General features: G+C 36.2%; 2 protein-coding genes across 4 annotated transcripts; both read left to right on the top strand.

The window, feature by feature from the left end:
- Positions 1-4992: 4992 nt before the first annotated feature.
- utp25 (UTP25 small subunit processor component) lies at positions 4993-10172 on the top strand. 2 transcript variants are annotated; one of them, XM_042769169.1, is made up of 13 exons: positions 4993-5170; positions 5275-5314; positions 5623-5782; positions 5887-5922; positions 6351-6439; positions 6883-7081; positions 7160-7353; positions 7570-7786; positions 8071-8273; positions 8416-8598; positions 8872-8981; positions 9290-9535; positions 9764-10172. In XM_042769169.1, the coding sequence occupies exons 1-13, from the start codon at positions 5070-5072 to the stop codon at positions 10020-10022; spliced, it is 2037 nt and encodes a 678-aa protein (XP_042625103.1). In that variant the 5' UTR covers positions 4993-5069; the 3' UTR covers positions 10023-10172. The 2 variants fall into 2 exon arrangements, with proteins under 2 accessions (XP_042625103.1, XP_042625102.1); XM_042769168.1 differs by having other exon boundaries at positions 4994-5170; positions 5887-6144.
- A 7171-nt stretch (positions 10173-17343) lies between these two features.
- Positions 17344-59130, top strand: LOC109057019 (synaptotagmin-14). Of its 2 annotated transcripts, XM_042769166.1 has the most exons (9): positions 17344-17476; positions 32812-32859; positions 40674-40826; positions 46040-46264; positions 50286-50557; positions 51359-51808; positions 53706-53895; positions 54465-54521; positions 56774-59129. In XM_042769166.1, exons 1-9 carry the CDS (start codon positions 17359-17361, stop codon positions 57061-57063), a joined length of 1803 nt encoding a protein of 600 aa, XP_042625100.1. In that variant the 5' UTR covers positions 17344-17358; the 3' UTR covers positions 57064-59129. The 2 variants fall into 2 exon arrangements, with proteins under 2 accessions (XP_042625100.1, XP_042625101.1); XM_042769167.1 differs by lacking the exon at positions 54465-54521 and having other exon boundaries at positions 56774-59130.
- The last annotated feature ends 1512 nt before the right edge of the window (positions 59131-60642 follow it).

The raw sequence follows: 60642 nt of genomic DNA, 5'->3' as shown, positions 1-60642 counted from the left end.
CTTTAAGAAATGAATCACTTAAGTTGTGTGTGTGTGTGTGTGTGTGTGTGTGTCATACAGGTTTACAATATCATGAGTGTAGGGAAAAAAATTGAGTGAACTATCCCTTTAAAAATGAGATGCACAGTAAATCATTTTTCTGTCATGTATAATCAGGCACAGAACAGTCGGCCTGTTGTGAACCTAGTGTACTCAAGATGAATAAGTGAACATTTTTCTTTAACATGTCCTTCCATCTGTTCCCTCAGGCCTGCTTTCCCAGGGAAATATGATGAAGCGAACAAAAATGAGAAATGAAAAACAGAGGAATAAAAGAGCTACAGCTCAAGAGCTCAACACAAACTGTTCCTACTGCGCTGCTACACGGCCTACTGTTCTACCACCTCAGAGACGCAGTGAGAGAGAAAGAGGGCAAGAGAGGAGAGGAGGAAGGAGACCCCGACAAGGACATAACGATTCCACCCAAGAGAACAACGCTGGAAGTAAGAAAAGCGAATAAGAGATTGGATGACAGAGTTCCAGCAGAGAAAATAAATGAAGAATTTAGGAAGAGTGTTGACTTTTTACTCAACAAGAGAAAAAGATGGTTAGTCAGAAATAAAGAAGGAATGGACAAAAACGGGAGATTGACCAGAAGCAGAGTTTCTATTGATGTAGTGAAACGATACTGTGTGTGTGTGCACAAGAAGTGAAGTATGTGATTTCTTTGCCACTAGCAACACCAAACCAAATGAAACTGCTAAAACAGTGATTGTTTTCTGCATTGGTCAGTCAAATGGATGGCCACATCCTAAATTTATGCTATTTGTTCACTGAGTCACTGTTGCTGTGTTGGGCTGGATGGACGGATTTCCTAGACAAATAGAAATGTTTTGGCAGAATTGTCAAATTTGTAGAGAAATCAGCCTACTGTGATTGGACCTTCCTGCTGTTATTTACTTGGCAGTCTATGGGACAGTCACAGGACTCCCGGTATTCATCCAAAATATCTTAAATTGTGTTCTGAAGACGAACGAAGCTTTTACGCATTTGGAACAACATGGGGGAAGTGATTAATGACAAAATTTTCATTTTGGGGTGGAGTATCCCTTTAACAAAAATATTTATTTATTTATTTATTGATTGATTGATTATTATTTGTATTAGCTTTAAAGCTTGTTTTGTTTATATTAAATCATTTATTTTAAATCAAGTCATTTTGAGGCCCCCTTAGAAGTTTGGGAAAAACCTTAATGGGCCCCGTACCCCTGGTTGAGAGACACCTCTTTAGAGCAAGGTTTTCTAACAAAAATAAAAATCATATTTTTTCTTCTGAAAGCCTTTTAAAAGAGTAATTTGTTCCTGAATTTGTTTAGTAGTACTCTTCCCCTCAACAGTCTTTTCTACTTGTCTTGAATAGGTGTATTCAGGTGGACGATTAAGGAGGAAGACCAGTATAATGAGGCTGGGTGTATCAGGAAGCTACAAACCTCATTCCACAGAGTCAAGGAAACACAAACCATTAGACAACACTGTCTTTTTAGAAACCAGACAATACCCTTTTCATCAACGAACAGCGTGTGTGTGTGTTCTGTGTGTGTGCACATATTTGCTAATAGTCGGGCACGCCTCTGCAGGTAAATTGCATTTTCTTTTTCCTTTTTTCTTTTTTTTTCTTTTGCCATCCTGTTGGCAGGTGCTGTTAATCAGGTATCTGTCCGTTATTGCAACATTTGGCACTATTCAGATGAAATCCTTCTATATTGGCAGGTGATACTTGTTTATTTTCTTAATGCTTGCACTCTTATGAGATTTCCTTCAATCAACAAACTGTTGTAATTCTCAGTGCCTCTGCAAATGCAAGCAAAAGTCCAGGTTACATCTTTATGAGAACTTGTGGACTCCACAGATGGTCTACATTTACTCAGAATAACGTCTTCAATACTCTGAGGACAGTCCACAGGGCATTCTTGCCCTTGAGATTCATTCAATGTAAAGTCTCAGCACATTTGTATAAAAGCCGCAACACATGCAGACACAAAGGAGTGAATTAGTTCTAATCATAAAGTTTTCATCAGTGGATTTGGAATGATCTGAGTTGCCGTGGGCAATAAGTGTGAACCGTCACTCATTTAGACAGACTGCATTCCATCCATGGCTAACAGATTATCTAAACAAATTCTAACAGGTGAAATACTTTAATTAAACACACACACACACACACATTTACTTAGCTATTTAAATAGGGACATACAATAGACTTCTATTGTTTTACTATTTAGCTCATTTTCACATTTAGCTCACTTTTAATTCAGTTTTGCCCCCAAACTATAGCTAAATATGCATATACACACATTTTGTAAATTTATATTAAATCAAGTTTAATTTTCATTTTACTTTTCCCAAAGAGAAAATCTTTAAATATAAAATAATTGAGGTTTTGGCAAATTTCTATAGCTTTCATTTTTACTTTTTTTTTTTTGTTTTTTTTTTTTTTTTTTTTTTTTTTTTTTTTTTTTTTTTTTTTTGTGTTTGTGTGTGTGTGTGTGTGTGTGTGTGTGTATTCCAGTTGAGGACATTTTTGAATGTTTAGCCTATTTTGGTGACAAATTTGTCCAGAAACTATAGCTAACAATATACGCAGAGACTTTCTCAAGAAATATTGGATCGCTTAAGTTGCACTATTAGCTCCGACCCAGAGTTCAGGGATTCAGTCAGGTCACTGTATATTGAAACCCCAGGTGTGAGATTTAACACAAGCACAAACGTCCAACAACAACATCTGAATGCCCCACTATCTGCCCCCATGCTAACATATAAGCCACTATCTGCCCCGGGCTGAGTGTTTCTGTAAAACTAACTCTGCTGCCTATTATTGGCGAGGGGCTGTTTTATTTTGATGTGGGTAATTTAACAAGAGTCCCATAAACGTCTGCATTTTTCTTTCAGAGTGCTGTAGTTTTGTCTCTCATTTCTTTAACAAGCTGGAAAACACTTCAAGAGGAATCAGAGTCCAACACATGCAAACCAGCTGCAACAGGTCAACACAAATGATCAACAACAGGATTTGAGTGAGTTGGATCCTTTACTGAACAGAATAAAGATTTTCTGTTTAAAAAATTAATCCTGTCCATTGAGCTGGAAATTGGATAAATATTTGCTCAATTAAGTGCAATTTGGGCAAGTAAGTGCAACTGGTATGCGTGTAATTATTGTAATCTGAGAATGTTCCTTTAATTATGCAATTCATTTGATGCCAGTTTTGGAACAGGCAAAGAATAGTCTGTAAACACTTCTTTTGTACTTCTAATGAAAATTAATGCTGCTTTATTCCCATCAAAGTATTTGCCTGCATGAGTTTTTAATAAATAATCTATGGATTGACATTAAGATGCAATGCCCTCTGGTGTCTAGGAAATGAACTTTTCTTAAAGGAATAAAAATGACAATCCAAATTTAAATGATATGCTATTTACTCATGTACTGCCAAACTGTGAGCATAAAACAGTGACATTTTGAAAACCCATTGGAGACTGAAGCTTTCAGGCTTCAAAAAGCCATATGTTTTGTTACCAAAATAATTTTTAATTTATCATTACCATAAAGTTTTCCTTTCCAGTGAGCTTCTAAATTCAAGTGTTTTGATCTTCTGATGTTTAATCAAAAAGGCATAACTGGACCTTTCAGCTTAAACTTTGCCTCTTCAAGCTCACACTCATTTGCCTCCATTGCCCAAATCCAATCAACAATCGATGCCTATAGAACCACATCCAATCCAAATTTTGTTCTTTTCTAATAAAACGTTACCACTTGAAAATACATCCCAATATGCAAGAAAAGAGCTGTGATGGCTTTAACTGTTGCAACTTTGATATGAATCCAAATCAAGAATTTTCAAGAAATTATAGAGACTCAAATATTGCTAAGGCTTACCACTGTTCAACACACATCACATTACATGAGATATATTTAAAGAAACGTTTAGTTTAAAATAAAAATGCAGAAACATCAGTCCTGTAGAGAGAATGAATTTGCCTCGGTTGGATACAAACACACACACACACACAAAGATTTATCATAAGAAGTGGGCATGAGACCCTTGGCCTGCAGTAGTCTCTTTGGGGTGGTGTTTTTCGGTGGTGTTCACGGACACTCACCTCGCCTTCATGCTGGCACCCAACTGTGTTTTTCTAACCTTTGGTGTGTTTATGACTCAGATGTGTGTGGTTCATTTGTTTCACTCCCCTTGTTTTCACTGGCCTCCAGCCCTGCTGTTATTCATAGGCATCCTAATCACCAGCGGGGAATATGCTTTATAATCATAGACCACATGTTCTCAGAGGCTGGGGAAAGGAGGGTCTCTTGGGCAGAATTAAATAAATAAATATATAAATAACTTAAAAAAAAAAAAAAAGTCTCCGTATTTGGTATCCACACATCTGCTTTCATTGAATGTTATGGAACAATTTTCAATGATCAAATCAATTACATACATTCTTACATATGCCAAGATATTTTCGGCTGTAGTGGAGTTAATGCACATCAAACATCAGTTCTGCTCAGATTCTGATGAACACACGATACATCAGCTGCAGCCTGCACCTGAATCCATTCCTCTACGCCTGCAGTGTTTGTAATTAGTTAAAGCTGTGTAACGCACAGCCAGAGGAAAAGTCTGATTCTTTGACTCTTAGGGGAATGATACAGCTTTTTAAAGGCACTAATCATATTGTGGCAGAACATCTACTAATGTAACAGTGAAAAAAATCTCAAAATGAGGTGAAATAAACCAATGGCATGATTCTTTTGCTTTGACAGCTGCTTAAACATCGTCAAATCAGACCCATTGAGTGCTTCTCCAAATTCCTGTGTTCAATAATCTGATCTGTGTTTGTGGAAGCAGTTATGCTTTAGAAATGACAAAACCTATTATTAAAATGAAATCTGAAATCTGTGGCCCCTTTTTTGTTGTTGTTGCGCTACTACCATTATTCCAAGTCGACAGGTGGCGCTAGAGCGTGACGGCATTCTTACTGTCCATGAAGCGAAGAAAACACATAACGCGAGTTACACACGTGTAGAACAGAAATATGGGCAAAAGAAGGCGAGGAAATCAAGAGATTACCAATTTAACTAAGAAACAGAAGAAACATCTAAAAGAATTTGGAGAGCAGCACCCTTTTCACGATAAGTAAGTATAGCGATGTGTTTGTAGACCTTATACACAGACAGTATAAGTTACATTGGGAGCTTCAAGTAGCAAGTACTAACACTTTTAATGGTTTCGTTTTTTAGTGTTGTTGATAGACCGGAGAAGACTCAGATTTTGCGCTTGGTAAGTAATTATAGACTAATATTCTTTCTTTAGCCATGACTTAGTCTTAGAAGGATTGATCCTACAGGTCCAACAACGTCCTTCTAAACCCAGTCAATAAACAAGGAGAATGAGAAGCATTTGGCAGCTGAATGCATGTACACTACGATTCATATTAGGACAAGCAGTGTGGAAAAATGTGTTTGGGTAGATCTGATCAGAGAAGCTGCCCCTGATTTAATCTTAATAGTTTGCTACTTAGGTAGAAGATGTATTGTTCATGTTTTGTTTCAAACCATCACATTAAAAGTGTTTCTGCACCTGAACAGCCTGGCAGTCCACAGCACCCTGTACCTGACAGTGAGGAAGACAGTGATGAAGAGCAGCAGTCTGCTTATCAGAAACTGCTGACCACCATGATCCAAGGTGCTGATGACAACAGTGAAGATGAAGAAAGTGACAATGAGGATGACGAAGAGGAAGTTGAAGGTAAGATCTTTTACAGTCTCATACTTTATACTTTTAGATATCAGTTGCGGTGCTTTATCTGAAAAGGTCTAATGGCCTCTAATTAACTTTTTTTTTTCAATTAGGAGAAAGTGAAGAAGAAGAGGAGGAGGAGGAGGAAGGTAGTGATGCTGAGGAGGATTTAGAAGACGAAGAGGAGGGTGAAACACCTGATAATTCACAAAATAAAGAACACCCTGAAAAGACAAATGGAGGTATAGAAGAGACTGAAGAGGCTGAGACGGAGGGAGAGTTTACAGATAAGAAGAATGAAGCGGCATTCTGTCTGGAGACCAACTTGCCTGCGAAAGGAGAGGAAAACATGGGAGAGCAGGAGGAGGAAGGCAAGAGTTTCCCATGATTCATCAGTCCGACTCTTTGAATTCTGACCTGAAATGATTTATACATGCTTGCAATTTATTGTTTTGCAAACTCTTAAGTGTGTTATTCAAGCCTGACAAGATTGATTTTCTTAAGAAGCAAATCCAAAGCGAAAGCCTAAGCCTAACTAGAGTGTAAAAATACTGCTCTGATTCTTTGGTTATTGTAGACATATTTGTGAAGCACCAGGAGACAGAACTGAGTGAAGAGGAAGTGGGACGAATCTTGCAAGGATCAAAGATCAAGACTCAGGTTAAGGTATGTAAGTTGTAAGATTTTTTTTTTTTTTTTTTCGTAAGAAGTAAAAACAGTAATATTGTGAAATATGAATACGATTTAAAAGAACAGTTTAATGACCTTAAAATAGCTGTAGTTTAACTTATTAAATAACTAAATGTTATTATTAGTGTGGTAACATGTTGATTTGGTGCTCAAAAAAACATTTTTTTATTATTAACAATGCTGAAAAAAATTTGTAGTGTTAATATTTTTTATGGAAACCGTGAAACGTTCTTTTTCAGGAGTATTTTATTAATAGAAAGTTCAGAAGAACAGCATTTATTTGAAAGAAATCTTTTGTAACATTATTAATGTCTAACTGTCAGTTTTGATAAATATAATGCATCCTTTTCTGACAAAAAAAAAAAATCTTACTGACCACAAAAAGGTGTGAAATTTGACATTTCTTCCTCACCCGTCAGTGGCCAAAGCTTGGCACTCTGCAGTGTATGTGTCCACTGGAACGTTTCCCAGCCATGGGGCAGCCCTCTTCTGCCCCTCTTCCATCCATCCACAAAACCCTGGAGGCAAATTGGGGCTTGTTAAACCAGTCCTTTGCACCTGAAGGAGGCACTATGACCGATGTTACAGAGCTGCAGAAGGAATTGCTTGGGCTCATGGGTATGTCAACAAAATTTAAATAATTTTTTTGCTATGACTTTTTTCATTATCCTCAGCTCCCATATTTTGTTTTTGCAGGTGCTTACAGGGATGTGCATTTTACAAACAGCTCCCCTTTGAGGGAGGCCAAGGAAGTGCGGAGTGCGTACTGTCTTCATGTGCTAAACCATGTGTTAAGGTCAAACACTCGTGTGCTTAGAAATAATGCCAAGTTGAAGGAAACTAAAGATGTGAATAAGGAGTTTCGGGACCAGGGCATTACTAGACCAAAGGTACCACTGTCTTCATACGAGTAAAGTATTTGTTTATTTTTAATTCTGCATTGGTTAGTTTTTAATCAGTTTATCCTGTACTTGATGTTAAACATAAATATGTTATAAAATCATTTTAAATGTAGTTCATTGACCTGTTTTCTGTTGATTACAGCAAGAATAAAAGTGCTTTAAATTAGCCAACCACATTCTCATAATTAATTCTCCCTCCTTTAGGTTTTGATTCTGGTGCCATTCAGAGATGGAGTGCTGCGAGTGGTCCAGACCTTCATAACGCTTTTAGAGCCTAAAGGCAAGAAGATGGATGTCAGTAACAAGAAGAGGTTTAAGGAAGAGTATGGAGAGGAGCCAGGTGAAAGTCCGCCAAAACTGCACAGACCTGATGACTACCATGCTATCTTTTCTGGAAATACAGATGACCATTTTAGGATAGGTACAGTAAAGTTTTTCCCCTTAACTGAAAACCTTAAACTATAATATGTGATACAAGTTAATGTTTGAATGCTTAAATGCTTAAAGCTGTGTCTACATATTGGGTTAGGGTTAAGCAAAACAATGATAATGAATTGTTTAAACCCCTTTGGTTCTCCTAGTGTCAGAGAAATTACACAATTCACCTGATACCTTAGTTTCAGCTGTTTCATTTTACACCTTTGAATTTTTTTTATTTTTATTTTTTTTTGTGCCTCATTTCTATTTTTCTCTCTCTGTGGGCAGGTGTGTCTATCATGAAACGCAGTATGCGTCTCTATTCTCCCTTCTACTCTTCTGACATCATCATTGCATCTCCACTGGGTCTGCGCACAGTTCTGGGAGCCGACGGTGAGAAAAAGAGAGACTTTGACTTCCTGTCCTCCATCGAACTTCTGATTGTGGACCAGGCAGATGTGTTCCTCATGCAGAACTGGGAACACTTGCTGGTGGGTTTCAGTTGTCCAAAGGTTCTCTTAGAACAATTTAGTTTCAATTCAAATTTTATGTTTTAAATTTAATAGCACAGTGATTTGATCATTGTGTGTATAAATATGCATAAATGGCCATTTTCCTTTGTTTGTGTTGCAGCATGTGTTGAAGTATTTGAATCTGCAGCCACTGGACTCTCATGGTGTTGATTTCTCTCGTGTGCGCATGTGGAACCTGAACAACTGGGCAGCGCATTATAGACAGACGCTGGTGTTCAGTGCCATACAAGAGCCTCAGATCACCAACATCCTTACCAAACACTGCCACAACTACAGGGGCCAGGTACACAACCAAACACCCTGAGAGCTGTTCAAATTGTAAAGTATTTGTATTTTGGGGGGGGTAATCTAAAGTGACCGCAAAGACCGTTATAATGTTTCCAAAGATTTTTATTGTAAATAAATGCTGTTCTTTTTCTATTAATCAATAAAAAAAAGAAAAAGTGTATCACATTTTCCACAAGAATACAAATTGTTTTATTTTTTTTTTAAACAAAATTAATTACACCGACAATAAACCTTTGAAGGTATTATACTATTGTCCATCTTTCCCCAGGTATGCAGTAAAACTATTCCAAAGGTGGGCTCAATCTGTCAGGTATTGGTGCAGTTGCCACATGTATTCCAGATGTTTCACTCTGACAGCTTCATGGACCAGGATGCCAGGTAACAGATGCTTGCTGTTTTTCATTCTGAACACTAGAGAGCAGCAGCGTTCAGTCTGTGCAGAGGAACCTCTGAGAGAAAATAGTTATGACTATGAAATAATTTAAGTAACTGATTTCAGACCGTTATTTTACTGAAACTCATATTGGAAAGTAAGTAAGATGCTACCATTATTTGTGGGCTGAAAGCAATGAATATCATTCATACTGAATTTCCATGACTACTGCATTTACAAAATGTTATATTTTGAAAGAATTGTATTCAGATGACAGCATATGGTCAAACTATAATGTTTATTAATTCTTTAGGTTCCAGTTCTTTGTGGATAAGATCCTGCCCCAGTACAGAGACTCTGTCATGTCCCACACTTTCATCTATGTCCCATCGTATTTTGATTTTGTTCGTCTGCGGAACTACCTGAAGAAGGAAGACATCAGTTTCGCTAGTGTCAGCGAGTACTCGCAGAGATCAGAGGTGTCTCGAGCACGACATTACTTCCAGAAAGGAGAAAAACAGTTTATGCTCTTCTCTGAGAGATTCCACTTCTACAAGAGGTGTGTGTTTTGTAAACATATTATTATCATTTGCATACTTAATATACACTACTGTTCAAAAGTTTGTGTTAAGGAATTAATGCTTTTGTTCAGCAAGGATGCATTAAAACGATCAGAAGTAACAGAAAAGACATTTATAATTCTGCAAAAAAAAAGTTTTCAGTTTTTTTTTTTTTTTTTTTTTAAGTTTGAATTTTTTTACATGTTATTAATTCTCTTTTCTCTTAGATACACTATCAAGGGCATCCATAACCTGATCTTCTACGGGTTGCCTACGTACCCTCACTTCTACAGTGAAGTGTGTAATATGCTTCAGGCTGGTGTCAGAGAGGGTGGTGGTTCTGTCAGCTTCACCTGCACAGCCCTGTACTCCCGATATGACATGCATCGTCTGGCTGCTATCACTGGGGTCGACCGCGCCGCTCAGATGCTCCAGTCCAAAAAAACAGTGCACCTTTTCATCACAGGGGAGGAGAAAAACACATAAACGGTTACTGTGAAAAGCACATTTTCAGTCCTCTCAGACAAAGAAAGTAATATGTGTTTGTGATAATGGACACTTTTTCAGATGTACATCTCACACTCACAAGTCGTCTTCAAATAAAATTCAGTCATTTGACTGAATGTAATGATCTTATTGCATGTCTTTTGGTGTTCTTCTTTTAATATAAAGTCTTTTTTTTACTGTAGGCACAACCCATATCTTTGGCTCCAATTTGTTTTTTTCCACAATATCTTTCAAAAGGTAATGGGGCTCAACAATAAGGAAGAGAAGTTCTGACCAGTTGAAATGTCACCTGTCTTGTCAGAAAAGTGTTACAATGTCATTATATCTTACATTGATCATGTACATGTGTTTTATTTTGTAACATCAAAAATATATTAATAATTATATTGTAACATTTAATAGACTTTTTGTTTATTGAATGTTGTTGTAAATTGTGTTGAGCAACTAATGCTGACGTGCTCTTCAAGAGATTTTAGGATTAAATCTCCTTTAAAGTTAATGCTAAATTATGACAAATTTTTAAAATACAGTTAAATACCAAATATCACAAAAAAGACAGTGTTGACGGATATGTTGCCAACAAATTAAGCTGTAATATTACATTATAAAGTATTTCATAAGGTTTCAAACTGTATGCAATGCCGTTTTTATTAATTTATAGCTGTTGTGGAGTAACATTAAAACTTTAAAGAAAGGTTTGATGAAAAAAATCTGAACAAAGGTTTGGGGTCCGTAATTGCTACTACGAGCTACTATAGAGCTACGAGTTATTACAAATTGTAGTAATATTTCACATTATTGCTGTATTTTTGATCAAATCCTTTATTTGACCTCATATTTTTGAACACTAGTGTACTTTTTTTATTGTTAATTATGAAAACAAATATTTATTGTAGTTGTGGGGCCACTAAATTAAAAATTTGAACTACTGGTCAGCAGAAAAAAAAAGCTTAGACAGTTGAGCTGCCTTTACTGTTCAGTGTAGTAAACACACACAAGCTTTTAACAGTGTAGTAACAGAGGTGCAGTTAAGCTCATTTTGAAAGTGTTGTGCAAATTAGATGAATTTGATTTAGAAATTTCGTAATCACTGCTTTTTATTGTGGCTTGTTAAATGACATGAGCAAGAGTTCACCTCTAATGAATATGCTGGAAACGACTGATTCATCTAATTACCTCCCAATGTGACAGTTCTGTATGAAGTGGAACGTTTGACAATTTGGTTTTAAAGTCACATTGTCTCTCAAACTCCCTGGTGATCAGATGCAGTCTTGTTTTTTGCTTTATTTTTTCTTTGCTCGGTTTCTCTGTCAGTTTGAAAATGGAGCAGCTGTTTCACACACACACACATACTCTCTCTCTCTCTCTCTCTCTCTTTCATAGATGTGCACTCTGTCTCTCTGTAGCTGGCACACGTATACACTCACATGTCATAAATAATGAAAGAAATGAGTGTGTGAGTTGTTTGGTTAAGGCGAGCATCTAACTGTATCAAACAAAATCATTGATCCATCCAACAAATCTCCTTCCAATTTTTTTTTTTTTTCTTTTCCATGAACACACAATCCTGCTGTGCTGCCTTTTGAATCTTCTCTAAAACCCCACTGGGATTCATCTACTGACCTCTGAACGCTCATACAGTGATGCCACATAACATTATTTCTGCTGAGCTTGCATATTAGTATCATCTGTATCATTTTAGAGCTACAAAAACTGAGAAACTGTATCCAAATAAACTCATATGCATTGTTGGATGGATGTGAGGAAGTGCTCTGTGCAGCTGTTTCATTGAGCGGTGTGTTATGAAATATTAATCAGTAGAGCTGGTGTTTTGCTGGCAGTGTATTGCTGCAAACGTGCAAGTGAAAATAATGTTTGTAAGTTTGACGTGTATATGCCTACCTCTACATCTGAGCCCCATTTTCTGTATTACAGAGTTGTTGGGCTTGTTCACAGATGTTTGAGCTTTTAAAATATAAAAATATGATATAAAAAAAAAAAAATCTAAAATATTTTTTGCACAAGATCTTCACATCAGTAAAGCTTCATTTTATTCCTCTGTTCATGGTGCAGCGACAGTAGCATTTTTAATCTTAATGATAACTAAAAAACTGAGAACAGACAGACCTGACCAGCGAAGGTGACCTTTTTTCTCAATTACGCACCCGTTTGTTTTCCATTTGTTTGAAACACCCCATTGCTCTCTTTCTCCTGTGTGTCCAGCCTCTTGTGTTTATTGGAGTGTGGGTAGTATGTTGCCTTGGAAACCCTCTGTGCTCCCAACACAAATCTAGTGTGTGTGTGTTTTGGGAGAGAGTGAGAGCTCTGAACTGTGTTTGGAGATCTGCCCATCAGGTAGTATCAGGAGCACCTTTTCTTACTTGGAATGGGACTTTTAATCACGTTGCATTCTGCATTATACAACAGTTCTCACTGGCCAAACACCATTTGAAGAACAATGATGTAACAATGCAACATCATCATATCCCCCCCCCCCCCCAATAATAATGTTGTTATTAACTAGAACTATTAAAATATTTTTGTTAATTGAAATAAATAGAACTGAAATTTATATAATAGAGGAAAAAACCTTAATAAATAATAAATAAAAAACTAAATTAAAGCTAAATAGAAATACATTTAAAAAATAATAATTAAAGTGACAGAAGCATATTACTAAAACTAAAATTAAAATGGGTAAAAAACACATTCTTTCAGGAACACTGCTACTGTGTTTTTCTAGGAAATGTGTGTCACTGGTGAAGCAAAAATACACAAAGTAACTGGCAGTGTCTAAAATACAAGTTGCTCAATATTAACTTCTTGTCAATTGAACTATTGCATAAAATATAATTTTGGGTTGAATATATGATACTCGTGGTTTGCTGGTTCTGTCTTTTAATAGGTTATTGTTTTCCCAGAAGAACTCGAGCAGCTTATTTCACAGACAGAAACAGACACGATTAGGAGCTTTATTAGCCGGTTTATAAGCTTTTCTGTGCCCCAAAAATAGCAAAGATCAGGTTTTTATTTCAGTCAAAACATACACAGCAGGTTGTGAACATACATGCAAGTTTATTTTAAGACAATATGCTTAGCTGTTCAGCTCATCTCTCTCAAAGAGAAGACCAAAGAGTTGTATTGATTTGTCGGAGGTCAGATCAATCTTCCTTTTCATCTCTTCCTGAAACTGAAAGGGTTAATAGATCTCTGAGTGTTTCTATGACAACACAGATGAGACTGATGAGCACAATCATTTGGAAGACGCTCTCAAATCACAATCCAAAAATAAACACACACAAAACAAACCTAAAGAGATGGCAAGGGAGGAAGAGGAGGTCAGTTATCGATAGAGAAAATTCTGCCCAGTCAGATAACCTCTCACACAGACTGCAACTCAAATGCTAGTTTCATACTAAAATAGACTATAGTTATCTGCATACAGCTTGGCATTTCCTTAATGCACAAAGAAGGTTGTCTCAAAATCCGAAAAAATAACCAGCCTTAGACAGATACTGCGGGTTTCATTGAATTTAATGTGTTGGGATCATTGTCCGTTTTCGCAGTTGGCTGGTGGAGGGGTGTGTGCGTGTCCTCACATTTGCTCTGCCAATTATTAACAATCAAATAGAGAATAAATAGAGAGAGATGTGAGCAGTCAAAACCCATTATTTCAATATACACCCAGAAAGAAAGAGGGATGAGAAATATTTAGTCATTCTTAATTTTCAGTGACATTTCTGTGATGTTATGGCTTTGGGAATTGGAATAGATGACCTCATACATGTCATTAAACCTCAGTCCCCAGCGCCAGTTAACACTGAAAATGTTTTTGTTATTGAATGTGAAATGAAAAGAAAAGATTGATGGAGTCCATTGAGCAGATACAAAAGAGGATGGGAAATGATAGAGTAGATGGAGAGAGAGACTGATGAGAGACTGTTATTTCTAGCATGATGGCACGTGCTTGTGTTTTTAACCAGAACAATGGGCGCATGGCAACAGCGGGTAACCATGGTGACTTTTAAGGTAGCCGGATGGGATTATGATAACGTTGCCAATACTGTCAGATTTACATCTGATGAAGTCCTTGTTGGTATTTCAGACACACTATGTTTTTCTTTTGACACTCTGAAAACACAAAGCTGATTTCCCAAATGTGTTTCTCTCACTCTCCCTTTCATCGTTTCTCCTGTAAGTTCTCTGAATGGCTTCCGGTACTTACAGAAATCTAATGACATCCCAGTTGACAGGAAATGCACAAGCACTTCTCTCAGAACAGAGTAAAAAGTGAAGACATAGAGATCCCAGTATGCAACAAATAAAGCAATTGTCATTGTAGAACACTGTCTCACAAATTGGACACGGTTATAATCATATAATCATATTAAAAAGAAAAATATGAATTTAGTGCAGTAATATCTCTTAATAACTTACATGGACATACAGAGCCTTTTTTGAGGGTATGAGTAGCTGTGCATTTAATTACTTTTGAATGCAAATGCTTTCTAAATGTCACTGGATATTAATTTTGTAAAAGCCCAGGAGAGCTGGTAGTAATGTAGGATATAAATGATCATTGCTAATATTTTTCGCAATTCATATTTGATCTTTGCTTAAAGCAGAATGAGTTTCAGTCCTAAAATCACAATATTTCCTGTCCAAACAAAACAGGTAATTAAAAATGTTAGAAAATATGGAACAACACATTATTCCTCTCATTCCATGGCTACTTATCAAATAAAATAACAAAAGTATATGTAAAATTAACTTTTAAATCAGAATCAAGTATTCCAGAGAGTCAGTGTGATGTTTCTGATATTTACTGTACATTTTAGTTAAACAAGGAACCACCAAAATGTCAATATAGCTATAACTTGTCTGTAAAACATGTTTTGGGTCTGTCCAGTTTTTAATGTCATGAGGACCCAGAAATACCTAATTCATTTATTGTATTGTAATAGCCTGTGAAGATGATATGGCAATAAATTTAAAACAATAGTTTACCCAAAAATGAACTGGAGGAGGAAGTGTTAAGAGTATGAATTCTTATTTAAACTGAAGCAATTATAATGTCTTGATGGATTTCATAATGATGGATATTACATTCAGCTTTTCGCTTTGCGAGACATTAACTGATGGTCGGGTGAATTATTTGTGGATTTTTGTGTTTTTATCAGCTGTTTGGACTCTCATTCTGATGGCACCCATTCACAACAGAGGATGCACTGGTGAGCAAGTAAGATATTGCTAAATTTCTCCATATCTGTTCCAATGGAGAAAAATAAATAAATAAACTCATCTACATCTTGGATAGCCTGAGGGTGAGTAAATTTTCAGCAAATTTTCATTTTTATTTTTATTTATGGGGGGGGGGGGCTATTTCTTTAAATTCAACCAATCAAATAACCTCTAATTAACCAGCAGAATTGTAAAGAATTGTTGTAAACTCAGCTGTATCAAACTGAGCTTCAAATTAGGGCTGCAACTAACGATTATTTTGATAATCGATTAATCGGTCGATTATTTTTACGATTAATCGATGAATCAGTTTATGTACTTATATTTTAGTTTTGCCCATTTTTTATTCCCCAAGTAAATTATTAACAAAGGGTCTTTATCATTCAACATAGACTTTTTAGAGATTTTAACCATTTTGCATTGTCATATCCTCATCAAAAACATACCTGGAGTTGTGTTTTATTATGTGTTAGTTATACTTTGTCGAACTCTTCTGCAATCAAAACACTGACCCATACATACTCTAGCAAATTTCACAAGGAGATTTCAAATAATGTTTTCACCATGGCAGTCCTTAGGGGTCCTAAAGTAGTTTAACATCCCGAACAAAGCTTATTAAGGAATCTTTCAGAACATATTTTTCACGAAGAATAAGAATAAAACAATAAAATTGCAGTAAATTGCATTTTATTATTTTTTCCTGTAAACACACAGCTTATACCTGGGAAACAGCTTTATAGCTTATGCTGTGAAACTGTAAACAATCCTTCGAATAAAGTGCCAATGGCATGAAACCTGAATGGAACTCACATTTTAAAATAAAATTTAAAGTAAAATCCATCAGAAGGTTGTCCAGAAAAAAAATTGGACACACACAAAAAACCTGCTGTGTGAAAAAGGGCAGTGAATACTTAGAAAAAAAGTGCATTTCAAATACATTTAAAGATTAACCTCTCTCATTGAGTCATAATTAGGCTGCAAGACTGAATTATGAACTGGTAAACGACAAAGCTTTAAATGTTAATTTGTTAAAAAGCAATGTTATCAGCTTTTACGACTAAACATTTGCAAACAACATTGTACTGCAGAATCTGCACAAATAAAAGTCTGCACACTGTGATTTTCATCGGATTTAAATATGTAGTGGTCCTTATAACAGTGCAAAATTCAAAAATATAATAAAGCGATAAAATGTTAACAAAACCGCTTATGCCTGAACTGACAGGAATTCGACTACCTGTGGGAAATGAGGCAGAACACTATTCACTCATTATTTGAGAAAAACTTTGCATTGCAGTGCAAAAAGGTCAACATGTCCAAATGTTCAGGGCTTAGGTTTGCTCTCTTTTTAGAGGATATGTTTCCTGCCGCAGAAAACAGCCGCAGTTTACAGGTTACTCTTCTTTTTTGAAGGCTCAAAGTAAAGTGCTCCCACATTTAGGATGACTTCGTCCGATTAGTTTTATCTTCCGCTTTTTTCTTTTTCTTTCTCGAGCTTACTCCACTGCCGCCTGCCTCACCCATCACGCTGAATGCTGCAGAGTGCAGAGACGCTGTGCGGGAAGCACGTGACATAAAACGAGGCCAGCTATTGGCTAGTCGCTGCTTCTCCTGCTGTACTGGCTGAGTAAAACCTCCGGTGGCTCATTACTGCCACACTTTGGTCACCGCAGATTTAAAATATGCACGAAATGAGCCGCTTACGGCAAATAAAAATTATTTAGCAACGAATCGATTAATAAATTAGTTGACAACTATTTTAATAATCGATTTTAATCGATTAAATCGATTAGTTGTTTCAGCTCTACTTCAAATGTCTGTTTTTCATTTTGTAAATAAATCTCTAGCTGTTCCTTGTATAATATTCCACCATATAATCGTTTACATACAAATTCGATTGATCGAAATTATTCACTTAGCTAATTGGCTTGTTAATTTGCGGGATAACACGTACGTTTTGGTCTTTTGAGTGCTGTCTTGTGATTCATCCCACCCTTAAGCATTATAATTTAAAATCAGGATCCTGCTAAGAGGCACAGCAGGAACCCAGCGTAGACTTTTCTGTCATCCCAGAATGTACCATCTGATGCGTGTCCCACTCTCCTCCCCATTCGCACTGGAGCAGTCTAGCCCACCCCGTCTTAAACGGGCTCCGTGGTTCAGTCCAGACCAGAACATCATGGCGATAGATGGTAAGTAGGCTAATACCGCTCTCCTCTTCTCTCAAACTCACTTCTCTATCCAAAGCACCTCGCTTAGCTGTACGTGAAGTGGTTAAATGTGACTATTTCCCCACTGGCCGTAGCATAGAGTGTTTTTGTGTCAAAGGGATGTTGATGGTAAAGTTTGTGTGTTGTAGCGTGATCGTGGTGCTGAAAGAACAGCTCCCGCACTGCCGACTCCATCAGTCAACTCGCATCGCCGTTACTTTCTCTGACTTTTTGATGGTTTCTTCCACTATAGTGCGAGAGAACCGGCGCTATCAGCAGGTGCCCGTCGCTACATTGAGGAAATCCGGTGGTTTCACTTCTCCATTTGGGAAGTGTGCCGCCGTCTGTGTTGGACAGTATAGAAATCGAGGCTCTTTTAAAGCCAGTGTTCAATCTTTGTGTATTGTTTTGAGACATTCATACAGGTTGCGCGAAGAGTCGCGCGAGGTCTATTTAACTGAGATTTTCTTGTTTAAGGATTACGGTGCTTTCTAATCTTTGTTCTTAAGCACTTGTGCCCGTTTGCCCGTTAAATGTTTATTGTACATTTCATTGCGTTAACTGTTTGCAGTTTCTGTTTCTGATTTGCCTTCACATCGACTCAAATAGTAGCTATTTGCTGGTTTTTGAATGTATGCTGTTTATATTATATAGGTGGTGTGTATATCAGTTGGCTCAAATTTATCAATGTTATTTTAGTTACCACTATGTGACTGGATTATGATTGTGTATAGGAGGCTTGCTTCTTCTTTTTTTTTTATTGACCATAACTCTAAGTCAGTACCAACACACCCACACACACAGCCTCCACATTGAGAAGAGATTTCCGAATGTGCAGTGTGCATTAGAAATGTGCTGTTTGAGAGAGATTAGTAATATTTTAAAATTATTTTATGATTTTGAACTGCATGCACATTAACTTAGCTGTAAATGTTGGTAGGATTTGGTAGGAATGTAAAAATAAACAATCAAACAAACAATATCTATCTATCTATCTATCTATATATACATCAGGTGAAATGGGACTAATAAGCTTTATGATTGATTACCTAATTATTGTGTTAGTTTTCATAGAATGAAATTGCTCTAAATGTGTTATTTTATTATCTAAATTGCAGCAAACATGTTTGCTATCAATATAAAATTAATTATGTTTGCTATTAATTATAAAACATTTTACTGATGATCAGTCCCACTCAGCCTGGAAAAATTATTATCCCACATATATATATATATATTTCTTTTGTTATTGTACAGCTGAGAGAATACAGCTTTTATCAGTGCTTCTTCGGATTTGCATCGTTCACCCCAAATGAAAACAGTTTTATTTGACAGCAAATTCTGAAATTTGCTAGTGACAGCAACTGAACTATGCTTTTTTCTTCATTATTGTATGATGTTAGATGCATAATGTCATACCTTGACCTTACAGATATTAATGCTTGTAATCAATAATAAATAATCCCCCAAGCTAACTACACTGCAGGATCCAATGTTCCTTTCCTTTTGCCAAGAATCTGTAAGAATCTGAAAGTGAAAAGGGGAAAGACTGTTTTACAAAGGCAATTTGTAGTCTACTCAGATTCTTTGTAAATCTTAATATTTAATAGAAATGCGGATGTGTCATGTAGAGCTCCCAGATAACCTGTAATGCTTACGAGCACTGGTTATTTTACTTTACACTGCAGGTCAGTTAACTGTATTGACACATTGACATCCAAACAGACCAATCTGCCTCAGGACAATCATATACTTTATCTCCTCTCCCCTCTCAGCTGTTGGCACAGTGAGTCCACATCAAATATTTACAGCATTTCACTGCTGTTCTGCACAGAATAAAACCCAAAATAATGTTGGCATAACAAAAGAGCTGCACATCAAGCAGGATGTGGATTGCTGATAGAGAAGAATAGGATGAAAAAAGAGGCTGTTGAGTAGTTGTTTAACTGTTATCACTTCAGTGAAGTGTATTGCCCCTGAAAGAGCTCCTGCTTTTGTTCTTTTCTGTGTGGTTCCATGAACCCCTTGAATGAAAAACTCAACATTTTTTTACTTTTATATGGCACACATCTGGTGTTCAGGTGTGTCTTGTTGTGAGGTATATTTGCTGATTATGTTTAATTGTGAGATGTTTACTTTACATTTGTAGATAAATGCTGGAAGGACAATTTGATGGCCAGCTTGATGGATTTTGAAATCATGTTGCATTAGTTTCACACAGCCTTTTGTTTCACATGAGGGACAAATTTGGAATGATTACGGGGAAGTAATTCAGCCATAGCTAAAAGAAGGCACTCTATCATCAGCACTGACAGGTGAATTTCAAACTCTGATGGATCTCTGTAATGGATGACCTTTAAAGTCCTGAAATTATACTTACATGCATTGCTTCAGGTGCAGTGAGTTGTGTTAAAGTTGATTTTATTTAATGTAGAGGTGGATGAGTCTTACTGTTCACAAGTGAATAGTCTCATCAGTCAGTTGGCTCACCATTAGTATGTTGCTTCCTTTTACCTGTAAATGAGAAAATGAGCTTGTCAAAATCTGACAGAACTGTTTACAAGAGATGTTATTTCAGAGCATCGGAGGCAACATACCCTCAGCTTCATAATCTCCATTGCTAATCACATTAAATAGCTGCCATTTCCTGTTAACACCAGAGTGACTACATCAACACAATTAGTCCTACATATAATTATTAATATGTGTGCATTTTTAGTGTGTCTTTGGTGTCTTTTCTCTGCAGAGGTTTGTGATGGTTCTCTTTCTTCTAAATTGCTATTTTACCTGTTTCTGAATGTTTTGTCAAAATATATATAGAAATGATGCACTGGTTGGTTGAATTCTGGTTTAAGATTAAGAAACTAGTGTAGAATCAGTAAATATGTTCTGTGAAATATTCTGTTTTCCATTTTGTTCCCTTGACATTTTGATAATAACAGCCTTTGTGTTCCACGTTTAAAAATAGTCATAAGAGTTTCGGGTGACATTGAGGTGGATGGATGATGACAATTTCTATTTTAAAGGAAAATGATCTGTGGAAAATGCAAATCGATTGCCTGGATCAAATTTAGACACTTTATTTTTTAAATAATTTACTCTACAATTTGACAGTTTGGTAAATATAGTGTATATTTCCCAATAATAATATATTTTAAAATAATATATTTTAAAATGTCATTTATTCTTGTCATGGCAAAGCTGAATTTTCAGCAGCCATTATTCCACTCTTCATTGTCACATGTACCTTCAGAAATCATTATAATATGCTGATCTGGTGCTCATGAAAAATGTATTATTATAATTATTATTATTAAAGTAGTATTAAAACACTTGTGCTGCCTAATATTTTGTGGAAAACTTGATACATTCTTTTCAGGATTCTTTAATAAATAGAAAGTTCAAAAGAACAGCAATTACAGTGGGTATAAAAAAGAACAACCCCCTTTAAAATAATCACTTTTTGTTACTTTGCAGCCTGAATTGAAGATGGACACAGTTTTTGTTTTATCCAGCTGAATTTAGTCAGCGCAACTTATAACATCCAAGTGAAAGATATAACACCAACATGTCAGAAATGTAAAATAATAATAATAATAATAATAATAATAATAATAAATAAAAAACTGAATCACTGAGTTGGAAAAAAAGGATCACCCCCTCCTAAAATGACTTGTAAACTCAATCAGGTGTGGCTAATCACATTCTCAATGGCACACAAAGCCATTTGACTTTCGACTGTGATCAGCTGTGGTCATTTTTCATTTAATTTATTCAACTGTGGCAAGGCACTGTCAAAAGATCTCTGGGATAAAGTTGTGGGCAGGCAGAAGTCAGGAGATGGATACAAAAATATTCAAACACTTTATCAGTGCCTAGAAGGGAAGTCACAGTGAAGTCTATTATTAAGAAGTGGAAGGTATTTGGTACAGCATAGACCCTCAGATCAGGACGTCACTCCAAACAGGATGAAAGAGCCAGGAGGAAACTGGTCAGAAAGGCTACCAAGAGGCCTGAAGCAACTATAAAGCAGTGGTCGTTGTGTGCATGTGACAACAATATCACAAATTCTCAACAAATGTGGCTTGAATGGGAGGGTTGCAAGAAAAAACTCCACTCCTGAAGAAAGGCCACATACAGTCCTGACTGAACTTTGCCAAAATGCAGCTTGAAGATTCTGAGGAAGATGAGTCTAAAATAGAGGGAAAATGGATGGGGCAAAATACCTTCAATTTCTTGAGGAAAAATCTGCTGCCATCTGCCAGAAAGTTATCAATTGGAAGAAGGTTTACCTTCCAACATGACAATGACCCAAAGCACACAGCAAAAATGACAACACAGAGGTTAAAGGAGAAAAAGGTGAATGTCCTTGCATGGCCTAGTCAGAGCCCAGAATTAAACACCATTAAAAATCTGTGGAATGACTTGAAGACTGCAGTCCACAAACAGTCACCATCAAATTTAACTGAACTTGAGCAGTTCTGCAAAGAAGAGTGGGCAAATATTGCAAAGTCTAGATGTGCAAAGTTAGTAGAGCATTTCCCAACAGACTAAATCCTAACCGAATCATCAATGAACTGACTTTAGCTGGAAAAATGACTCTTTGTCATTGTCCTCTTGCATTATTGCTGTTTGCCACTGTAAAGCTGCTTTGACACAATCAGTATTATAAAATGTGCTATATACTGTAAATAAAGGTGACTTGACTTGATACTGACACAAGTGGGTGATCCTTTTTCCAACTCAGTGATTCTGGTTTTTAATTTTTTTCTGACATGTAGGTGTTATATCTTTCACTTGGATGTTAGTTGCACTGATTAAACACAGCTGGATAAAACAAAAACTGTGTCCATCTTCATTTTAGGCTGCAAAGCAATAAAATGTGGTTATTTTAAAGGGGGTGATTCTTTTCTGTACTCACTGTATTTGAAATAGAATTTGTTTGTAAAATTATACAATTCTTGACTGTCACCTTTCATCAATTTAATGCATATTTGCTGAATAAAAGTATTAATTTCTGAAAAAAAAAAAATCTGAATAGTAGAGTATTTTTATGATTTAAGAATTATAATTATTTTCCTTATGTGTGTGTGTATATATATATATATATATATATATATATATATATATTTAATATATATATATATATATATATATATATTGCCAAAATGCCAATTGCCAATTACCAAAGCTACAAATAGTTTTATGGAAGCTGCATTAAAAATTAACTTGGCTCAAAATTTTGAGGGGGCACATTTGAATGGTTATAATGCTGAATAAATCTCTAATTCCGAACAGGATGTATAATATCTTTCATTTCTCTCTCTCTTTCTCTGGTTCTTTCCTGCTGCCCATGGGATGTTGATTTCTTTCCTTGGCCAACTGTGGTTTATCCCAAAGAGAATATCACACACTGGATTTCTGAAAATGAAGTACACGTTATGATTAGCATTTTTTGTTTCACATCAAATGTTTCACATTCTATAACACTGTTTGAATTAAACAAAAAGTAATGCAAACTGAAAAAAAAACTGATAAGACTTGCCTGTCCTTTGCCTCTAGACTAACATTTACATGCAAACCCACACACCGGTCTTAGTCAGTCTTTAGGGGCATCTTGTGCATGAAATCAGCTGCATCAACTGTGATGCAGTCCTCAAGAGTCTGGCTTCTGCAGAGTCTGTTTTCATGACTCAGATCAATGCAGACAGATCATGAATCTGATCCAATGCAAAGTCTGAATGCAGAGTGTGAAGTAGACGAAATCCCAGCAGATTCCAGTCACCAAAACACACACAGAGCCCCATTCCCTCTCCCAACGGCAGTGGAGGACTCCAGAGAGTGGAGGTGCAGGGCCGTAATTGCTGTGTACTGTTGGTCTACTAGTTGCTTGTGAAGAAGAAAGCAAACAAGATACTTAAATGAGTTTCAGATTTTTTTCTTCTTCTTCTTTTTTCTACTGTTTCCACAGTAGTTGGATTAGTTAAAGCCACTCACAGATTGCAAGATTAAATTGTGTCTAATCAATAAATGATCCATGAAAACAAATGGACTTTAATCAGTGTTATTTTAATTTCTGTTCTTGATGTCTGATTTAAAACTCTTCACAGGACCATAAGCAGCCTGGAGGAGTTTGTGGAAAGGAGGCGTATGCCAGCAATCAGTATCTTCTAATTGGTCTGGGACTTCAGATATAAGGCAGATTTTAAGACTTGTTTGCAAATGCCCATTAGCTTTTATGTGTCTTGACTTAAATTGCTTCTCTCTCTCTCCCTAGAGGATGAGAATGAGAAAGCTAGATAGTGAGTGAGTAAGAAAGAAAGAGAGAGAAATGTAGACTGTAGTGAATATGATCTCCCTTAGAGGGCCAAACTGTTAATTGCGGCGTTGTGTGTCAGACTGGTAATGTGTGTGTGGAAGAGAGAGAGAGAGAGAGAGAAAGAGAGAGAGAGAGAGAGTGAGTGACTCTCTAGGGCAAAGTTGTCTCTTCTCTGTCTGGCTATCAGTCTGGGTCACAGTTAGTCAAGACAGGTAACTGATACTGGAACTCTCAACCCAACACTACAAAACTGAATGAGAGAGATTGTGCAAAGAAAACATAGTTTTGATATTTGGACCAACATTGCTTTTATACAACGGGTTAATAAGTTAATGAGTAACTTCTGTGTTTTAGTTTATGTTTTAATAATTAATTAATAATAAATACAATTTATAATTTTTTGTTAAATCAATGAAAATATGTCCAAACAAAGCCAGAGATAATCATTGTGTGTCTCATTCAAAGAGGCACTTGCTTGCTTTGTTTCTGGTGTGTTTGAACTAATCAGTTGAGTGAGTGATTCAGTAGCTCATTTATAATGTCAGTTACAGTACTTGTTTTGTTCCTGAATGAGTTGGTGTTTTTGAACTAATCAATTGTTAAGTTAATAATAAATGGACTCTCTCATAATAAAGAGAGGAGGTGAGGAGAGACCCCTGATATGATTGTAAAGTGCTTTGGGTCTACAGTAATACATCATAAAAGCACTATGTAAATGCCTCATTTATTCATTCATAAAGATGAGAAGGTCATTTGGCGTAATGCTGTAACCACACCACTAATGGACACAAACATGGACAAGCAGTGTTATATAAACAGTGGAAAGTCCCAGTGCTATTAGACTGTATATTAGCACTCCTGATCCATCTAGGATACAGAGCGAATCCGACAATTTAGGATTCAATCAGAACAGTGTTGAAACAACACAAAGAGCCAAATTCCACAGAGGCCCAGGATAACAAGATGTTGACCATAAATCTGCCCAGGATTCTGGCACCCCAAGTCTAACTAACTAACAGCTTTGAACAGCTTGCAGCTTAAAACAAAGAACACTTAGCTGAGACAATGTCTAGATGGTAAAGACATCATTTGGGATGTGTCTGAAAGCTGAGTTTAAAAACTCAGGACACAATCAAATTTTGCCACGGCTTTTTGCCTCCAAGTTCTTTGAGCACTTTTCCAGCGTGCTCTTGCTTGCATGCAAGCTGCTCCTCTACCATCATGAGGAGATAAGCCATCTAGTCTCGTCACACTCTTCTTTTCTTTCTAAGTTTATTTTCCATTGAGAGTTTCGTGTTCGTTTTGCCACAAAGCTGTGTCTGACCTCATCTGTGCCCACCACCAAAACTTCAACCAGCCCACAACTCTGCACCGTTCTTCAGCCAACGCCCATCTATTAGTTCTCTAAGACGTCACTCCAGAAGACTACTAGACCTCCCGTTTTTGCAACGACACCACAATGAAAATCACTATAAACAAAGGCAACACAAGTAAGCCAGATTCTAGCTTAACTGGTGCATTTGATATAAAGTTTAATAGCCTCATTGAGAAGCTCAATGAAAGAACTTAATCAAATGATTGATGGTTGTTCAGGTCTAAGGAATTGCATATATTGCTCTTGGGATTTCACATTTCCACTCTCTTAAAGTCATTCTTTCCTCACTTTCTCTCTTTCTGCAACTTGTGTGAATGTGTGAGTGAATGTGAGAGATTAGTTTGTCTTAGAATTGTCCAATAAAGTCTTATTTATATTGAAAAGAGAAGTATCTTGTGTTTTGTGCTTACAAGTTAATGTCTTAAACTGCTGATCTTGTTGATGTGCTAATAAATGTTTTCACTATACTTTGGATATTAATATCCAATATCCATTGTTATGTGACCCGTTCAATTGACCGCTGACCAATTCAGTTGATCAGCAGTAAAACAGTGATTCTGTCCAAATTCATAATTAATTCCCTTTGAGCTAAATTTACCTTTCCCTTACTACCAACATTAGCGTGGATCAAGACACTTAAAGTGAAAGTCACTTTGGATAAAAGCATCAGCTAAAATAGTGAATTTCTCTCCCGATGCTATCGAGTGATTTTTCTCTTTACTATTGTATTTTGTTTCAGATTAAATTGAAACGGCAAAAGTGCCAGACAAAAACACAGATGACCCATATGTGCTTACGGCAGTCTCTAATATCTTTCTTTGAAAGCTGTGATCACTCTGGAGAGTGTGTTTTGGAAGGGTGCTAATTGTCCCTATGAATCAAGTTCTAATGATTCTTTAATGGAGTTGACAGAGGTTTAAACTGTTGCCTGATGACTACATATTAAATTGTATGCTACCCAACCCTCAGCCCTCATCATTCCAATGTGCACATATTTTGTTATTATTTTACCAAGCATTTACTTTTACCAGATTTGCAGATGATTAATAGCATGTAATTGGCCTAAAATAAGTCTTTAATTGCATTTAAAATGGTTTCTATAAATGATTTTCTGGCTTGAAACAGTATGTCAGGGATTATCCTTTTCTTAAACCATTGATAATAAGGGCCCAGCCTGTTCACCACACATGCAACACTCTGTAAACCCTGAAAATAATGTATTGATTGGACTCAGACTGCTAGAATTGTACCTAGCATCACATTCCCAGAATCAATAGACTTTTACCTTTACTAAAACACACACACATCCAAACTTACATGTGATAATCATTATTATCATTATTAGTTGTGAAAACTGAGGGTTTGGTATTAATGTCAGAGGTGAATTTATTCTTAATTTAGTATATAATGGGATCCGCTTCATGGGTGTATTTTGGTGCAGAGCACAAATTTTAAAAAACAAAAACAAATAAATAAAAATACGGTACTAAGTGCCATTTTTGAGTGTGAGGTTCTATGGCATTTCTGTTCTCTCCCTTTCTACGTTTCTTTTCCTATTATATGGTAGTGATGTTATCTGTTCAATTGTCATTTATAGCATCACCTTTCAGCAGTTGCTCCAGTGTTGCGTTATTCTAGTCAGAATTCACAGTATGAAATTTACAGGTCCCCCCACCCTTTTGTCAAAGTTAAATAAAAATGAAAATGTCATCTGCTGTTGGACTTCTCAGCGGTGAAAATTTATTAAAAATAAACTAAATGTAATATAAATAGAGAAAAATGTTATAGCTGTAGCTACAGATGAAACAACGCCCATATACTGTACACACTCATCATTAACATATAACTAATAGTAATGCATAAAATGCCTCTGCCTGACCAAACAAATAACCCACAACCACATTTAAAGCTAATTTCAAAAGAGCTGTGATGAGTTGTCAGTCATCAACCCCACCATGGGATACTGGACAATCACAGGTTTTTATGTTCCTCAGTGGCATTTTCACTATATGAGCTGCTTCGGTGTGCTGTTGTTTTTGAAGCCAAAGCGGATTTGTGTGTAAATCTGTCAGTCTGTGAGGATAAGATGATGTTTTATAGAGAGTGAGAGATGGTGAAATTAGCACACACAAAATCTGGAGCTGTTAAGCCCAGGCAGGAAGGATTCTAGATATATATAGAATGATGCAGATAAAGTGGTATGCAAAGTATATCCTTGGATTTCTACCTTGGACTCACTATAGTATGAATTGGTATGGAGGTCTGTGTTAGTATTTAAGTTAATAGTTAGTACTAGTATTTAGTTTTTTATTTGTGTAAGTATTTATAGTACTCGTGGTTACTGTACTTAACTCTCTTACTGAGCTAACAAACTGCACCAACCTGTGATCCTTGGGACAAATTTTTACTTTTTTAATGATAGGGAAAATATATTATTAAAGAATACTGAAGAAGTAACACTTTTTGAATGAAAAGAACTTTGTTCTGTTATCACTTTTGGCATTTCATAATATCTCATAATTAGTATTACAACATCTGTATTATTCTGAGATTTCTGAAAACAATTTGTGTATATCTTCTAGTTTATTGCAGATATGAATTTATTTATTATGCTATATCATGTCCATGTCCTTTGGTGGATACATTGTGCTTTGCAAAGTTTGACAAGACTTTACTTCACAAAGCGTGATCTCCAGATCCAAGGGCACTTCTTTTCCCCTTTCTCTCTCTCTTTCGTTATTCCTCATTCTAGGGTTTAAACACTAAATAGAGGGAAATACCTGTATAAAACTGGGACAGGCCTCTATAAATACAAACCAGCCCTGTCTGAGAAGGGGAGATGGATGAAAGAAAGAGAGAGGACAAATGTACTTAGGGTTTGGCCCTGCAACCTCACCTTGGCTTAGTTTACTTACTTTATTTACAGACTTGGCATCAATCATGGCATCAAGTTTCCCTCAGGACTGAATCAAAACTAACCTCCAGAGCAGAATCCTTTGAGATGAGCCACAGGCCTCAGAGATTCTGACTAAATGGTACACTTTGCAGTTTATTCTGACCATGAACCATCCAAATAGATAGGGAAAAGGCTCTTTAACTTATTAGTAAAAAAAAAAAAAAAAAAAAAAAATTCCAGTTAACATTATTGGGTATAAATCTTAAATGTATAATTTAAACCTTGAAGTCCAAATATCCACTGAAAAGTAATAAATCAATATTCAGATATATGTGCCATATTATGTGCTACTGTATGTGCATTAGATGTTCCCTAAACAATGTGCTGAATCTAAACTGCAAATGAAGGGATTGAAACAGGAACCCTTGCTAGGATATCTCAAATTATGTGAGTTCAACTTCAGTTCAACTAGATGGAAGTTATTGCATATTTAGCAAAGCTGTTAAATCTTAATGTGATTTTAATCTGCTCTCTACACCATATGGGTCTGAAACCACACTGGCTGTGTGACAAAATACCATGTCAGTATAGCTCTCATAAAGATCTCTCTCTCTCTCTCTCTCTCTCTCTCTCTCACTCACTCACTCACTCTCTGCAGCGTAGTTTTGGGTTAAAGCTACATTTCTCAGGATTCCATTTAAATATATGAATATTCAGCTGATGGTCATTTTACACACAGCTGTGTGATGTATAATTATAGTGTTTGATATAGGCCCAAAACACTCAGTGCCAATGTCCAAAATTAAATTGGTGTTTAAAGGGGTCACATGACGTTGCTAAAAAGAACATTATGTTGTGGAATGCAATGTGTTTATGCGGTTTAAGGTTAAAAAAACACATTATTTTCCACATAATGTACATTATTGTTGCTCCTCTATGCCCCTCCTTTCTGAAATGTGTTGATTTTTTACAAAGCTCGTTGTTCTGAAAAGCGAGGTGTGCTCTGATTGGCCAGCTAAACAGTGTGTTTATGATTGGCTGAATACCTCAAGTGTGTGACAGAAATGTTGCCCCTTAACATACTGTGATGCCGTCTCATGGCACGAGGAAACAAAACCAATTAAACCCATTACAAACGAGGTAATTGTTGCATCTTGTGGAGACATAATTACTGATTATAATGACTTACACTGTATTTTTACACATTGCGTATCGCGCCGCGTAAACATAAAACCATGTCTGCATTTGTGATCAGAGAAACAAAAAACAACAAGCGCTACTCTACATTGCTTAAAACTTGCGTTTGTATCATCAGTGGCAAATTCTTTAAATATAAAAAATTTACATATAGGATGTGAGTCAGAAGCGCCAGACTATTCTTGCAAAGTTGGAACTGCCCAACTTTATAGAACAACCTTTGAGCACAGACCTACTGTACAGTAGGCAACTCTGCAGGTTCAGGAAACAGTCCTCCATAAAATGCATCACACACTGTGGGATTGAGTGAGGAGCAGCCGGAGGGCTTGCTGCAACCACATGTGACGACCCCAGGCTGGACTCCATCCACGGTGAAAGCCGATCCGGCGATCCACAGCACAAAGTTGATGTATTTCCTTAGCGCCCAACAAAGAATCAGCTCTAGGAATGACGAAGCGGATATCATCCTCTTTTGGAAGGCCAAACAAAGTAGTTTCACTTTCACAACGAAACACACAGCATCTCCACAACATGGCGGTGGTGGCAACAACAATGCTACAGCATGAATAAAAGTTACGCCTTTTTTCTTTGCACAAACATTTGGGCGGTGTTATGCAAATCTTCCCACATAGTGACGTAAACTTGTATAAACATTAAAGACGTCTTTAAATGAGGCATTTTAGGAGGGGATGGATGAGTCTTAACTTTTATAAAGAATATCTCTTTGGATTTGAGACTTTAGTCTTTGCAACTTTACAGATCATCTTTATGCACCAAGAGCTTGTAACACTCAACACTTGAAATCGCATCATATGACCCCTTTAAAGTGTTTTAATTTTTTCATCACTGTAAGTGATGCAGATCAGTCATTGAGCAGTGATCAAGCTTCATTACCATGGAAAGATGCACAGTGTGAAATTTAGTCTTAGCTGTAATTCTACCATGATTAGACTCTTGATTAAACAGATGTCTAGGGTTTCAATTGGGTTACAAGTTGACAGCACACATTAAGAATGCATAAACTGACATTCTTGGCTGCTTCCATCTCTCTCCTCCAGAATGACCTTTACTCACCTTCTCACAAACAACCTGACATTACAACCCCCCACAGGCTAAAGGCCAACACTCAGCCAGAATCAAAGTCTCCCTTTTTTTTCAACTGTTATCATATTTAATGCACAAATAACAAGCTATTACTCAATTGTAAATTTTAGTTTTAAATTATAAATAATATTATATTATTATTTTCTAAATATAAACTCTCTTATGCTCACAGAGGCTGCATTTATTTGATAAAAATATACAGTAATATTGTTAAAATTTAAATTTACAGTTGCTGTTTTCTTTTTTAATACATTTTTGGTCATACTAATATACTGATTTGTTGCCCCAAAAACATTTCATATTATTATAAATGCTCAACAGTTGTGCTGCCTAATAAACTAAATAAAAAAAATAAAAAATCAAGATTCTTTGATTAATAGAAAGTTCATAACAACAGATTTGTAAAAGCCTTCACTGTCTTTTCAATCTGATGAATTCAATCTCATTGCTTAATAAATGTCTTTCTTTATGAATTTTTGAATCTTTCAAAAAAATAATACTGACCGCAAACAATGATTCACCAACTTACTATATCATATTGGTCAAAATAATTTGTGTTCGTCATTATTAATGCTAATTCTCATCACACAGACAGAGTCTAGATATTTTACCCCATGTTTAAACTGAATGCTTATCTCTGGTGTGGGGTATCAATACACTTAGTCCCAGGTTTAAATCCAACCACTGTCAACTGCCTAACATCTTATGCAGACCAACATGGGCTAGTTTTACGCTGTACATAATGGAAACTCCTTTTGACTGCTTTCTAATGCATGAGTGTGGGTTTCAGCTTTAAAGGCATTTCTAACCTGAACTGTCCCAGCAAACACCAGAGCACAGCTGCAAAGTGTAAAGTGAGCCCTTAAACTGAGGTGACTGCACAGAGATGCCTGTTTGAATTCATTACCTTTGAAAGGTTATTTAGCAGGGCATAGATTAAAGACTTACAGTAGGTTATGCTTGCTAAAGTTAGATACTGGCACATTAGAAGGTTGTCTGAGAAGGTTGATACCAACATTTGTTGTGCTGCAGTTTTTATTTGAGCATACTGAACATGTTTTAAAGGCTGTAAGTGTTAAGATATTAAAAGAATCAGTCTAGGCCATATGCCTTAAACAATGTAAAGGGCCCTTGGTGTAAAAGGACCTTTAAATTTTGTATTACCCACAACAAATACCAATAAAAAACACCACAGCACTTTCCTAAACACCTCTTTGTCACTTTGCATCAAAAAGGCAAATTAACAGTTTTTTTTATAAGTATTTTTTTTTTTTTTAGTTTTATTATAGTTTTTAGCTCTTATATTATTTGTTTTATTATATTTATAGTTTTATTGCAGTATTATTTATATACAATTATACTCATAAAAAAAAAAAAAGCAAAACTGCGCACGTGCATAAGTTATAAGTTCAAACGAGATAATTTCATTTTCCACTCAAGTAAAGGCTGGAAAATATTGTATGCGCTAATATCCTAAGTGTTGTTTTAACAATGTGCGATCTGACTTTGTCGAGTACTGTATATCCCAGTCTATGAGTATATCACAAAAACCAAACAAAAACACACCCAGAGAGTGCACGCATTCACTTTGTGATTTAGTCTATTAAAACACATTTCGAATGCCCATAAGATTCAGGCAAAATGCCTCTGTATGTCTTTTATATTTATATCATTGAATAGTTCATCTATATCAGACTAAGAGTGCCATTTTTTTCTCCAGATATCAGCAATATAACAAAAGTAATATATTTTTTTACAAGTTTAATAAAGTTAGTATTAAGATACATTTTAAATGCCTGTTTTTGCTGTATTTCGCCAATGAAATTAGTTCCAAACTGGATGGTGTTTCCTTATTGAATGAATCAGGTTTTTTTTTTTTTTGTTGTTTTTTTGAACAAATGATTCAGTGACTCACTCGTTAAAACAGTCAAATGTTTAATTCCTGAAGGAATGAACCTTTTAAACGAATCGATTCAAAAGTACAATAAATATCGCATACTTTAAAACTTTTACTCAAGTAATATTCAGGGACTTTAAATTCTACTAAAGTCATTTTTGGGTAAGATATACCTACTTTTACTTAAAGTGTGGCTTTCAAGTACTTTCTCCACCACTGATTTTGAATTAGCTATTGTATTTTAAATTGCTTAGTTGCTTGAATTTAGTTTTAATTTAAAATAACAGCACTGATTCAAGGTGTCAATTATCAGCACAAAAATTGTTCCCTTGTATCATAGCTTTTATTATTTCTTTGAAATCCATTTCATGGCTTCATAATGTCCAGTGTTTTGTCAATGTGATAAAGTCTTCAAGTCTCATGTGCACCAGTTTTAAGTGTGTGTCTGTTTCTCTGTGTTTGTGTCTCTGTTTAATGTGTTGTTGCATGTGTGTATTGTTTGTCATATAATGTTGCTTTGTTTCTGCAGGTGGAGAGCGGAATTGTGGAGTACATGAGCTTATCTGCATCAGAAAAGGTAAGTGGCCAGTTTAAACATAAAATAGCTTTTTTTTAAAGCTTTCCATACTGAAAGAGACTTGTTTTGATCACTGTTTATGCCTGTCTGTGTCTGTCTGTCTTCTTCTAAATGTATTTTTAACTATGTTAATGTGTCATTATTTGATCTTCAGTGCACTTTCCTTTTGTATCTGTTGTTTTGAGCTTTCATTCAATGTTTACCATCAGTCTTTGTGCACATGCTCTTGTCTAAATGTGTATGTTGTCAAACCTAACTTTTTGCCCACTATCCTCTCCAAGAGATTGTGGTGGTTTGATTGATTCTTTAATTATCCTCATGAAAAGGAAGGAAGAAAGGAAGGTTTAAAGTGTGTATAAAAATAAAGACAATATGTATGAGAAATATTTTTATTGTGCACAAGAGAGAAACTAGATTTACTGAAGGCTTTCAGTGGATGAGACATTAAACATTTTGTTGAATGGTGCTGCTGTTCCTGAGTTCCTCAGGGGTTTGTCCAGCTGTCTTGTTTGCTATCGGCTGGCTGGCTTGTTTAGTGAGAGCTCAGTCTCGGCAGATTTAACATCATTAGTGAGGATCTGTGGTCCCAGTGTAATGAAGTCTTGTGGTCCAGGTGGACCGGATGAGTGCTGGGTCTCTGCAGAGCTGTTCCTGAGGCTGAACCCATCAGTACTAATGACCCTATTTAAACATGATTCTTCACACCAGTGTCCAGCGATTTAGTTTTTTGTGAAAGAGTAGATTTTTCTGTCCAAGTCTAAATGACATACAAGGTCACATAATTGTATCATATCACAGCTGAGCTGTCCAAGAACACTTTCAGAAGACAAGTTATTCACCACCTGTGTGTGTGTGTGGTGTGTTTGTGTTAGTTTGGACACTCCTCAGGCAACATCTGTTCACTGTCAGTCAAATTCCTAGGTGTTTGTTGACAGGACAATCCTGCTGCAGCTAATGCTAGTTTCATAGCTGTGATGAGTGTTGGAAAGTAACTAACTAAAGTTGTGATGCTACAAGCCTAACTACAAATTTAAGTGGTGTACAGTCGTGGCCAAAAGTTTTGAGAATTACATAAATATTGGAAATTGGAAAAGTTGCTGCTTAAGTTTTTATAATAGCAATTTGCATATACTCCATAATGTTATGAAGAGTGATCAGATGAATTGCATAGTCCTTCTTTGCCATGAAAATTAACTTAATCCCAAAAAAACCTTTCCACTGCATTTCATTGCTGTCATTAAAGGACCTGCTGAGAACATTTCAGTAATCATCTTGTTAACTCAGGTGAGAATGTTGATGAGCACAAGGCTGGAGATCATTATGTCAGGCTGATTGGGTTAGAATGGCAGACTTGACATGTTAAAAGGAGTGTGATGCTTGAAATCATTGTTCTTCCATTGTTAACCATGGTGACCTGCAAAGAAACGCGTGCAGCCATCATTGCGTTGCATAAAAATGGCTTCACAGGCAAGGATATTGTGGCTACTAAGATTGCACCTAAATCAACAATTTATAGGTTCATCAAGAACTTCAAGGAAAGAGGTTCAATTCTTGTAAAGAAGGCTTCAGGGCATCCAAGAAAGTCCAGCAAGCACCAGGATCGTCTCCTAAAGCGGATTCAGCTGTGGGATCGGAGTGCCACCAGTGCAGAGCTTGCTCAGGAATGGCAGCAGGCAGGTGTGAGCGCATCTGCACGCACAGTGAGGCGAAGACTTTTGGAAGATGGTCTGGTGTCAAGAAGGGCAGCAAAGAAGCCACTTCTCTCCAAAAAAAAACATCTTCTGCAGAAAGTATAGTGAATGGACTGCTGAGGACTGGGGCAAAGTCATATTCTCCGATGAAGCCCCTTTCCCATTGTTTGGGGCATCTGGAAAAAGGCTTGTCCGGAGAAGAAAAGGTGAGTGCTACCATCAGTCCTGTGTCATGCCAACAGTAAAGCATCCTGACACCATTCATGTGTGGGGGTTGCTTCTCATCCAAGGGAGTGGGCTCACTCACAATTCTGCCTAAAAACACAGCCATGAATAAAGAATGGTACCAAAACACCCTCCAACAGCAACTTCTTCCAACAATCCAACAACAGTTTGGTGAAGAACAATGCATTTTCCTGCACGATGGAGCACCGTGCCATAAGGCAAAACTGATAACTAAGTGGCTCGGGGACCAGAATGTTGAAATTTTGGGTCCATGGCCTGGAAACTCCCCAGATCTTAATCCCATTGAGAACTTGTGGTCAATCCTCAAGAGGCGGGTGGACAAACAAAAACCCACTAATTCTGAAAACTCCAAGAAGTTATTATGAAAGAATGGGTTGCTATCAGTCAGGATTTGGCCCAGAACTTGATTGAGAGCATGCCCAGTCGAATTGCAGAGGTCCTGAAAAAGAAGGGCCAACACTGCAAATACTGACTCTTTGCATAAATGTCATGTAATTGTCGATAAAACCCTTTGAAACGTATGAAGTGCTTGTAATTATGTTTCAGTACATCACAGAAACAAAGATCTAAAAGCAGTTTAGCAGCAAACTTTTTGAAAACTAATATTTATGTAATTCTCAAAACTTTTGGCCACGACTGTAGTTTAGTTGATTTAGAGTAGCTTTTCCAGTGACAAGCTACTGTACTTTTAACAAAGAGTAGCAGTATAGCATAACAAATTGCTCCATCGTTGTTTTCAGCTTTACAACCGTGTGAAACTCAGTGATTAAATATGTCCTAAAAATGTCCTCCTTCTCTGATATGAAGTTTTGGGAAGTCAGATTCATTTTGGTGAATCAGTTCTTATTAAATGTACCAGTTAAATAAATGATTCACCATTTTATTGGAGTTCCTAGTTTTGGCATGATGCAGTATACTAACTTTTTTACAACAATATTACAAAATAGATATTATACATTGTACTATACATAATAATATCTTGCTGTCGTTTCATATACAAATGATGCTGGTGTTTAGGGTGTATTGATCTGTTTATATGCTGTTTATATGGTTTGATTTCTTAAACGGTATATGGTATATCGCTATGTCAAATTATCCTGTTTTAAAAGGAATATTAAATCACCTCAAACTGCTTTTTTATAGCTACTGTAGTTATAGGCTACTAATAAACTGTAGAAGCTTAAAACGTAAACTGTAAAGGTAAAAGAAGGAGAGAGACAGAAATATGACAGTTTGGTATAAAGAGAATGACAGAGAGTGGCATGAAAGAAGAAAAAGAGGAACAGCTATGCAGAAATTAAACTGTTTTATAATGAAAACACTTTAAGATTAAACAGACTAATGTTAAATCTCTGGCCCATCACTTGAGGATATTTTAATGTCCTTCAAAAGCAGAGTTGTTTATGAGGCCTATAAAATCTGGTAATGGAGGTGCTGCCTGCTTCTTCTCTATTCAAGTACGATTAGACATTATGTGTGTATTTGCAGCATCATTTAGCAGACATATATGTTTGTGTTTCATTATCTCTCTCTATGAGTGTACACAGTGCTCTTGTCTATGTGTTTGTTTGTGTGTGTGTGTGTGTGTGTGTGTGTGTGTGTGTGTGTGTGTGTGTGTGTGTGTGTGTATGTTGTGTTTGTGTGTGTGTGTGTGTGTGTGTGTGTGTGTGTGCGCGCGTGTGTGTGTGTGTGTGTGTGTGAGGGTGTTATGACTGAGGGCGTGCGTGTGGGCCTCTGAGAGCACTTGTGGTCTGCTGTTATGTGGGAGTTTACAACAGTGTGCAATGTTTTTTGTGAGTGTTTGTTTCTGTAGTATTTTGTAATTCAGAGGTGGCTAAGCATCCTGACATGCTTTTACCTGTTTCTATGACAACAGAACCAGTTAACAATATCCAAGAAGAAGAAGGCAATTTCAAGCTATAATAGTGTGATGATAATTTTTACAATAAAAGTTGCACGAAGATGCAATAGTTGCATAGTTAAAGCATTTGTTGTCAAAATAAGTATAATAAGGAAGAAACTTTTCTTGTGCCTGGATGGTGTTCAGTGCCATGTGGTGCGAACCAGATGGCAAAAGTTCAATGAGGCTTAGATGTGAAGGATCCAGGGTGATTTTCTCTTGATATATGCAGTTCTTGAAGGGTAAATAATCCTTTCAGCAGTCTGAACCATCCTCTGTATTCTTCTATTATCTGATTTTGTAGCTAAGCCAAATTGGACAGTTACAGAAGTGCACAAGACAGACTCAATGACGGCTGAGTAGAACTGTGTAAGCAGCTCCTGTGGCAGGTTGAACTTCTTCAGCTGGAGAAGGAAGTACAATCTCTGTTGGGCCCTTTTAACAATGAAGTCAATGTGATTGTCCCACTTCAGCTCCTGACAGATGGTGGTGCCCAGGAATCTGAATGGCTCCTCTGCAGCCACAGTGCTGTTCATGATGGTGAGTGGGGGGAGTGCAGGGGGGTTTCTCTTGAAGTCCACAGTCATCGTCACAGTTTTGAACATGTTCAGCTTCAGGTTGTTAGGACTGCACCAGACAGCCAGCTGCTCAAACTCTTGTCTGTAACCGGACTCATCACCATCAAGGAAAAGGCAGATGACTGTAGTGTTGTCTGGAAACTCCAGGAGCTTGACTGAGGGGACAGCAGAAGTACAGTCTTTGGTGTAGAGTGAGGGGAGGTGTGGGTAGAGGACTGATGTTTGAGGGGCGCCAGTGCTGATGGTTTGGCTGTTTGACATGAATTTCCCCAGTCTCACTAGCTGTTGCCTACAGTGGATATAGAAAATAACCCCCCCCCCCCCCCCTTTAAAATAATCACAGTTTTTTGCTTTGCAGCCTGAAATGAAGACAGACTCAGTTTTTACATTTTTAAAAAACAATTTCTGACATGTTGGTGTTATATCTTTCACTTGGATGTTATAAGTTGCACTGAGTAAATACAGCTGAATAATACAAAAACTGTGTCCGTCTTCATAACAGACTGTAAAGCAACAAAATTTAATTATTTTCAAGGTGGGTAATTCTTTTCTATATCCACGGTATCAGAAAGCTGGTGGTCCACCGACAGCTAGGAACAGAGAGCTGGGTTAGTTTGGACTGGAGGAGTGTTGGAATGATGGTGTTGAAGGCCGAACTGAAGTCTACAAACAAGATCCTCGCATAAGTCCCCGATTTTTCCAGATACTGCAGGATGAAATGCAGTCCCATGTTCAACACATCATCCAAGAACATGTTTGCCAAGAAAGCAAACCGCAGTGGGTCCAGTAGAGGTCCAGTGATGTCCACTTCCATTCAGCAAGGATGCATTAAATTGATCAGTTACAAATTACAATAAAGGCATTTATACCAAGTCAGCATATTAGAATGATTTGTGAAAGAATCAGGTGACACTGAAGAACAATTCCATACTTTTGAATGGTTTTGTATATAATATTTACATTTATTTACAAATTATTATTTAAAACAATAAGGTCTCCATTCATTGTAATTGCATGGAAAACAGCAGCCTGCTTAACCCTAAGAATTCCTCCTTTTGTGATCCACAGAAAAGAAGTGATTCAGTTTTGGAATGACATTTTCTTTTTGGGTGAACTGTTCTTTAAAACTGTGTAGGTTTGGAAAGCCTATTGTAAATGTTCCTTCTCTGAGCACTGAACCATATCGAAAGCTGTCAGTTTATCCTGTCACCTACCTTCTATAAGTGTGTGGAGACTGACAGGAGGAACTCTCGGTACAGTGGATTATTTTGTCCTGTTATTGAAGTCTGTGACTCAAGCCTTTTTAAATTTCCTCCTGACTGCAAGCCTCTCAGAAGGACTTTTAACTAATGGATTTTTTTCCTTCTGCAAGATGGTTAAATGTACCTCACAGTGATCTAAGTATATTTCAAATAGAACATGAAAGAAAAGAAACCAGAAATAATATTATAAATCACGAACGGAAAGAGGAAACATGAGGAGGAAGTGGAGGCAAGTGGGTTATCAGGAAAATATTTTCATTGCATTGATCAGGAAACACACAGGCTGTAAATCAATTAACATTATTAAAAATAGCAGATGGAGGGAGAGCTGTTTTATAAGTGTTTGTTTGACCAGAATCACCTCAAACACTCAGAAACTAAATTAACTTTCTCATTGCCTGCATCCAGAAACAGGCTTAGAAATTAATGAAGTCTCTTAAACTTTTTGAGTAGCAGTTACTGTATATTTTAGGATGTTTATCAGCCTTGTAGTTGTTTATTTGTTGCAAATCTGTGAGTCATGCACCAGTGCTATATAATAATTTATCCTATTGTTATTGCTCTCTTATGCTATTGATGTCTTGACCGCAGTGTGTAATTGTTTAGAAGCAGTAGGGATGTTAGTGTCTTTGTCGTCAGGAAACATGGAGGTAAATTAGATTTCAAATTTCCATCAGCCCGCTACATTGCCTTCTCTTGCACACAAATTTGTTGTACGCATTACTTGGCTAAACAAACAACAGAGACCAGATTCACTATACTTAACACATGCTTTTGGGCGTTGTTTGTCCTGTGTTGTGACGTCCACCTGCGTGCTAAAAACAGAAGGAGCTAGCTAGATTACGCAGTTAAGAGTAGGAGAGTAGGAACTCTGTTGCCATGGTTAAGAGTTGCTGGAATGTAACAAACATCAATCCATGGAACAATCTTTTTTCTTCTTCTGTTTTTCACACTCTGGAATGGAACATTATGGATTCTGTCCATTCTGGCATATTGACTCACACTGGCATAATGACTTTTCACCTAATGTTACCCTGATTAGCCTTTGGAAACATTTCAAATTTAAATCTTATCATTAATAAATCTGTAGTATAATTTATAGGTTTTCATTTATTATTTATTTCTGCCAGTGACACATTTATAGCTCATGGTAACTTGTAACTTTTATTTTTTTAGCCAGCACCCTAGAGATAAAATAGATTTTAGTTTGAATTCCAAGGGGGAAAAGAATAAAAAGAAAAGTGATTTAAAATGGAAGGATTTCTCTTTTTAATATTTAACTCTGTTCTTGTCAGACCCTGCGGGACAGAGAGGCTGATGGGACAGAATCATATTGCATAATTTGTGTGAATAATTCACAAGTACTCTTGCTGATTGGATGTGTGTGTGTGTGTGTGTGTGTGTGTGTGTGTGTGTGTGTGTGTGTGTGTGTGTGTGTGTGTGTGTGTGTGTGTGTGTGTGTGTGTGTGTGTGTGTGTGTGTGTGTGTGTGCGTGCGTGTTTTTGCACAAAGTGTGTCTTGCACAAAGCTGTAATACAGTTCAGTGCAGAAATCATTGCTGGTAAGTTTATTTCTTCTCTAAGTGGGAAATCAACTGTCTGGAACTGGGTCATTTCCCTCTGTCATCCTGAAATATGTGGCCACAAAGCAGATAGTCTTGCAGTTACATTATTTAATCTCTGTGGTTTTTGATGAATGAAGGAAGATGGTCAGGTCAGACCCTTTGCACCCACTGTGAATATTTCTTCTTGGTCTGTTTCTGCATGGCTGGTGTCTTTCTCTCAGTACTGTCTAGACTAATATCTTTCCCTTTATTTTGAAGTGCTGCTGAAACTGATCTGTGATTGATTCACTGATCCTAGATCAAGCAGAAATCTTCTTCAAAAGACCAAGTACTGAACTACATTAATATGTTCTCATTGTCACAGAAAACATAGATTTCAAATTTGAATCTCCAGACCTGGAAAATTCAAGGAAAGTAAAAAATAACACCAACCAAATTTGGTTTGAATCAGATATTAAGTTAAAATCAGAAAGGTCATGAAAAAGTCACAGAAATTCTTCTACCTGTCTCATTCAGTCTCATTTTCAATGTACCTTATTGGAGTAAAATAAATCTCTCTCTTTCTCTCCACAGTGTCTCCTGAGGCTCTGGGGTTCCTGTCTGGCATTGGTGTGTTCATCTTTCTTGTGATTGTACTCTTTCTTTACCTCAATAACAAACTATCCATTGAGAGTGCCAACCAACTGTCCAGCCTTGACCAGTACAGAAAGAGCACAGAGCCAGCAGGTTTGTGGCTGTTTTTCTGCAATTGTGTGTGTGTATAATATACAGTGACCTCTGTATTTGGACACTTAAAGGGATAGTTCACCCAAAGTGAAAATTATCCCATGATTTAGTCACCCTCAAGCCACCGTAGGTTTATACTGTATAACTTTCTTCTTTCAGACGAATACAGTCAGAGTTATATTAAAAAATGCCCTGGCTCTTCCAAGCTTTTTAATGGTAGTGAATGGGGGTCAAGATTTTGAGGCCCAGAAAAGTGCATCCATCCATCATAAAAGTACTCTGGTGGGATAATAAAAGCCTTTATGAAGCGAAGCGATGCATTTGTGTAAGACTAATGATAATAATAATAATAATATTTTTTATGTTAATGATATTAATGGTATTGTTAATGATAATATGATTTTTTTTCTATAGCGCCTTTAAAAAGTAGCATCTCAAATGACTTCACAAGAATAAGATTAAATAATACTATTATACAAAAAATGCATTAAAGAAAATGAGATACCAAGATAAAATACTTGATAAGAACATACTATCAAAAGTTTAACAAGTAAAAATATCCATATTTAAAACTTTATAAACCATAATCTCTGGCTTCCGCTAAGTGTCGTACGCAAGTTCACGAGAGAGTGGCATTCCAGCGTATGATATAAGCATAGCGTAAGCTTACATCTAAAGCTTGGAAGAGCCAGGACATCTTTTAATATAACTCTGATTGTATTCATCTGAAAGAAGAAAGTCATATACGTCTAGGATGGCTCGGGGGTAAGTAAATCATGGGGTGATTTTCATTTATGGGTGAACTATCCTTTTAAGCCACATTTATAATGTAAAATATATAATGAATGAATTATATACACTACTCTTCAAACGTTTGGGGACAGTAAAATTTTTAAAAAATCAATTAATGTATTTATTTAATTTGATCAAAAGTGACAGGAAAGACATGTTAAATATTTATATTTCAAATAAATGCTGTTTTTTTTTTTTACTTTCAGCATAAGAGACTTAAGCATAAGAAAATTTTTAACATGATCTAAGTATCTAGGAGTGTACAAAATGCTTTTTAGGGTCACATTAAAGGAAGGTTCAGGAAGTTTTTGTTTTGTAACTGTGGATATTATTAGTTCTAAAGGGAATATTGATTTTTTTTTTCCTGGTGAATTGGTTTAGTATTTAGTATTGATGATGAAGAGAAACTGAAATGCCAGATGTACAGTATGGATTACCACCCCATCTGTAAACGTTTCATTGAGCTGGATTGAGCAACAGTGTTTTGAACTCTTCATGCTGGTATTTTAAGCACAGTAGTGGTCATTCATAAAAAGACAACATGATTTATTTATTTAATTTTGATTAAAATAACTTCATAACATTCTGTGATGACTTAGACCAAATCGTGGTGTTTTTGAAGCTGAGAGGTCCAGTATAACATGAGTCCAAATTCCCAAACACTGCATGACAATCTCCAGAATGGTAATTATCTGCTGAGCTCCAGATCAGAGTCTGTGAGAATTACTAACAGAGCTTAATTTAGTACCACCTAGGTGTTGGAGAGGTTATTAGAGAATTCTGGGATAGGCCGCACACTCCTTCCTGTTTGTCTGTCAGGTACACTGACATGCTTAGCTGATCAGCTTGTGATCTTTAGTGCCGGACATTGATCAGAGAGGACAGATGCCACTGGCCAGTTATTAGATCAATAGTATGTGTGACGAATGTGTGTGTCTGAAAATGAACTAAGGGATCATGTAACATCCCTGAGAGAAAATCTGGGCAGAAATCCAAACACACTTACATTCCGGATTAAATGTCTGTATTGTCAGTATATACGCACACACACACGCACACACTCAAACAATAAAACTGGCTTGAATAAACTCTGTGAACCATGCACATTTGTACACACAACTACCTTTTTTTTAAACCATGAAGCACTCAATCACACCTACACACTTATACTGTTGACAGGGGCACTTAATGCCCACATGCACACACACATCCTACAGACAGGTTCTGAATCCAGGCATCACTGAGCTGCCCACACACAGTGCTTTACATAACTCTGCCCAGCATCAGAATCAGTGCCATAATCAGAATGACATTTACTGGATAAGTATGTTTGCACTTATTTGACTTGGCGAGTCTATGACAAAGCACAATAAACATGGCTGTGTACTACACATGAAATTGTAATGTTGTAGCATAGTGCAGTGGTTCTTCATTAACTGGCGAGTTGTGATGTAAACAATTGCATATTTGTTTTGTTAGGGTTGCATGAACATCAGAGCACAACAATGCTGAATGTTTATTTGATCCAAAATACAATAAAATCAGTAGTATTGTGAAATATTAATATTTAAAATAACTGTTTTATATATATTTAAAAAAAAAAGTAATTTAATAACAATCTTGTTACCTGTGATCCTTCACAAATCATTCTGTTATGATTTGCTGCTTAAGAAACATTTCTTCTTATTATCAATTTTGAAAACATTTGTACTGCTTAATATTTTTGTGGTAACCCCGATCAGGATTCTTGTATGAATAGAAAGCTCAAAAGAACAGAATTTATTTGAGAGATAAAAAGTTACTGTCACTTTTGATCGATTTAATGCACATTGTTTCAGTATTAATATCTTTCTTTCTTTCTGCCCAAACCTTTAAATGATATACTGTATATGGTAATTACCTTTTAGTAGCTTGTACTGTAGCAAAAATTATATATATGACCATAGTTGAACTAAATTAAAACCACTACTTGACCAAAGTAGTATCCCCAGCATTGGTACAATGATTCTGGATCCTGGATCCTGAGTCAGAATCAGTTGAGAACCATGTGTGTTATATGTTGCTGTATAATCGGTACACAGGACACAGTATAAGTAAATGTATACTAGTAAATGTTGACTATTAATTGTGTTTGTGTCAATGTTCACTGGATGTGGCAGTGTGTAATGTCATCTGTAGTCATTTAGTGTCCTGCTGTGCTGTATGTCTGTATGGCCAGTTAAGGATAATGTCAGACTGGCAGTTTTTCATGTCTCTGCTCTGAGGTCCTTACTCCCTGCCAGAAAGGAGCTTCCTTGTGGTGTTCACTTTGGAAAAATTATGAATAGAACTCCTTTGCCCTCTGTCTCAGGGGAACATCTCCTTATGTTCGCTGCCAGATTGATCAGACTAGTAGAGTAAATTTGCTGAATGAAAACTCTGAACCTGGTTTCAGTGTTTCCCTGAACCATCTGCTGCATAAATTACAGCTACATAAACTACAATCATTATACATAATTACAATTATACATCGTAATACACGCACATCTGATTGTGCTCAAAGGCAATTTGGCTCGTTTCTGGGTTAGTCTGTGTGTGGTTTGTGGCTGATTTTGGAAAAGCATAAATTACTGTCATGATGATGTGAGATTTGACCTCTCTGACTCGCCTCACCTGTGTAGCAGTTGTTTGAGTCGGAGCATGCTGGGACATCTCACCTCCTAGGATACTTTGTGTACTGTAATTGAGTTGCTTTATGAATATGGAAATTGTGTTATTTAAAGATAATTTGTTTCCTTTTTGTTTTTCTTTAAGGTGCTCAGATCATTTTTGTTTAAAATGTTTTTTGCCATTTGAAGTAGTTTTTAACTGTAGGTTTTGAGCAATCTACATGATCCAGTGTCCAGACATTCCCTACAGCTCGTTTACTGAGGATTTTGAAATTAACATTACATTGATGATCAATTTAATACTGGCCTGGGAAGTTGGACATTTTGGAGCAATCATAAATTGAGCAATCAAACCTGCCATTCATGGCAGCATGGCATTTTTTAAGAGTTTCCAGCAAAGTCTCCCCTCCGTGTCCGCCGTGTTAGAATCTGTGTCAGAAAAGGTTGATGACCTGGCTTATGCACTGAGTGATGTCACATTCACGGTGAGTGGAGAACTCGCTGAGCATGTCAACACCATCATCCACAAAGTTCAGGCTGAGGAGCTTAAGAGCATTCGTAGGAAAGAGGCAGAAGAGAAGGAGGCTGCAGCACGGCAGGCCCAGGAAAGATATCCTTTTCTGGGTAGAACTGAAATCCAGACCCAGGCTGCATCTGACCTAGAGCAGAACCCTGAGCTTCAGACTACAGACAGCAACACCGGTTCAGTGCTCTCTGCTGAGAATTTCTCTACAGAAAGCGACCTCTCACAGGCACCCGACACTCTGAAAGAAAAGTTGAAAGTGCAAAATGGTGCTGATTCACCTTCTGTACTACACCAAAATGGATCTTGTGTTAAAGAAAGAACTAGGTCCACTAAACTAAAAACATCTAGAAGCCCAGAAGATGGTTATGAGGAGAAGAAATCTAGTAATAGACGTGTTGAAGGTGAGAGGATGAGGTGTTGACTTTTCCCCCAGTTATCTGAACTTCACTGGATGACTGTGTCTAAAAAAAGGGAGCCCTTATCTTTTCTGTCTTTAAAATCCACCTGGACTCTTTGAAACTGATCTGGTCTGTCTATTCTTTTCATCCAGTGGGAATGATCTCTGCTGCGGTCAAAATGCTGCTTTGCTTTCCCTCCCTTTTATCTCTATGGGAAGACTTGAACTCTCTGCAGTTACTGACACTTAATATACATCTCTGATGCTTTTCTCCCTGTCTCTCATTTATTCCTCTTTCGTTGTAAAAAAAAAAATACAGGGGATTTGGTTTTCCTTCTTCAGCATAAATTATTAATGCATGTCACTCTGTCTCTTGGCCTCTCAAACTGAATTTCTACAGATGTTAAATGATCATTTTTGTAAAAAAAAAAAAACAAAAAGGTTTAAAAAAAAAAACATGCTGTATTACCTGCGTGCTACCATCCTTATTATGTGAGAATGTTTTTAATCATCAAACTACATCGCCCTCTAGTGTTTTTGCTGAATATTAGAGGTGTTAAAAAATCTGTTTTGTAGTGTTTGCAGTATGCTATTGAATTCCCCTAGTTTATTTCTGTCGTCTTTATTACAAAAGTATATTTATCAAGTCATATTATCATTTTATTGCACATTTTCTCTTCTTTTGTTGCCTTTATTTGGTGTCATACCAGTGTTACAATGTTTAAATAGGTTGTTGAGAAAAGGTGAACATTTGACTGTCTCAAATTATTTCTTCTTGGGCTCAAAGTACAAATGTATATTCATTTTGTTCTTAAATTGTCCTCCTTTCTTTCCTCGTTTTCTGTCTCAGATAAGAGTTATGTGAATGCAGACTGTCACTGCTCATCGTCAGATAGTGATGATGAGGTGATTGGCCAGTACCAGGAGGCCGTGTCTCGATCGCAGGGTCTCCAGGGTGGTTCAGCGGGGACTAACTCATGCCACCAGAAGGGCTATGGCTGGGACACACGGCAGAAATACTGCCCTCTTGCAGCTGAATATGATGGTTACAGCAGCGAGGCCTCAGCAGATGATGGTAAATTTACACCTCACTTTCTCACAGCTCATGTGACATTTATATGGGATAGTGATTAAATTATGGGGTGGGGGATCACATTTATTGTGATCCAAATTAGCTTCAAGTATACCATGTCTGAATAGCAAACTCTGTGCTAAAATGGGTTCCTGAATTGTTATACACTACCATTGAAATGTTTTGGGTCTATAAGATTTTTTTATGTTTTTGAAAGAAGTTTCTTTTGCTCATCAAGGCTGCATTTATTTGACCAAAAATATAGTAAAACAATCATATTGTGAAATATTATTACAATTTAAAATACCTGTTTTCTGTTTTAATATATTTTAAAATGCTATGGCAAATCTGAATATTCATCAATACTGCACCTTCAGTGTCACACAACCCTTAAGAAATCATTCTAATATGCTGATTTGGTGCTCAAGAAACATTTCTTGATTTTATTTCTATACTTTTCTTGATTATTATCAATATTGAAAACAGTGTTTGATTGGAAGACAATTTTTTGTGACATTATGTCATTAATGTCACTTTTGATCAATGTAATGTGTCTTTGCAGAATAAAAGTACTGATTTAAAAAAAAAAAAAAAATCTTTCTGACCCTAAAAGTTTGAAAGGTAGTGTATATGTTGAATTTGACATCTGGGATGAATGGGCAAAGCAAATAAAATGGAATCCTATATAACTATGTTTTCCATTACACTAGATGGCGCTGCTCAACTACAACTCTCCTGCTGAGGGACGTTTGTTTTCACTGGAATTTTTGCGTGACTCAGTCTCAGAATATTTTCTTTTCTTTTCCTTCTTTTTTTTAAAAGAACAGTCAGTAACAGACAAAGTAGAAAAATCTGAATGAAACCTGTTTTCAATAAAAATAACTGTGGGTTGCTCTTTCTCTGGCAGGAGTGATTCTTACAGAGAGCAAAGGGTTTAGATCAAGAGATATCAAACGAATCAGGACAGTTTTGGAAGAACAATTTTTTGAACAGTTTTTTCTACTTTCGTATACACAAACACATTCTCTTCCACAACGCACTAGTTTAACTTAAAGATGAGAAAACAGAGTAAGAGAGTTCTTGGTTCTGTTCTGCTTCTTACAGAAAGGGAGATTATCATGTTATTCTGTGTTTTAGAGGAAGATTATGGATTATGGACTCATCTATGGTGATCATCTGTAATGGATAGGATTATGGTTATTTTTTTTGAACTTCCAATTGCCTATTTCAGTTGTCTGCTGGAAATTTCTGCTGGAATCATTGCAGATGGTTTCCGGGGACTGGTGTTTGGTGTCCTGTACCCCGAAATGTCCCCGTTTTTACTCAATGTTCAAAACAATGATTACTTTCACCAGCAGAGGGCACTGCACTATACTGATTACTAGTCACATGCCGTTACTAACTTTGAGGAGAGTAGTGCTATTATCGTCAATTATCAAAAGAGACAGCGTTACTGGTTTCAAGGTAGTCACATACTAACTATAGCACCCCCACTGGTAAAGATCCATTTCCAAAAGCGTAAACAAAATAACTTGGAAAAAATAATTGAAAAGGTTGTGATTATATGCTACTCACAGTTGAAAATGTGAAAATGTTAAATACTGTCAGACAATGTTAAAATATTTGTTAAATAACTGTATATATATATATATATATATATATATATATATATATATATATATATATATATATATATATATATATATATATATATATATATATATTTATTTATTTATTTATATTTATATATATATAATCCTATTTCGATCTGTTTACTATTTGCAATAGTTACTATTTACTTTTCATAGTGTGCTTTCTGGTGAATTGTAGGCTGATTAAATGCTGAATAAACTAAGATTAGTTTGATCCTCAAACATCACTGTAATTATTAATTATGGTTTTAATAAATGGAAAACATACACAAATATATTGTCCCTGTTTTTTAATTATCTAGTAGATAATCACAAGTGAGATTTCAGTGATAGTTGGATCAATGAACTAGGAAATGTCCCCAGTTTTCATTTCAGAAATCTGGTCACCTTAGAGTAGAGTAAACACAGAGATTACAGAGGGCTATGAAGAGAAAGAAGGAAAATGTGTCGAAGGGAAGCGCTGTCAGAAAGAAAAAAGCAGGAAGCTGGTGGATATGTCTCTTTGATTTCCCCCTCTGTTTCTGTGAACTACTGCACAGAGAGACAGCTAGAGCCACATGCTGTTCTCATGAGCTGTTTTCCTGGAGGCAGAAGAGGCTGTAGCCTCAGGCCATCTGTATAATACATGAGGAGCTAACACACATTTACATATTGCTTGAATGCTCACAAACATATAAAAACACACACAAACTTATACTGTGCAGTGTGCACACATACCGACATTCTTACACACTCATACATAACAAATGAGCTGAGTGTTTGCTGTTAGAACCAAAGAGCCTTATAAAACCTTGCTAAAGCATTAGCTTTCCCATTCATAGCAAGCTGCTGGGAAAATCGAGTTAACTGAGCTGTAAATTTCTTGTTACTAATCGCTCAGTGAAGTCTTGATGATACTGAATATTATAGTTATGGCATATATTCTGGCATTCAGATCAAATTGAAACATGTGAAATGTCTGACATGAGAGTTGATCAAAACATCATTGAGATATAGGGCACACATTTCTCTTGCTCTTGTTCATAGCCTGAGGCTGAAAATGCTACAGTGTTTATGATCAAAGATGTCATTCAGCACTGAGACACAGAAGGCAAGCGGACGTGCTCCTCCATCATCTTAATTATAGTGATGTTTCTTTCCTCCATCCTCATTAAAAGTGAATTTTATTTCTGAGTTTCTATCTTTTGTACTGTCATATCTTGATGCTTCACTGTTTTAGGATTATGAAATGTGTAAAAACAAAGAAATGTAAAAATGTGTAAAAACAAAGAAGTAATATTTCTGATTCTGCTTTATTTCTAGGTCACAAGTAAATTTGTGACATTATTCATGTGAACTCCAGATGTTCTTGCTTACACTGATAATATAATTATTTAATAATTATTATTATTGTTATTCTAATAACTGTTATTATTGTTGTTTTATTATATTACAATAATGCTAATAATGCATTTTTTTTTTACAAAAATATTGTATTAAATGAGAAATAATAAAATCTATATAACTAATCCCCACTCGAAAATTCACAGCATCGGCAATAGTCAGAACCAGTTATCCCAACCACACTCCAACAGAAGCGTGTATGAGAGAGAGAGAGAGAGAGAGAGAGAGAGAGAGAGAGAGAGAATGTATTTATGAGATCGCTAAATCTTCCTGTCCTGACCAGCAGCATGTTACTATGGCAACAGCCATCTGGTTTATTCTCTTTACAGAGCTGTTTAACTTGTATAGTGATTTGCAGGTAAACCAGGCCACGTTTTGCCATTCATCTCAATTTCAAAGTCTCACAGAGCCACAAGCAGCATCAGCATAACCTCTAATTTTCTTCATTTGAAATGATGAAACACACTGATTTGTTTAATTTAATCATACGCATAAACATACGCAGCAATTTGTAGCTCTTGGAGGACAAATGATTTATAAAGATGCAGGTGTAAGGGATAGTCTTACTACACTGTGTGTAAAATCAGGTTTTGACCTTTCTTGAATTAAGTTGAGAGTTTCAAATAACCATTCTTGTTTTAGGCTTTCCTTATAGAGCTTTGAATGCCATATAACAAGTTGTATCATAAATTACAAGCCTAATAGATATCTATCTGGTCTCACAAAAACACAAAGGCTGCAGTTTCAGTCTCATGTGAGAATGAATGACATTGAGTTACTGTGATCACAATCCTGCTTCATTCTGCCGTTGTGCATAAAGCTAAACTCAAAGTTACTTCAAAGACACTTTCACTCCAATTAATGTGCTTTCTAAATGATTTAAGATGATCTTTGCCACTTCCTGCCCCACATTTTTGCTTTTTCATATTGCTTGAGAACACTGGTCTAAATGACACTAAATGGACCTCTCTGACTTTCCTCCACGTCAGTAAACTGCATCCAGCGGATGAGACGGACTCCACCATTGGATGAGCTGCAACCTCCACCCTATCAGGATGAGGATGGGTCACCACGTATGTCGCGCACACCCTCTGACCAGGGCGATGCCAAATGTGACCTTTCCCATGGGAGTGAGAGCCCCAGACACAGCTACGGAAAATGTCCAAGTGAGGTCAGCGGAGCGCAGGAAACAGAGAGTTTCCTTAACAAGGGCTATGAAGAAGATGTACCCAGTGACAGTACTGCTGTACTCAGCCCAGAGGTGTGTGTTTCAGTAAAGAAATCTGTACATGCAAAAATCTCATGGACCTATTTTGTTTGAGGCAGCTCCAGTGGCAGTCCAACTCACTTGGTGACCCTAGGTGAGATTAGACATGACCAAAGAATATTCTAAAAACTATTATTGAATAAATTAGTTTTATAGTATAAATATAGTCTAAATTATTATTTATAAATATTAATAATATATTAAAATATTTAAAAAACAAAGACCAAATGTAATTTCTAATTAACATATAGCTTACTAAGTACATACAAATTTATATATATGTACATTTGAAATAAAAAAGAATTCTATATAATATATAGATTTACATTTAGTCGTTTAGCAGATGCTTTTTATCCAAAGCGACTTACAAATTCACAATATAAAATATAGAAATATTTTTCTTCATTACCTAAATATCACATGCATACAATCACAGATGCATGCACTAACGGCTTCATAATTTAATATGCATGTGCTGTAGACATCTCCGTAATAATTGATATGTTTACAGCAGTGTGATGCAGCAGTGAAAGTACTGAGCCACATTCTCTGTCTAACTTTGTTATATGAATGACAGCAATAAAAATCTTGTCGTAGCCATCAATCATTGAAAATATTTTCATACATCATCGAATATGTGTTTTTAGCATTTAAAGCAGTCATATAAGAGCCCATATAAATTTAAACTCCTGCACAGGTAACATATTCATCTACTTGACGTGCAATACCTCAAGCCTCAAGTTAACTGTTACTCCCTCTAAATCTACTATTTTTTTCTATCAATCATCTCTGTAGAATCTGTCTGCGCGTGGATCGGCGGCTCAGCTTCCCAAAGGTTATGACCCTGAGCCTCTCGCTCAATATGGAGCTCTCGACGTCATCTTCGACTATGATTCGTCTGACCAGCGTCTGTCTGTCACGATAACAGCTCTGACGGACATTCATTCTCTCAAACGGACGGGTAACATCTCCTGGCAGGTGCATCTGGTGCTGCTGCCCACCAAAAAACAGAGGGCGAAAACCATCACCCAGCGTGGCCCCTGCCCTGTCTTTACAGAGACATTTCACTTCAGCCATATCGAGACGGAGATGATCGGGAACTACGCCGTCCGGTTCCGCTTGTACAGCATCCGCAGGATGAAGAAGGAGAAAGCTCTCGGGGAGAAGGTGTTCTACCTCACCAAACTCAACCTGCAAGGCAAGATGTCAGTCCCCATCATATTGGACCCCTGCTGCAACATACCTGTGAGTGTGATCAAATGTTATGTCCATAAGATGTAAACTACTAAAAATGCTTCTTTCTAATTTTTTTTTTTTTTAAACTAAAATAAAATTAAAAAAAAATAATTATCAGCATAATGCACCAAAAAATACAAAAAAAAATTTTTCATATATTTTTACAGATATTGTTTTAGATAAATTATGTGTGTATGTTTATATATTATATATATATATATATATATATATATATATATATATATATATATATATATATATATATATATATATATATTATATAAATTCTAATATTATAAATTCTAAATATTATAAATTCTAAATTCTATTAGAATAGAATTCTAATAGAATTTCTCAATATTACTGTATTTTGATCAAAAATGTGTGGGATGGGCGATATGAGCTAAAAATGTCCAGACAATATCGATATTATATTGCAAAAAAAAAAAAAAAAAAAAAATTACAGGCAAAATATTTTAACCTTGTATAACTAGAAAAGGTGAGGGATAGACATACTGTAGACCTGAAAAGTCTTTTTTTTTTATTGTGCCATTGTTTTTCCACTGTTTGTGTGTTTGAGTATGCCAGTGGTTCCCAAACTTTTTCTGCTGGACGCCCCTTTTGTAGAGACATTTTTTTTTTTTTTTTTTTTTAGTCTCTTATGCTCACCAAGGCTACATTAATTTATTAAAAATACAGTAAACACTATAATATAGTGAAATATTGTCAATTTAAATTATCTATTTGAATGTTTTAACATATAGGCTACTGTATTCTTGTTATCAAAGCTGAATTTTCAGCATCATTACTCCAGTCTTCAGTGTCACATGATCCTTCAGAAATCCTTCTAATATGCTGATTTGCTGTTCAGTAACCATTTCTGATTATTATCAATGTTGTAAACATTTGTGCTGCTTAATATTTTTGAGGAAACTATTTATTTTTCACGATTCTCTTATGAATAGTTTAAATTGTTCTTTGTGTCAGAGCGCTGGAGTTCATTCAAAATAGAAAGCGGCATCAGTTTACCGTCATGTATTTGTCGCGTCGTGCCTCATCCACAGCAGAGAACATCACTGGGTTCTATTTGCTTTTGTCAAATTGCGCTGCTGGTATTTGTGAATCTTAAGTACATTCATAATCTGACGTTTTCCTGGCACTGGAAGTCCTTTGACAAACTTGTAACTTTCATGCTTAGAACAGAACCATGCATAGTTCATTTATATTTCTACATGGCTCCCTGCAATACAACTCTGATTCTTCAATCGTGCCATCTAGTGGTCTGTTATTGATACAACCACAAGTGCTACAACTGATAACGGAGCGCTCAAGTGGGTACTGCGAGTCATGTTGAGGTCATTAAAATAGGTCAAATTAATATTTTGCGCTCAATTATTTACTTATCAGGCAAGTGGGCACATGATAAGCAGGAAAATAACACAGTGTAGTCTTTATCACCCTGCAGAGGTTTCTTTTGAAAACTGTAGGCTACACTATCCATCAGCCTTGTCACGCTCCCAAGTTTGGGAACCACTGGAGTATACGATTTGTACTCTATTAATTTGGTCTATGACGATGCTCTATGTGTTTGATTGCTAATGCCTGTTGTTGCACACAGAGGACAAAAATGTTCAGCCTCGACTGTTTATCTTCATTTGAACAAAACATTATAAATGATAAATTTGAATTCATGAATATGTAACAGTATCCACGGTATAGCAAAATCCGTATCAAAAACAACATAAAACTGATTGCAATGTTCATACTGGTATAGCGCTTCCCATCTGCTAAAAATGTGTGTGTGTGTGTGTGTGTATATATATATATATATATATATATATATATATATATATATATATATATATATATAAAATTAAAAGTTAACCAAAGATTATATGTGTCCCAGGGCAGTGACTCTCAGGCAAGCATGTCAGACGTATCGTGCAGCGAGACAGCCTCGTCGTTCCCGTCTGCTGGTCAGGGGTCGGCTCCAGAGATCCTGCTGGGGCTTGTGTACAACGCCACTACGGGACGTCTCTCTGTGGAGGTCATCAAAGGAAGCCACTTTAAAAATCTGGCAGCAAATAAACCTCCCAGTGAGTCCAAACGCTGTTTAACATGATTGCTTTAGATAGCCATTCCAGAGCACTTCACCATCAGATCAGTCTTGTATTGCTTGTATCATCTTATATTATGTTTTTTGGATGATATAGTAGTCTTTTTTTTTTTTTGACCCCAAATGCTCCCTCTTTCTTTCTCTCTCCATAATTTTCTGTCACCCTTCTTATAAATGCTGCCTTAAACAAACCTTCCCAAAGCTTCCGTCACACTTCAGTCAAAGAGCGCAATATAAGAGCCTTCAGAAAGCGCTCATAACTGCTCATAAATACCATGATGTCATTAAAGGACATTCACCCAATAGTTTTTCTATATAGCGTTATGAAATGGTGATGAAGGCTGCATGTTTTTCTTATGCATTGGCCCTTAACCTGAAGTGATGCAGTGTGCTTTATGAACACGTTACATCTGACCCAATGTGATGTCATTGAACCTTCAGACCTTCTGACCTGCTCTTTTTCTCCTGCTGTTGTTGATATTCTCTCTCTTTCTCCCTGATATCTGCCGATCCCCTCTGCTCTTGCTGTCACTCCTCTCCTGTTGTCAGATGGTTTGTTCTGTTGTCTAAAGCACTTGATAGGTGGGCAGGTGTACATAATCCGAGGTGAGTTTTCTTTGGCTGCCTTTATCAGCATCGGATGCTGTTCATCCATCTTTCTGTTTACATGCTTCCTCTCTTCATCATCGATCCTAGTTTTTAGGCTGGCGAACACTTCTACATGGATGCTGAAGGTTTGACCTGTGGAAAATTTGAGTGCAAATTAGTGTAAAACTCAATTCAGGAGGAAGATTTAGAAAACGTGAAATATGTTATCCATTTGGTCTTCATCCATGGAGAAGGTTAAAACGCTGTTATTTTAGACATTATGTTGGATGGTATGCTGTTATTTTCTGTCCTCTATAGTGATGTTTGCATGTGTCCCCTAACCATGTGTCTTTTTATTTAATGTTTGGATTTTTAAATACATTTACTAGATCATTTGCTTGGATCATTTGAATGTTTCCTGTCATGTGAATGGTAGTTGGCAGAAAGATGTAGAAATCTTTATAGACTTGTTGCCATGTGATTCTTCTGTGTTTGGAGAGTGGAGAATTTGAGAACTTTTTTTTTTTTTTTTTTTTTTACAAAACATATTTTTGGGGATCTCACTGCTAACATAAGATATCAATTAAATATGTTTAAAATAATTTTTAATTTTAATTATTTTTTCAATTATTATTATTATTATTATTATTATTATTATTATTATTATTATTATTATTATTTTCAATTATTATTAATTTAATAAATCATTGTTATTATTATATTTATTTTATTATGAATAATAATTATAATAATCAAATAATAATAATTTGATAGTATTATTATTTATTTTAATATTAAGTCATATTTATGATACAAAAGTTGCAAAAAGGATGACTAGGATTTTAGGTAATGTGACATACTGTAGACTACTAGAAGTTGATTTCTGTGGCAGGAAGTGTACAGATTCCTGAATAACTGCATCACAGAGTCTAATCAACCCTCCTTAATGGTTAATGAAATCCTTTCATATTCAGCTTGAGGAGCTGAAGATGATTTCCTCAGTGTCAGGTATGAGTCTGTGTTCCCATCTCTGAAATCAGTGCTTCTTAATCTCGGATCTTCCATTAGATGGTAAAATATAGGAAAGTGAAACATTTTCTTGAAAACACCGCAGGATGACTCCACAGGAAGCCCGCACTCGATGACTCGTGGTACAGAACCGTCGCCCTGACACAAAGACACACAGAATACTTACGTCTGTTGTATTGTAGTGTATTCAGGCAGGGCAGCAGAAAGCATGCTACGAGGAGTTCAACTGCACTCTAAATTAAACCCGGAGAAAGGCCTCGAGCTACCCCAGAGTCTGCTCTGAATACATGTAGAGACATAGTTCAAAAGGTTCTGAAAGGAGAAGACAAAGGAGTGCTGCGGGACTCAATTATTAATCAGTGAGCATTGATTAGTGCCAAGCGTTAATGCAAAAAAGAAACTGAATGGCCCATTTTCAGCCAATAAATTTCATCCTGTATTAATGAATGGAATAATCAATTGCTTTTCAGATAAATTGAGAGACTGAAGCATTGCCAGGCTGGAACCGTAATGCTGAAAACCTCCATGTGGCAGAGAAACTGTACCACAATGTTATATCTTGTTACTTAATTTAACGTTCTCACTTCTGAACCTACAGTTTTTGTAATAGTATTATCTTTTTGGTATTTTTTCCCAGCTGAAAACTGTTGTTATTTATTTATTTTGGTTACTTTACTTTTACTTTTTTTTTTTTTTTTTTTTTTTCATTTTTCAAATCTGAATTATTTATTATTTCTTGTTTTGTAGTAAAAAAAAAATGTCTAAGCCTTTAAATCAAGAAATATTTATTTTATAAAACTATGTTTCTTTATCTTGTCACTAATACTAACAATAAATCAAACAAAACGCTGTGAAAGTTACCATTAAAAACAATTTTCCAATTGGGTAAAAAGAAAATATTATATTATATTATATTATATTATATTATATATATTATATATATATATATATTTATAATTATATTATATTATATTATATTATATTATATTATATATTATTATATTATATTATATGTTTTAATAATAGACAATATTAAAATTTATATTTAAACAAATATATTTTAAAGAAAACCAAAACACTGATTAGGAAAATCATTGTAAGGAAGTGCTGAGGAAAGTCATTTTAAATTTTTCATGGTCAAATCAAATTGAGTCTTGACTGATTTGATCGTAAAAGTTTTAGGACTACTGGTCATAGTATGAAGTGTTCTCTGACTGACATCCTGTTTCATCCTGTTTCAGACACTTATGTAAAGCTGACTCTACTGAACTCAATGGGTCAAGAGATGTCGACGTGTAAGACATCCATTTGCCGAGGCCAACCCAACCCCACCTACAAGGAGACCTTCGTGTTCCAAGTCGCTCTGTTCCAGCTCTCCGACGTCACACTCATCCTGTCGGTCTACAACAAGCGCAGCATGAAACGGAAGGAGATGATTGGCTGGATCTCTCTGGGCCTGAACAGCTCTGGGGAGGAGGAGCTGACACACTGGACACAGATGAAGGAATCGAAGGGACAACAGGTGTGTTGATGGCACAGTCTTTTGGAGTCATAGAACGTCAACAAGTGATGGCAATGATGTGTGTAATGCCGTGGGGGGCAGAGAGCAGGTCAGGCCCTCGAACAGGCCCAAGATGACAGAGCTGGCCCTCACTGCAGTGCATTATGAGAAACACGGATGTAATCTGTTATGAATCATGAGACCATTATGAAACCATTTTTGAATAGTTTCTAACATGGTGAAATGAAGGCTGCATTTAGTTAACAGTTTGTAATATGGGTGTGTATTTGCCATACTTTTACAACAGGCTGTTCCCTGTTTTATAATGAATTCATGTGATCTTACAATCCTGAATGTTCAAGTTTAGTACCTGAGACCTACTGCACAGTACTGCAACAGTAGAGATGCAGAATGCCAGTGTTCTGGATGAATGTCCTGTAGTGGACCAGTGATGAAACTGTGAGGATGTTTAGAGTATGTGATGGCAAGGAGGCTTCTCAGCGCTTTTGCTCTGTCTTTACAAGTGTCCAGATCTCTGTGCAGTCGATCAATCTGTGAACCTGTCTTGAACTAGTTTCTTTCCTTTCCTGAGCGATGGTCATACTCACTCAGTGATTGTTACGTACTGTAAATGGCACATAGATTTTGCTGATCTATTTTTGTATCTATATATCTGAGAAAATGGATTCACTTTCTTGGTAAATGTATGAAGCTCTGTGAGCAGTATGGAGTTGTAGACTTTGTTCTACTTTCACAGTTCAGTTGATTTTTGTTCCCTTTGGTTAAAAGAATGGTTTTATTATTGAATGTGTCACACATTCAGTGTGCTGTTTCAAAATATGGCAAGATAAATGTTCAAAAGCAAACAAAAAAGACCTTCACCACCTCGTCCCTGTTACAGTCTTGCAAGTCGATAGAATGTGAGAGAAAAGGTGAGAGTATGTTACATACTGCTATGTGTATTCTTAGCTCTGCTGATGTCGTCATTTCAGGTGATGATGTTTGAAAAAGAGAGAGAAGAAGAAAGAAAAAAGTCAGGTATGGCAAGTAGCTGGACTCTGAGCTGGTATGTTTTTACTAGAATTATGCACATGTTTAGGGCACATAATTACAGTCATGAAACACATCTTGTGAAAGAGTATCAGACTGTGACAGTCCTCGGAGATTCACAACTGGACAATATCTCCCTTGCTGACCATGTCCCACGAAACGCACAGGTGGGACGAGCTTTCCCTCTCATGCTGGGACTGGGAGATGTTTTCAGTTTCTTCATGGCAAACTGAGTAAATAATCTCAATTTTATTTTACCATTCCGTCGACTTTTAAGCCTGAGAAGATGCCACAGCTATCAAAATTAAAGTGACTCAATACAGCACAACGTTGAAATGTAGGATGTTTAAATGCATTATGACTGGAAAACAGCTGTCACATGAGGCAACAGGCTTGACGCACTGTTGCCTCATGCAGATATGGCTTCCAAATAATTTTCCCACTATAAATGAGAATCTCATTGTAGCTACAGTCAATCAGTTAAATAGGTTGGTTATATGGCACTGCCAGCCTGCAGTTCCTCAGACTCAACCCTCCCAGTAGCTTCTGACCAGTCCATCTTTAAAGGTATAGTGCACCTTAGATATAACATTTTGTTGTCGTTTACTCACCCTCATATTGTTTTAACCCTGTATTATTTAATGAAACACAAACTGAGATGTTAGGCAGAATGTCCAAGCTGCACTTTTCTACATAATGAAAGTGAATTGTACTTCCGGCTCTGAGAAACTATACGATAACTCGTGTGGAACAGACCAAAATTCATAGTTCACTGATAAACATCCCTTCTGTCTGAGCTCATTTTGTCTGAAAGTGCAATTTTTTACAATGAATACAAGCACAAATAACATTTAAGTGTTCTGATTGAGAGGGAAGATTATTAGTGAATACTGGCTTAAATCATACACTCCTATTAAAAGGGTTTGCATCAGTAATTTTTGTTTTTGTTTGTTTGTTTTGTCTTTTTGGAAGAAGTTTCTTATGCTCACCAAGGCTCCAAGTATTTGACCATTTAAAATGAAGTTTTTCTATTTAAATATTTTTTATAATGTATTTCTGTGATGGCAAAATCACATCACAGACACATCAGTGTCACATAATCCTTTAGAAGTCATTCTAATATGCTGATTTTATGCTCAAGAAACATTTATTATCAATGCTGAAAACAGTTACCCCAAACTTTTACAAAAGTAAATGTCTTTAGAGGACTTGGAATATAGCACACATATGGAAAATAAATAGACTGCTTTAATGATGCTTAAGTTTTATATATATATATATATATATATATATATATATATATATATATATATATATATATATATATATATATATATTTAGCTTTGTTGTATAAATCACCACCTACCTTCGAAATGTACAAAATAAAAATTGTATTTAACTAACGATTAATATGGGATCTGAACAACATGAGGGTGAGTGAATAAGGACAAGATTTTCAATTTATTAAGAACTGTTATGTTATAATTGTTATAAAATGTTATAATTCTAGTTTTAGAATCCACAAACAGTGCCCGAACAGACACTGGTATGCAAAGCAAACACTCTGCTGATCTGACTGAGATGTCTTAAGGTGAGTTGTTTCTTTACATCTTGACAGATGAAACAGCATTTTCTCTTGTAATGTTTAATGCGTGTGAATGAGTCTTTCCAGTGCCTGATAAAAACTCACAGCTGTCACAGCTGTCTCTCCTACCACTCTGCAGTAGTCTGTATGTAAGAAGATTGTAAGTATTTAGACAACAGAACAGTGAAGGTCATTTAAAGACCCATCTTATTCTGAACTCAGAACTTACAAAACCGATAAACACCAGCATAAAGAAGTTTTAGGATTTATTGCACAAGAAGCATAGCACACACCCTCCTTTTGCTCTCTATGTGTCCCAACGTGATTCAGGTTTAACATGCCATTGACACCTTTAACTTTCACAAGGTGTGTTCCAACTAAAACCAGTTTTAAACATTTTATACATGTTCTGAACTTTATGTATATGTTTATATTTGCAATTCTTTTAATTTTGCGGTTTCAGTTTATTCTCAAAATGCTTTAAATGAATTGCCTGTATACTCACCGATTCAATCGGTGCCTTACTTTTCTCTGGAGAACGTTTTTATGATGTTTTTGAAATGTTGCAGCGATGTTGTGTCACCTTGTGTATTCATACTTCTGTACAACTGCTCTCATTTGATTTGTAAATGAAGTCTTAAACGATACATTAAAAAGACGCATTTGTATGTGATTCTGTTTTGAAAAGAAACACATCTGCTAATTGTCTTTGTCTGCCTGTTTTTATTTCAAGGAATGTAAGATGGAATCTTATGAAATACAGGCCCCAAGTTGAAAGATTTTCAATTAGTTGGGAGGAGAAAAACCCTGTCTGCTAATGGACAAGTAACCCATGTATTTTATATTTAGTGTAAGAGGTCAAGAAGAAGCACAAGGAAAAACTGCATGATGTGTAGTGCTGCATAAAGCCTGTGAGAAAAAAAAAAAAAATCAGTTGTCTATGACTGTAAATCTTCTCTGTTGATTCCAAACGT

This window comes from Cyprinus carpio, chromosome A13, assembly GCF_018340385.1.
Source record: "Cyprinus carpio isolate SPL01 chromosome A13, ASM1834038v1, whole genome shotgun sequence".
Lineage (NCBI taxonomy): Eukaryota > Metazoa > Chordata > Actinopteri > Cypriniformes > Cyprinidae > Cyprinus > Cyprinus carpio.
Note: the sequence above shows the minus strand (reverse complement) of the source record. Positions and strands in the feature narration are given on the sequence as shown.

Coding starts and splice junctions, on each gene's coding strand:
- utp25 (XM_042769168.1), top strand. CDS start 5,070: ATGGGCAAAAGAAGGCGAGGAAATCAAGAGATTACCAATTTAACTAAG. Junction 7,354..7,569: donor AGGGCATTACTAGACCAAAG/GTACCACTGTCT, acceptor TCCCTCCTTTAG/GTTTTGATTCTGGTGCCATT. Junction 9,536..9,763: donor AGATTCCACTTCTACAAGAG/GTGTGTGTTTTG, acceptor CTTTTCTCTTAG/ATACACTATCAAGGGCATCC.
- LOC109057019 (XM_042769166.1), top strand. CDS start 17,359: ATGTACCATCTGATGCGTGTCCCACTCTCCTCCCCATTCGCACTGGAG. Junction 40,827..46,039: donor AAAGAGCACAGAGCCAGCAG/GTTTGTGGCTGT, acceptor TTTCTGTCTCAG/ATAAGAGTTATGTGAATGCA. Junction 53,896..54,464: donor GGCAGCAAATAAACCTCCCA/GTGAGTCCAAAC, acceptor TCCTGTTGTCAG/ATGGTTTGTTCTGTTGTCTA.